Below are 72,089 nucleotides of genomic sequence, written 5' to 3'. Positions count from 1 at the left end.
CCTGAACAGGTGAAAATCCAAATGTATTTTCGGACTCAGTCCACAATTGCTGGGCTGAGTTGATCCCTTTCTTCATCATAGTCATTGTTTGTTTGTTTTTTAAACCTACTCTCCATCACATGGGTATTAGCGAACCAATGGTCAGTTAATGTCACTTCCCTGAATTTTTTCTGGTAATTTATGATGTTCAAATGACTGGTAATTCCCATAGGACATCCATGCAAATTGTCAACCTCATTCTTAGCAAGACTGTCCTACTGTACTCTGGCTCTCCTACACTGTCCTTGAAAACTTTCCTAACACCTTTATTATCATACATAGGAGTTGCATCAAATAGCAATAGACCCTTATGCAAAGGACAATATTGGCAAGGTGATCATGCATCAATGTTGTTGTGACTCTCTGTGACCCCATTTGGGGCTTTCTTGGCGAAGATACTAGAGTAGTTTATTATTTGTTTCTCCAACTCATTTTATAGATGAGGAACTGAGGTAAACAGAATTAAGACTTGCCCAGGGTCACACAGCTAATAAGTGTCTGAGGCCAGGTTTGAACTCAGGTCATCCCGACTCCAGGCCCGGTGCTCTCTCCACTTAGCCACCTAGCTGCCTAATATATGTAGAGCCTCATAATGCCACTCCATCATTCCAATGTTGGACCAATCACCAAAGAGTAATGCATTGATTGCCACATTAGTCAAATCCAACACAGTTTAGCAATAAAAATAACACCTCAAACACAATTGTAAGTAAGCAACACACTAATAAACAACCATAATAATAAAGGCAATCATAAAACAGATGGTAACTTCAAATAACAAATATGAATATTCATAAATGCTCAAGAAGTGTATGCATTTCAGCTCAGGAAATTTTTGAAAACAAGTCAATTCTAAAACCCAGTGGCAAAAATCCCAACAAAATAGAGAAAGCAAAACCAAAACAATATATAGCATTATAACAGAAGAAAATTCATTATACAATAATCAGCCTAAACATTAACCATTATTGGGCTTAATTCTGCTTTAAGCTCAAGCTGTTAAAAAATTAATTAATTTTAAAATTTAAATTTAAAAACATTTTAAAATAACATGAGAATACCCATGTAGTATCAATATGACATATTCTTGAGCAATACTGCAAAAAAAAATTGCCAGTAAGCATTTATTAAGTGCCTGCTATGTGCCAGGCACTGAGGATATCCCCCCCCCAAAAAAAAGAAGGCAAAAGAGAGTTCCTGCCCTGAAGGAGCACACAATCTAATGGGGAAGACAAGAAATAAACAACTTTGTACAAATAATCTGTATACACGATAAATTGGAAATAATTAAGAGAGGGAAAGCGCTAGAATTAAGAGGGATTGGGAAAAGCTTCTTGTAGAAGATAAGATTTTAGTTGTGACTTAAAGGAAGCCAGGAGGCAGAGATGAGGCAGGAGAGCATGCCAGGCATGGGGGACACACAGCCACAGAAAATACCCAGAGTCTTGCTTGTGAAACAGCCAGGAGGCCAGTATCACTGGATCAAAAAGTACATGTCAGGGAGTAAGGTGTGAAAAGACTGGAAAGGTAGGAGGGGGTTACTTTATGAAGGGCTTTGAAAGATAAATAGAAGATTTTGTATTTGTTCTTGGAGGCAACAGGGAGCCACTGAAGTTTATTGAGTAAGGGGGTGACATGGTTAGACCTATGCTTTAGGAAATTACTGTAGAGCTGTGGCTGATGGAGGATGGATTGGAGCAGGGAGAGACTTAAGGAAGGCAGACCCACTATTGCAATAGTGCAGGCGAGAGGTAATGCTAAGTTGGGAGCCCGAGGAACTAGGGCAGTGGTGCCCTCTACAGTGATCAGGGAGGTGGGGGAAGGGAGGAGAGTTGAGAGGGAAAGATAAGGAGCTCCACTTCGGGCATGCTGAGTTTAAGATGTCTGCCGGATATTGAGGTTGAGATGTCTGAAAGCACTGGGAGATGGGAGATGTGAGATTGGAGGGCCGGAGAGGGAGATTTGAGAGTCATCAGCAGAGAGATGATAATTAAACCTATGAGAGCTTATGAGATCACCGAGTGAAAGAGGGAGAAGAAAGGAGGGCCCAAGACAGAATCCTGTGGGACACCTACATTTAGAGGCATGATATGGATGAGGATCCAGCAAAGGAGACTGAGGAGTGGTCAGATAGGTAGGAGAAGAACCAGGAGAGAGATGAGAGAGACAGATAGACAGAGAGACAGAAACAGAGAGACAGACAGAGAGAGACAAAGAGACAGAAACAGAGAGAGACAGAGAGACAGAGACAGACAGAGAGGTATCCTGAAAACCTAGAGAGAAGAGGATCAAAGATAAGAAGGTGATAGACAGTGCCTTGACCTCTGTGGAGAGGGCAAGGAGAATTAAAATTGGGAAAAGGCCATTGGATTTGGCAATTAAGAGATAAATAGGTAACTTTGAAGAGACCAGTTTCAGTGGAAAGATAAGGTTAGAAGCCAGATTGTAAGGGGGTAAGAAGAGAGTGAGAGGAGAGAAAGAGGAGGCATGTATTATAGATGACTTCTGGAGTAGTTTAGCTACAAAGGGCAGAAGAAATATAGCATGATAATTAATAGGGATGAGGGGTCCAATGAGGATTTTTGGTTTTTTTTTCTCCATTATTAGTATTTTTTTCCCAATTACATATATAGTTTTCAACATTCACTTTTACAAGATTTTGAGTTCCAATTTTTTTTCTCCTTCCTTCCCTCCCCCCCTTCCCTAAGAGAGCAGGCAATCTCATATATAGGCTACACATGTACAATCATTTTAAACATATTTCCACATTAGTCATGTTGTGAAAGAAGAATCAGAACAAAAGGGGAACACCACAAGAAAGAAAAAAAAAAGAGAGAAAATAGTATGCTTCAATCTGCGTTTAGGCTCCAAAGTTCTTTCTCTGGATGTGGATAGCATTTTCCATCATGAGTTTTTTGGAATTGTCTTAGATCATTGTATTACTGAGAAGAGATATGTCTATCAAAGTTGGTCATCACACAGTGTTGCTGTTACTTTGTACAATGTTCTCTTAGTTCTGCTCACTTCACTCAGCATCAGGTCATGTTAAGTCTTTCCAGATTTTTCTGAAATTTGCCTGCTCATCATTTCTTTTTTTTTAATTTGTAAATTTTTTAAAGTTTTTAAAGGTTTTTTATTTTTATCCTTTTAATTAATTTATTTAGTTTTAGTTTTCAACGTTCACCTCCATAAGTTTTTGAGTTTCCTATTTTCCCCCCTTCCCCAAGATGGTGTGCAATCTGATATAGGCTCGACACATACATTCTTATTAAACATATTTTCACATTAGCTATGCTGTAAAGAAGAATTAGAACCAATAGGAGGAGCCATAAGAAAGAAGAAACAAAACAAAACAGAAGAAGGAAAAAAAAAAGAGCAAATAGTATGCTTTGATCTGTATCCAGGGACAGTCAGGTGGTAAAGTGGATAGAGCACTGGCCCTGGATTCAGAGAACCTGAGTTCAAGTCCAGCCTCAGGCACATAACACTTCCTAGCTGTGTGACCCTGGGCAAGTCACTTCACCCCATTGCCCAACCAAAAAAAAGAAAGAAAGAAAGAAAGATCTGCATCCAGACTCCGCAATTCCCTCTCTGGATGTGAATAGCACTTTCTACCATGAGTCCCTTGGAGATGTTTTAGATCCTTGCATTGCTGAGAAGAGCTAAGTCTATCAAAGTTAGTCATCGTGCAACATGACTATTACTGTGTCCAGGTTTTTCTGAAGTCAGCTTGCTCATCATTTCTTATAGTACCATAGTGTCCATTACATTCATATACCACAGCTTGTTCAACCATTCCCCAATGGATCAGGCATCCCATCAATTTCCAATTCTTTGCACCACAGAAAGAGCCGCTATACATATTTTTGTACATGTGGGTCCTTTTCCCATTTTTATGATCTCTTTGGGATACAGACCAAGAAGTGGTATTGCGGGGTCAAAGGGTATGCACATTTTTATAGCCCTTTGGGCATAGTTCCAAATTGTTCTCCATAATGGTTGGATCAGTTCACAACTCCACCAACAATGCATTAGTGTTCCAATTTTCCCACATCTTCTCCAACATTTATCATTTTCCTTTTCTGTCATATACGCCAATCTGATAGGTGTGAGGTGGTATCTCAGAGTTGTTTTAATTTGCATTTCCCTAATCAATAGTGATTTAGATCATTTTTTCATATGACTATAGATAGCTTTGATTTCTTCATCTGAAAACCTGTTCATATCCTTTGACCATTTATCAATTGGGGAATGACTTAGATTCTCTAGATATTTTAGAAATGAGGCCTTTATGAGAAACACTGACTGTAAAAATTTTGGTTACATTGGCTTTGTGCAAAAACTTTTTAATTTAATGTAATCAAAATTATCCATTTTGAATTTCACAATGTTCTCAGTATCTCTTATTTGGTCATAAATTCTTCCCTTCTCCATAGATCTGACAGGTAAATTATTCCTTGCTCTCCTAATTTGCTTATGATATCACCCTTTATGTCTAAATCATGTACACATTTTGACTTTATCTTGGTATACAGTGTAAGATGTTGTTCTATGCCTCATTCCTGCCATACATTCCCTGCAGTTTTTGTCAAATAGTGAGTTCTTATCCCAGAAACTGGAGTCTTTGGGTTTATCAAATGGTAGATTACTATAGTCATTGATTATTATGTCTTGTGTTCCCAGCTTATTCCACTGATACACCACTCTATTTCTGTTTTGTTTGTTTTTTTTAGTTTTTAGGCAATTGAGGTTAAGTGACTTGCCCAGGGTCACACAGCTATTAAGTGTCAAGTGTTTGGTCTGAGGCCAGATTTGAACTCAGGTCCTCCTGACTTCAGGGCCGGTGCTCTATCCACTGTGCCACCTAGCTGCCCCTCCACCACTCTATTTCTTAGCCAGTTCCAAATAGTTTTGATTGCTGCTTTATAATACAGTTTTAGATCTGGTATAGTTGGGACACCTTCTCTTGCATTTCTTTTCATTAATTCCCTTGATATTCTGGATCTTTTGTTCTTCTAGATGAATTTTATTATTTTTCTAGCTCTATAACATAATTTTTTGGTAGTTTGATTGGTATGGCACTGAATAAGTAAATTAATTTAGGTAGAATTATCATTTTTATTGTATTAGCTCAGCCTACCCATGAGCAACTGATATTTTCCTGATTATTTAGATCTGACTTTATTTGTATGAAATGTGTTTTGTAATTGTGTTCATATAGTTCCTGGGTTTGTCTTGGCAGGTAGACCTCCAAATATTTTATATTGTCTACAGTTATTTTAAATGGAATTTCTCTTTCTATCTCTTTTAGTAATGTACAGAAATGCCAATGACTTATGTCGGTTTCTTTTATATCCTGCAACTTTGCTAAAGTTAATTATTTCAGGTAGTTTTTTAGTTGATTCTCTAGGATTCTCTAAGTATACCATCATTTCATCTGCAAAGAGTGATAGCTTTGTTTCCTCATTGCCTATTCTCATTCCTTCAATTTCTTTTTCTTCTCTTATTGCTAAAACTAACATTTCTAGTACAGTATTGAGTAACAGTGGTGATAATAGACATCCTTGTTTCTCCACTGATCTTACTGGGAATGCTTCTCACTCATCCCTATTACATATAATGCTTGCTGATGGTTTTTGATAGATGCTACTTATCATTTTAAGGAAAACTCCATTTATTCCTCTGCTCTCTATTATTTTTAATAGGAATGGATGCTGTATTTTATTAAAAAGCTTTTTCTGCTTCTATTGAGATAATCATATGATTTCTATTGGTTTTGTTATTGATATGGTCAACTATGCTGATAGTTTTCCTAATATTGAACCCACTTTGCATGCCTGGTGTAAGTCCTACCTAGTCAGAGTGTACTATCCTGATGATAAATTACCTGAATCTCTTTGCTAATATTTTATTTAAAAACTTTTCATCAATATTCATTAGGGAAATTGGTCCATAATTTTCTTTCTCTATTTCGGCTCTCCTGGTTTAGGTATCAGCACCATATTTATATCACAAAAAGAATTTGGTAGGACTCCTTCTTTGCCTATTTTTCCAAATAGTTTATATAATGTTGGAATTAATTGTTGTTTAGTAGAATTCACTTGTAAATCTATCTGGCCCTGGTGATTTTTTTTAGGGAGTTCACTGATGGTTTGTTCAATTTCTTTTTCTAAAATGGGGTTAAGTATTTTACTTCTTCTTCTGTCAATGTAGGCAATTTATGTTTTTGTAAATATTCATCCATTTCACTTAGCTTGTTAGATTTATTGGCAGACAGTTGGGCAAAATAGCTCCTAATTATTGTTTTAATTCCTTTTCATTAGTGGTGAATTCACCCTTTTCATTTTTGATACTGGCAATTTGTTTTTTTCCTTTCTTTTTTTAAATCAAATTAACCAAAGGTTTATTGATTTTGTTGGTTTTTCCATAAAACCAACACTTAGTTTTCTTTATTAGTTCAATAGTTTTCTCAATTTTAATTTTATTAATCTCTCCTTTGATTTTCAGAATTTCTAATTTGGTACTTGATTGGATTTTTAATTAGCTCTTTTTTCTAGCGTTTTTAGTTGCATGCCCAAGTTCATTGATCTCTTCTTTGTCTATTTTATTCATGTAAGCATTTAGAGATATAAAATTTTCCCTAAGAACTGCTTTGGCTGCAAACCTTAAGTTTTGGTATGTTGGATCATTATTATCATTCTCTTTGATGTAGTTATTCTTTGATGAAGTTTCTATGATTTGTTGTTTGACCCACTCATTCTTTAGGATTAGATTATTTGGTTTCTAATTAATTTTTAATCTATCTTTCCATGGCTCTTTATTACACATAATTTTTATTGCATCATGATCTGAAAAGGATGCATTTAGTATTTCTGCCTTTCTGCATTGGATTATGAGGTTTTTATGCTCTAATACTTGGTCAATTTTTGTATCAGTGCCATGTAACACTGAGAAAAAGGTATATTTCTTTCTCTCCCCATTCAGTTTTCTCCAGAGGTCTGCCATATCTAACTTTTCTAAAATTCTATTCACCTCCTTAACTTTTTTTTTATTTTATGGTTAGATTTGTCTAGTTTTGAGAGGACAGGTTGAGGTCCTGCACTAGTATAGTTTTGCCATCTATTTCTTCCTATAACTCACTTCACTTCTCTAAGAATCTGGATGCTATACCACTTGGTGCATATATGTCTAGTATTGACATTACTTCATTGTCTATGGTACCTTTTAGCAGGATGTAGTTTCCTTCCTTATCTCTTTCAATTAGATCCATTTTTGCTTTTGCTTAGTCTGAGATCAGGATTGCTACCCCTGCTTTTTTTGTTTTACTCCAGCTGAAGCTGAATTCTGTTCCAACCTTTTACCTTTACTCTGTGTGTATCTTTCTGCTTCAAATGTGTTTCTTGTAAACAAAATATTGTAGGATTCTAGTTTTTAATGCAGTCTGCTATCTGCTTCTGTCTTATGGGAGAGTTCATCCCATTCACATTCAGTTATGATTACTAACTTTGTCTGTCTCTCCATCCTATTCCTCCTCTCTCCCTGTTTATACTTTTCTTTCTCTTCCCACGCTTTCCCTTCTCAGCAGTATTTTGCTTCTGACCACTGCTCCCTCAATCTGCCCTCCTTTCTATCCACCTCCTCCTTTTTCTTTCACCTTTCTCCTCCTACTTCCATATAGAGTAAGATAGATTTCTATAACCAGCTGAATGTGTATGTTATTCCATCTTTGAGCCAAATCCTATGAGAGCAAAGTTCAAACAATGCTCGCCCCCCCTTCTTTCACACTACTATAATAGGTCTTTGTGCCTCTTCCTGTGATATAATTTACCCTACTCTGCCTTCCCCTTTCCTTTTCTCCCAGTACAATCCTTTTTGTCACCCCTTGATTAATTTTTATATCCTTCAACTTTGCTAAAGTTCTGCATCATTTCAACTAATTTTTCCAGTTGAATCTCTAAGTATACCATCATATTATCTGTAAAAGTGTGATAGTTTTGTTTCTTTGTTGCCTTACCCCTTTAGTTTCTTTCTTGTCACACTACTCTAGCTAGCATTTCTTGTACAATATTGAATAAAAGTGTTCATAATGACCATCCTTGCTTTACCCTTGATCTTTTTGAGAAGGCTTCCAGTTTATCCCTATTACAGATAATGTTTCCTTTTAGTTTTAGATGGATAATATTCAGTGTTTAAAAGAAAAAAAAGCTCCATTTATTCCTGTGCTTTCTAGGGTTTTATAGTACTTTTATAGTTCTATAGTGTTTTATAGTTTTGTAGTATTGTATTATGTCCAAAGCTTTTTCTGAATCTATTAATACAAATACATGATTTTTGTTGTTGTTGTTGTTTTTGCTGACATGGGCAATGTTGTTTATAGTTTTCCAAATTTTGACCTAGTCCTTCTTTCCTGGTATAAATAAAGCCTGGTGATGGTGTATGCCCTTGCTAATATTTTATTTATTTAAAAGTTTTGCTTTGGTATTTATTAGGGAGATTTGTTTTTTTCTTTTCTTTTTTTTTTCTTTTTGCTCTTTCTGATTTATCAAAACCATATTTGTGTCACAGAAGGAATTTGGTGGAATTCCTTCTTTATCCATTTTTTTTTTAATTTTTCTGCAAAACAATCAGGATTAAGTGACTTGCCCAGCATCACACAACTAATAACCATCAAGTGTCTAAGGCTAAACTTGAACTCAGCTCCTGACTCAAGGGCTAGTGCTTTATCCACTGCGTTACCTAGCTGACTCTACCTATGTTTTTCAAATAGTTTATATAATAATGGAATTAATTGTTTTTTAAATTTGGTATAAGTCATTTGTGAATCCATGTGGCCATGGGCATTTTTTTCCTTAGGGAGTTCATTTAAGGCTTGTACAATTTTTTTTTCTAATATAGGCTTTTTAAAGTATTCTAATTCCTCTTCTGTTAGTCTGAGCAATTTACATTTTTGTATATTTTATATTTTTCACTTATATTGTCAGTTTTATTGGCATGTTTTTGTGCAAAATAGCTCCTAGGAATGCTTTAATTTTATCTTCATTGGTGATACAGTCACCCTTTTCAATTTTGATACTGGTAATTTGGTGTTTTTTTTTAAATCAAATTAACAACTGCTTCATCTATTTTATTGAGTTTTTAAAAATTAAACTTGCTTTTAAACTTGATTTTTTTTAATTAAACTTGCTCTTGCTCTTTTTAACTTTCAATTTTATTAATCTCCTTTGATTTTCAGGCTTTCTGTTTTGATTCTTAATTGGAGATTTTTCATTCATTCTTTTTCTAGTTTTTATTAATTATATGCCCAATTCATTGATCTGTTTTTTGTCTTTCTTACTAATACTTTAGAGATATAAATTTTTCTGTAAATATTACTTCCCCCAAATTTTGATATGTTATCTCATTGTTGTTATCATCTTTAATGAAATTATTGATTGTATGTTTGTATTGATTTTTATATTAATTTTTTTGGACCCATATATTCTTTAGGATAAATACAGGGTTAATTTTTGTGTAGGTGCCATGAAAAAAAAGGTGGTATATTCCTTTCTCTTCCCATTCAATTTTCTCCTTTGCCTTATGGAATATCATATTCCAATTCCACTACTTCTTTAACATGTTAAGTACTAAATATTGTGTGATCCTGACTTTAGTTCCATAGTATTTAAATAGTCTCTCAAAAAGGCTGCTTGCTATATACTCTCTTTGACCTGTAAGCTCTTGAAATTGGTTATTATATTCCTGGAAGTTTAATTTTGAGATCTCTTTGAGGAGATAATTGGTAGATTTTTTTTTCCCATTTCTAATTTGCTCTCTGGTCCAAGATATTTGGTCAGTATTTCTTTATAATTTCTTGAAATATAATGTCTAGGCTCTATTTTTGATCATGGCTTCCAGGTAGTCTAAAGATTCTTAAATTATTTCTTCTTGATCTATTTTCCACATCATTTTTTTTTCTGAGGAAAATTTCAAATTTTCTAACTTTTTCAGTGTTTTGATTTCATTTTATTATTTCTTGATTTCCCCCACTATTGTCTTGAAGTTGAAAAATCTCTCACCCAGATACTTTGTTGGCTCTGCCACTCCAGAATTTTCTTTGATGTATTATTTTAGAGTTTTTTGGAAGGTAATGGGAGAATTTGGGAAACCTCCTTCTACTCTGCCATCTTGGTTCTGCCTCACACTTTCTATCTGTTTTATATTTATAATACTGTATGTGTGCACATTGTTTCCACCAGAATTTTTGACCCCAGTGCCTAGAATAGTGCCTTACTTATGTTAGGCTATTAATAAATGCTTGGTAATTATTGAAGAGCAAGTCAAGGCTCTGACAGTTGAAGTGATTGAGTGGTGAGTCAGAGCCAGGAGCCATACAGAGTAAAAGTGCCAAGATTTCCTCACAGTTATATAAAGCTCGTCTCATTTTAAACTTGTCCATGACTATGACTCCAAAATCAAGTTCTCTATGACCCAACACAGTCCTCCTAAGTGACATTCTTCACATGGAATTCTTCCCATGTGCCTAAAGTCTTCTTCACCCAACTTTTACACATTCATTTATTCAGCCATTCAAGGCTACTGTATGGTCAATACTAATCTTACTGTTGTGAGTGATGCAAAGGAAGTAGAGTAGTAGCATCAAATATTTATACCCCGATTTCATAAACACATTTTCCTTGAAACTGATAGGTATTAATATTTCCATTTTGCACATAAGAAAACTGAGGTTCAGGAAGAGGAAGCAACTTTGCAAGGATCATACTGAACCTCTTAGAGCAAGGAATCCAAAAGGTCCGCAAATAATTTGAGCCTGCCCCTGTTCCTCACCTTCTACTCCAAGACCAGAGGAGACCAAGACCAACGTTGAACTGGTATGTCAGTGCTACAAGGAAGTCAAGAGTAAGTTTCCAGGTGAATTGTTAGAGGCATTAAGCATTCAGAGAAAGAAGGATATATAAAAACCTTGTAGTGGCTCTGATTTTTTCCTTTGTATCACTTGGTTCTCTTTAGTTTCAGTATTAATGTGTGGGAACGCTCAAACTTCACTCTTGATTTAGTGATTAAAGTCTTTCTTTTCCTCAATTTTCTTTTTTTCTTTTTGTTTTTTATTAATTAGTTTATTTTTAGTTTTCAACAATCACTTCCATAAGCTTTGGAGTTTTAAATTTTTCTCCCCCTCCTTCCCCAAGACAGTGTGCTTAGCTGACATAGGCTCTACATATACATTCCTATTAAACATATTTTCACATTAGTCATATTGTAAGGAAGAATTAGAACCAATAGGAGGAACCACAAGAAAGAAGAAATAAAACAAAACAGAAGAAGGAAAAAAAAAGAGAAAATAGTATGCTTTAATCTGCATCCAGACTCCACAGTTCCCTCTCTGGATGTGAATAGTACTTTCCACCATGAGTCCCTTGGAGATGTCTTAGATCCTTGCATTGCTGAGAAGAGCTAAGTCAAAAACAAGCCAACAGCTTGCTAAAGGAGACCCCAAAAAAATACTGAAGAAAATAACACCTTAAAAAATAGCCTAACCCAAATGGCAAAAGAGGTCCAAAAGCCAATGAGGAGAAGAATGCCTTAAAAATGAAAATTGGCCAAATGGGAAAGAAAATCCAAAAGCTCACCGAAGAAAATACTTCCTTAAAAATTAAAATGGAGCAATTGGAAGCTAGTGACTTTATGAGAAATCAAGACACTGTAAAACAAATCCAAAAGAATGAAAAATTAGAAAACAATGTGAAATATCTCACTGGAAAAACAACTGACCTGGAAAATAGATCCAGGAGAGAGAATTTAAAAATTATTGGACTATCTGAAAGCCATAATCAAAAAAAGAGCCTAGACATCATCTTTCAAGAAATGATCAAGGAAAACTGTCCTGATATTTTAGAACCAGAGGGCAAAATAGAAATTGAAAGAATCCACTGATCTCCTCCTGAAAGAGATCCCCAAAGGAAAACTCCTAGGAGTATTGTAGGCAAATTCCAAGGTTCCCAGGTTGAGGAGAAAATATTACAAGCAGCCAGAAAGAAACAATTCAAGTATTGTGGAAAGACAATCAGGATAACACAAGATTTAGCTGCTTCTACATTAAGGGACTGCAGGGCATGGAATATAATATTCCAGAGAGCAATGGAGATAGGATTACAACCAAGAATCGCCTACCCAGCAAAACTGAGTATAATCCTGCAGGGGAAAAATTGTCATTCAGTGAAATAGAGGACTTTCAAGCATTCTTGATGAAAAGACCAGAGTTGAATAGAGAATCTGATTTTCAAATACAGGACTGGAGTGGAATATGAAGAGGTAAACAGGAAAGAGAAGATCTTAAGAGACTTATTAAGGTTGAACTGTTTACATTCCTACATGGAAAGATGATATTTGTAACTCATGAGACCTTTGTCAGTGTTAGGGTAGTTGGAGGGGAAAAAATTATATGTATGTATATATAGATATAGATAGATAGATAGAGGGCACAGGGTGAGTTGAAAATGAAGGGGTCATATCTGGAGATAAAATTAAGGGGTGAGAGAGGAATATACTAGGAGGAGGAGAAAGGGAGAGGTAGAACGGGGTAAATTATCCCACAAAAAAAAAAATCAAAAGAAAAGGCTCTTAAAGTGGAGGGGAAACGGGGGAAGGTGAGAGGGAATGAGTGAATCTTATTCTCATAGGATTTGACTTAAGGAGGGAATAACATACACACTCAATTGGGTATGGAAATCTGTCTTACCCTACAGGAAAATAGGGGGAGAAGGGGACAAGAGAGTAGGGGAATGATAGAGAGGAGGGCAGATTGGGAAAGGGGGTAATCAGAAGCAAATACTTCTGATGAGGGATAGGGTCAAAAGAAAGAATAGAATAAATGGATGGGCGGGATAGGATTAAGGGAAATAGAGTTAGTTTTTCACAGCATGTCTACTATGGAAGTGTTTTGCATAACTGCACATACATAACCTATATTTAGTTGCTTGCCTTCTCAGTGAGGGTGGGTGGGGAGGGAGGAAGGGAGAAAATTTGGAACCCAAAGTTCTAAAAACTCATGTTTAAAAAAAAGGTTTTCACATGCAACTGGGAAATAAGAAATACAGGAAATGGGGTACAGAAATCCATCCTGCCCTACAGGAAAATTGAAAAGGAAGGGGATAAGAGAAGGGGGGGGAGAGATAGAAGGGAAGACAGACTAGGGGAAGGGGTATTTAGAATGCATGCCATCTTGGGGTGGGGGGAGGGGCAAGATGGGGTGAAATTTGGAACTCAAAATCTTGTGGAAGTAAATGTTGAAAACAAAAAAAAAATAAAAAAATAAAAATACTGTACTTAAACACAAAAAATAAAAAATAAAAAAAAGCAGAATCCTACAATATGTTGTTTACAAGAAACACACTTGAAGCAGAGAGACATATACAAAGTAAGGTTAAGGGGCTGGAGCAGAACTGATTATGCTTCAGCTGAAGTAAAAAAAGCAGGGGTAGCAATCCTGATCTCTGACAAAGCAAAAGCAAAAATAGATCTAATTAAAAGAGACAATGAAGAAAACTTTATCTTGCTAAAAGGTACCATAGACAATAAAGTAAAATCAATACTAAACATATATGCAACAAGTGCTAGAGCATCCACATTCTTTTTTTTTTAATTTTTTTTATTTTCACATAAGTCATGTTGTAAAGAAGAATTAAAACAAATGGGAGGAACCATGAGAAAGAAGAAACAAAACAAAAAAGAAAGAGAGAGTAAATAGCATCCTTCAATCTGCATTCAGACTGCATAGTTCTTTCTCTGGATGTGGATAGCATTTTCCATCATGAATCTTTTGGAGTTGTCTTAGATCCTTGTATTGCCAAGAAAAGCTGAGTCTATCAGAGTCAGTCGAGCACCCACATTCTTAAAGGAGAAGTTAAGTAAGTTACAGGAATAAATAGATAGTAAAACTATACTGGTGGGTCCTTAACTGTCCCCTGTCAGAACTTGATAAATCTCACCAAAAAATAAACAAGAAAGAAACTAAGGAGGTGAATAGAGTCTTAGAAAAATTAGATATGGCAGACCTTTGGAGAAAATTGAATGGGAATAGAAAAGAATATACCTTTTTCTCAGCAGTACAGGACACCTACACAAAAACCGACCATGTGTTAGGCATAAAAATCTCAAAATCAGATGTAGAAAGGAAGAAATATTAAGTGCATCCTTTTCAGATCACAGTGCAATAAAAATTATATTCAACAAAGGGCAGTGGACATGTAGATTAAAAATTAATTGGAAACTAATCTAATCCTAAATAATAAGTGGATCAAAGAACAAATCATAGAAAGAATACTTAGTTTCATTAAAGAGAATGACAATAATGAGACAACATACCAAAATTTATGGGATGCAGCCAAAACAGTACTTAGGGGAAAATTTTTTTCTCTAAATTCTTACATCAACAAAATAGAGAAAGAGCAAATCAATGAACTGAGCATGCAACTAAAAAAAAAAAAAAACTAGAAAAGGAACAAATTAAAAATCCCCAATTGAGCACCAAATTGGCAATCCTGAAAACCAAAGGTGAGACTAATGAAATTGAAAGTAAGAAAACTACTGAGCTACTAAATAAAACTAGGAGCTGTTTTTTTGGGGGGGAAGGGGGAACCCAATAAGATAGAGGAGTCATTGGTTAATTTGATTAAAAAAAAAAGAAAACCAATATTGAGTATCAAAAATGAAAAGAGTGAACTCACCACCAATGAAGAAGAAATTAAAGCACACATTAGAAATTATTTTGCCTAATTGCATGCCAATAAATCTGACAATCTGAGCAAAATTGATGAATATTTACAAAAATATAAGTTACCAAATTAACAGATGTAAAAACAGAATACCTAATTAACCCCATCTTGGAAAAAAATTTGAAGAAGCCATCAATGAACTCCATAAGAAAAAACAGCCAGAGCCCAAAAGATTCACAAACAAATTCTACCAAACATTTAAAGGACAATTAATTCTAATATTATGTAAACTATTTGGAAAAATAGGCAAAGAAGTCCTACCAAATTCCTTTTATGATACAAATGTGGTGCTGATACCTAAGCCAGGAAGAGCTAAAACAGAGAAAGAAAACTATCGACCAATTTCCCTAATGAATATTGATGCAAAAATTTTAAATAAAATTTTATATAAAATATAATATGTTATATATTACATTTTATATTATATTGTATATAATAGATTTTTATTATATAATATATTGTTATATATTATTATATTAGATATATAATTATATCAGATTATATTAGATTTATGTAATACATATTACAGATAGAGTTCTATACTCAACTGATGGTGTATGTTCCCTCTTTGAGCCAATTCCAATGAGAGTAAAGTTCAAGCAATGCCCACCACCCACCTTCCCATTTCCTCCTCTACTGTAATAGTATATTATATACCTAATATATTATATATATATTATAATTATATGTAATAATATAGTGTATTATTACATGTAACATTATATTATATTAAATATAATATAAAATTAAATAAAAATAAATTTTAGAAAATACTAGCAAGGACACTACATCAGTATGTCACCAGGATCATACACTATGACCAGGTGGGATTTAAAAGAATGCAGGGTTGGTTCAATATTAGGAAAACTATCAGTGTATTTGACCATATCAATAATAAAACTGAACAGAAATCTTATGATTATCTCAATAGTTGCTGGAAAAAAAAAACTTTTCACAAAATACAGCAACAATTCCTTTTGAAAACACCAGAGGCAGCTAGGTGGCACAGTGGATAAAGTTCTGGCCTTAGAGTCAAGAGGACCTGAGTTCAAATCTGGCCTCAGACACTTGACACTTACTAGTTGTGTGATCTTGGGCAAGTCATTAACCCCATTGCCTCAGCAAAAAACAAACCAAAAAAACCACTAGAGAACATAAGAATAAAGGAAGCTTTCCTTGAAACGATAAGTAGTATCTATCTAAAACCATCAGCAAGCATTATATATAACAGAGAAAAGCTAAAAGCCTTCCCAATATAATCAAGGGAGAAACAAGGATGCCCATTATCACTTCTATCATTCAATACTGTACTAGCAATGTTAGCTATAGCAGTAAGAGAAGAAAAAGAAATTGAAGGAATTAGAGTAGGCAGTGAAGAAGCAAAACTATCACTCTTTGTAGATGACATGATGGTATGGAGAATCAACTAAAAAGTACTTGAAATAATTAAAAACTTTAGCAAAGTTGCAGAATATAAAAGAAACCCACATAAATCAACAGCATTTCTATATATGACCAACAAAGTCCAACAGCATGAGATAGAAAGAGAAATTCCATTTAAAATAACTGCAGACAATAAAAAATACTTGGGAGTCTACCTGCCAAGACAAACCAGGAACTATATGAACACAGCTATAAAACACTTTTCACACAAATAAAGTCAGATCTAAACAACTGGAAAAATATCAATTGCTCATGAGTAGGCTGAGCAAATATAATAAAAATGACAATACTGCCTAAACTAATTTACTTATTCAGTGCCATACTAATTAAAGTACTAAAAAGTTATTTGTTAGAGTTAGAAAAAATAACAACAAAATTCTTCTGGAAAAACAAAAAGCCAAGAAGATTAAGAGAATTATGAAAGAAAAAATACAAAGGAAGGTGGCCGAGCAATCCCACATCTCACCCTATATTACAAAGCAGTAATCATCAAAACTGTCTGGTACAGGTAAAGAAATGGCATGGTGGATCAGTGGAATAGATTAGGTACAAAGACATAGTAGTAAATGACCACAGTAAGCTAGTGTTTGATAAACCCAAATACCCCAGGCTCTGAGATAAGAACTCATTATTTGACAAAAACTGGAAAACAATATATTAGAAACTAGAAATAGAGCAACAACTTGCACTGTACTATGATAAAGTCAAAATGAACAAAATGGAAAGGTATAGACACCACTGCTGACAGCAGAAGACTGCAACATCTTCAGCCTCGACTCTGCTAATTGTGAGCTGGAAATCTGTGCCAGACCCACTGCCACTGAACCAAGCAGGGACCCCAGAGGCCAGGCTGGCTGTGCTACAGATGAGAGGCCTGGGGGCCTTTCCTGGATTCTCTTGGTACTCATGTAAGTAGCTAGTGCATCCACTGACTGACCCTGCAGGACTCCCCTGGAGACACAGGGAGACTGAAGGTTGAGTCACTATAATCTCTCTTCTGGCATATAAAATTAGAAAGAAAAGAAACTTTACCAAAATTCATTGGCTTTCAAGAAAAACCATTGGGACTGGTAATTACTTGACTCTGAGTATGGTAAACTCAAAGGAGAACATTAAACAATTTTAATAACTTTAACAAATGAATGAGAAAAAGCTCACAAATGAACTTCGAATGATGTAAAAATGAAAACAAAATCATGTTTGTGATCCCATGACCACTGTGTGTTCTCCTTCCTTACCCGGGAGCCAGAGCAGTAGGAGATGGGACAGCTGAGCTGCTGACCCCCTCTCCATGCTCTCCTCTGCGCAGTGCCGATTCCTGCGGTTGGGAGCGTGACAAGCTGGCTAATAAGGGCTCTGAGCACTCAGGACAGAGGTGGGGGATGGGAGCGTGCAAAGCCGGATGGCCCCTGCAGGGAGAGCTGGACTTCAGCTGCTGAGTTTATTTCTATGGCTCATGATTTAGGAAGCTCCTCTTCCCATGTCCCCTGTCACACCAGAGAAGAATACTCACACTCAGGGGTGCCCATTGCCCTTAATGGTTAATGAAACAGAATCACTTCACTTTCCAGCCCTTTCATCTCCTCAGGCTCAAAAGATGTTGGCTACCTATGCTTCAGGAGGAGAGGAGAAAGTATGGCCTGGGACTTTTTGCATAGTTCCTTATTTATCATGGGAATTTACTGTTCCTCTAGTCAAAAGGGTTCATTCATTGTCTCCTAAGTGTGTCAGAAGCATTCCCACCACACCTCCTTTGCTCACTCCCACCAACTGAGCACTATCTTTCCCACTAAAATATATCTTAAATACAAAGGTCATGTTCAAGGAACTTAAAACAAGAGGTTAGAGGCAAAAAGCCTTCTTTATTCTATTGGAGGAAAGAAACTATTCACGTGTGCTGGGGTTTCCTCTACCACTGAGGAAACCCAAGGCAGAGAGGCTAAGCCTTGATGTAAATAGCTGTGGCTAGACAAAAAATCAAGCAGTGAGTTGTAACAGCAGCAGTGGGTTATGACAGCCACAATGAAGCAAGTTTACCCAGTGACAAAAAGTCCATACATAGCAGGGCTTCATGACCGGGATGTGGTTCCTCCCCCAGCTCAGGGACCTCCAGTTGTGTGATTTAGATGCAAAAGAGTTCATCCAGAGGGTGAGCACAAAGGACTGTTGTTATGCCAAGCTCAGGGCACAGTTTACATGCTGAGCCTTAGCTTTTGCCCTCTGGGACAAAATAGGAAAAGTCTAATCCCTTCTCCACATGATAGACTTTCTTATTCTTGAAAACAAAATAAAAAATTAAAATTGAGTTCTTCACTGTGTTGTCAGTTATCATTTCTTCTTTTCTTTGAGCTTTCTTTTTTCCCAACATTACTTAACAATAAAACCATTTTTGGTTATCCACAGTCTTCACTACCAGCCTCAGCTTCTTCTGAGTTTTAACATTCCTGGCAAAATTTTTCTAGGACCATACAATACTCACATATTGATTCTTTCTTATCTGGTCTTACTTCTATTGTCTGTCCCTTTTTTTTCCCCCCCAAATTTGGCTGGTGAGTTTGCTATGGATAAATTTAGTCTGTCCAGACAATATTCATTTTTCTACTTGATTGAAATTTTTTCTTTCTCTCTTCAGCATTTCACCACTGAGCTTCCCCCATCTCTTTCTAGCTGACTTTCCCCTAATGAATTTTATTCCCATGGGACCATACTTCTGCACCTTTCCTCTGAAATACTTCAATTTACTTTCTCAAACTCGAGTAAAGTTAGATTATGTTTGATATTTTTTTGTAGTTTGATTTTAATGTAAAAGCTTTTATCACATCAAAGTATACATGCTCCTATCCTGTAACTGGATATTAAAAATATATTTTCAAATATTAACAAAAGTTTTGATTAATTTAACATGAATATACACTATGATATCAAAATTTTAGGTTAAGCACTTTTCTTTCATAAGATTTAAAATCATTCTAAGGCTCCTGTGCAACTTTACATTCTGACATAAAAAAATTTTTTAAAAAGTAATTTTTTACACCTAAATGAAAAATCACACTGAGTATATCTTGACACTATAGGATACAGTGGAACATGCCTCCAGCAGCCAAACATACCTCAATTACATTAGGAAACCATGAATTGTTCTTTCAGACAAATGAAGGGAAGTGAAGAAGTTTTATTTCTAAGAATCACTAAATGCAGCAAAGCAACTATAGGTTTCTGTTTTGGGGGGAGAAACCTTTTGTTTTCATAATTTATTTATTTTTAGTTTTCAACATTCTCTTCCATATGATTTTCTGTTTTAAATTTTCTCCCCCACCCCTTGCTTCCCCCCACCTCCACCCCAAAATAGGGTGCAATCATATATAGGCCCTGCTTATACATTCATATTAAGCCTATTTTCCCGTTAGTCATGATGTAAAGAACAATTAGAACTAATGGGAGGAACCATGAAAATGAAGTAATAAAACAAAACAACAAAAGAAAAGGGGAGCAAATAGTATGCTTTGATCTGCATTCAGACGGCATAGTTCTTTCTCTGGATGTGGATACATTTTCCATCATGAGTCTTTTGGAGTCATCTTAGATCCTTGCATTGCTGTGAAGAGCCAAGTCTATCAAAGTTATCACACAGTGTGGCTGTACTGTGGGCAATGTTCTCCTGGTTCTGCTCATTTCATTCACCATCAGTTCATATGAGTCTTTCCAGGTTTTTCTGAAGTCTGCCTGCATTTCTTGTAGCACAATAGTATTCCATTACATTCATATACCACAACTTGTTCAGCCATTCCCCAATGGATGGACATCCCCATAATTTCCAATTCTTTGCCACCACAGAAAGAGCTGGTATAAATATTTTGGTACATATGGGTCCTTTTTGCTGTTTTTATAATCTCTTTGGGATACAGACATAATAGAAATCATGATTCTCTCGATAGATGCAGAAAAAGCATTTGACAAAATAAAACACCCATTCCTATTAAAAGACACTAAAGAGCATAGGAATAAATGAAATCCTTAAAATGATAGATAGCATCTATCAAAAACCATCAGCAATCATTATATGTAATGGGGATAAATCTTTTAACAAATTAAAAAAACCTGCAATTTTTAGAAAAACATTTTCTCTGACTTAGGGAAACAATAAAGAAATAAATACATGTTTATTGCTGAAGAGGTAAGTAAACACTTATCTTTTATAATTTCTACTTGAGAGTGAATATATTTTGTAAATCTGACTACTTTTTGACGAATGACATCAGGAGGGTGATTTATTGTGACTTGGATGTGAATTTGCTTTAAGGTCTTTCCCCAGTCTGTTTATCTGAAGCAACACCCATGTAGTAATTAAAGGCTAGGTAAGAATGGAGGCAAAAAATGGCCCAGTTTGCCTTCACAAAAGAATCAGTATGGGAGGGGAAGACCCTCAGAGTTTCTCTACGCTGTGGACAGAGTTCTGGGCATGCAATCAGGAAGTCCTAAGTTCAATTCCAAGTTCAGGCACTTGCTAGCCGCGTGACCCTGGGCAAGTCACTTCACCCTAGTTTCCACATCTATAAAACTGGGGCTATAATAGCACCTGCTTCCCAGATTGTTGTGAGGACCAGATGAGATAGTCCTTGTACTCAGCCGAGCCGGGAACACAGTAAGCTCCCCCTAAACGTTAGCTCTTAGTTTTACTGAGCCCATCCACCAGACGACGGGCATTCCCCAGGCACAGCTACACGCTCTGCACGTCTCCTGGTTTCCCTCGGGTCAGTCTCCTTGACGGAGGAACCAGACCCAAAGGAGCACAGCCCGGCTCTGCCTTCTCCCCGTGTCTGTGATCCTCGTCCCACGGACCCCAGACAGGGCCCGGCCCTTCTTTGATCCTCGGCTTTTCCCCGACATCGTTTTCCAAAAACACAGCCCGGGCCAAAGCCAAGCCTTCCGTCGTCCCCGCGGTCCCTTGACCTCTCCTGCTGCCCCGGGCCCACTCATGTCCTGCTCCTCCTGGAAGGCCCAGGGAGCTGAGCGAGAGCTCCGGGCATCCAGCCTCAGCCCCTGGTTTCCCTCCTCAGAACCGGGGCTTCCCTTCGTGTTTGCGTCACTTCCTGCGGGAAGATGCCGGCGCACAGGAAGCATTTCGTAAGAGCCGCGGCCTGTGGTGACTGGCGGCAAGAGTGGGAGAGACTGCCGGGGGGACTATCCTCGGAGGAGCTCCAGGGCCCCTCGAGGTCTGCGACCTCACGCCTGGTAACACCGCGTGGGCTCTGGGGCTGTGAAGACAACGCAAGAGGTAAAAGGAAAGGAGGAACGGAGGGAGCGGGGTTCCTGGAGGGAGGGCCAGGAGGAGCGACGCAGGCAGAGAGGCAGGACCGCATTCAAGGCCGGGGGAGGGGCCGAGCCCCAGGCATGCGCAGAAGGCGCCTCAGCCTCCAGACTACGATTCCCAGAAGGCCGTGCTCGCTTTAGGGGCATTTTTCCAACCTCAAGGGGAGCAGGGCTGGACTTCCTTCTTACGAAGACACTTCCGTTTCCTTTTCTCTCCGCCTCTTCCATGCTTTCTGGTTCGCGTTTCCTCTTCTCTGCATTGAGCTGAAGTGTGACGGGGTGAGCGGGGCCAGGCCCAGGCGGGGTCGGAGCACCGGGGGCTGGCTGGGGAGCACACGGGGAATGGGAGGAGCGTCCGCCAGAGGAGGAAGGAAGCCCCTGAGGGGCTCCCAGGGGTCTGGGGGCGGCCCGTGCGTGGTGGGGGGCGGGGGTTGGAGGCCGACCAGACGGAGGCGGAGCCTGGGGGCGGATTCTAATCCTCCTTCAGTCACGCCCGCATCCCGTGACCCCGGTCAGGCCATGGCCCTCCATGCCTCGGGCCACCTCATGTGCCCAGAGACCCAGGGAATGTGCTCCTGGTGTGTGCCTGCTTGGTCCTTGGTGCGGACTTCCCCTGGCCTCATCTCCTCCTCCCAGCATCCTCCTGGGCAGCCCCTCCTCTGGGAACCCTTCCCTGATGCTGCCGGGCCCTGTTCCCTCCCCCTGCTGAAAGGGTCATCTGTCTGCCCTCCAGTTTGTCTCTAAAGAGATGCTGGCCCCAAGACAGCGCTCCCCAGGAGAGAAATCATGGCTTCCTTCTGGCCCACCCCTGCCCCCCTCCCTGATCTCCCCACGGTAGAGAAGTGGGAATGTCTGGTCTGAGCAGGGCAGACCCCCCCAGCATCAGCCCTCATTCTCCTGCTTCTCCTTTCCTCCCCAGCTCTACCTTCGGTGGCCTCTGCTCTGCCCCAGGAGGACAGCCTGGAGGAAGAGGGAATGGCTCCTGCCCTGACAGCCAGGCCTGGGAAAGTGAGTGCCACTTGCTGCTTTCCTTAAATAGCATCTCAGGCCAGAGACCCTGGGATAGGTTTCTTTGTCCTGATTCATAGCTCCTGTTTGGGTAAATGCTGTGTTAAACTGAAGTAAACTAGAGAATGAAGAGGCAGCAAAGTACAAAGGAAAGACTAGCTTGTATGTCAGAAGGCTTGCATTTGAGATTTAGCTGCTATCATGGATAAGATCTGATCCATTTCATACATGTTTTCATGCCTCTCCAGCTGGGTTCATGGGACATATCCTAAGCTCTCTAACCTTCTTTTTCTCACCTCCCAACCCCAGTGATTTTTTTTTTGTCTTTGCATTTTTGTTACAGTCTTCCCATGTTTTGAAAATGAACTTATACTTTAAACTGTTACTAGGTTTCTCCACTTGCTAGATGAAGCCCTGGAAACAAACATGAAATATATAAACCTTGACATATGTGTATACATGATTATAAAGCTACATGTGTACACACAAGTTTGTTCCAGCATTTTCAGTCATGTCTGACTCTTCTTGACCCCATTTAGGGTCTTCAGTATCTCTGGAGTAGTTTGCCATTTCCTTTTATAGCTCATTTTACAGATGAGGAAACTGAGGTAAACGGGGTGAAATGACTTGCCTAGGGTCACACAACTTACAAGTATCTAAGGCCAGGGTTGAACTTACGAAGATGAGTCTTCCTGACTCTAGGCACATCACTGAATAATCTAGCTGCCCTAGTACACATGAGTATCTATACACATACATATATGAGATAGCCTTGGTTTTTTGTTTTTTTTTTTTTTAAAGAAACTATTCTAAACCACAGATTACATTGAATAAGTATGCTTTTCTTTTCTACCCCAGGGCCCTCTCTCTTGGTAGGAGCTTTCTTAAAGCAGAGAAAACTAAAGAGTAGTTACTTTGTTTTGCCTTGTTTAATGCAGTTGGCTTGTCCATTACAAGTTGTATTAATCAAATCATATTTTAAATACATCATAGAAGTTTAAAGGACTCTTGTAGTACATCCTTTCATAAAGCAAAGCCTCCTTTTATGCATTCATTTAATAGATGAATCATTTTGTTAATAAAAATAATCATTCCCTTATTGATTAGTTGGGTGTTTTTGGTTTTAAATGAGCATTTTTTATATTTGGTTTGGTAAATCCAGGCTCCTGTGTAGTTCAAATGATGAGACATTTTTATCATTTTCTTATCATTTGGTACATTGTTTTGAGACTTCATATACAGACTCATAATCAAAACTGTTACAATAGCTTCATGCACATTGGATCCCCAAACAAAGCCATTCAGCAGCTTTTAATAGCAATATGCCACCCACTTATGAAGAGGAGAATAACTTGTCTTCCAGTGTCCTGAAGTTAAACTTCCATTAATTCCTCAGGCCAGAAATGTAGTTTACATTGATCCTTCCTAGGTCCCGTCTTATTAGATGCAGCCTGTTCTTCTAACTTCTTGAAGTCTTTTTGGATCCTTGTTCTTGGATAAAAGGTGTTGAATCGCTGGCTCACCAGTATCTAAAGTCACCAGCCTAGAGTGTGAAAAATCAGTGTTCTTCTTTACCTTTGTGAAGAATTTTCCAAATGGTTTGTTGCCAAAAATGACCACTGGCCAAAGAATGGCCATTTTTTAAAGTCCATCTGTGTAAGAAAGCTTATCCTCAGCCCCTGAGCTACCTGCCTGTTTTAGCTTGTGGGTAATCCAGAAGAGACATGATGTCAGCCTACTGTTATGCTGGCAGCTATGTTTGAAGACCTCTTGTGGCTGGAGAGCAGGCTTCTCTGAAAACGTTTAAAGGGCACAAAGGTGATTGCAACACAGACTGGATCATCTGTGCAAGGAATGAGTGGTAGAGAGCAATTAGAAAAGTTTCTTTCATTTTTTTCTGTAAGCTTTTGTGCTATTTCAACACAGACATTTCAAGGCAGACTTCTTTCCTTCACCCTTTCCTCCACCCTACCTTTTGGGTAATCACCCAAAAATATCAGTGATGGTGACTTTACCTGACAGTTCATAAAACATTCTCCTCTAATGGTCTCCATCTTCTCTACTATCTGAAGCGGTAATTTTTTTAAAATTTTATTTTGAATTTATGGAATAAAACAAACATTTCCATCACACAGTACAGTGAAAAAGATTAATTGTACATAAAACTGCAAATCTACTGTGTACAACTTGCTATTCCTTTCAAATAAACAATAAAATTATAATGTAAATTTCTTTTTCTTCCCATCCCTTTTCCACTCTAGAGATGGTTACTATTAGACACAAATAGGTCTGTGTGTGTGTGTGTGTGTGTGTGTGTGTTTGTTTGTATAATATAGATGCATATACGTAAAATTATTCTATACATACCTTAGTTGATCAATTCTTTATCTAGTTGGAGGTAGCATCTTTCTTCATATGTCCTTTATGTTTAATTTGGGTATTTGTGATAGATAAAATAATTTATTCACTCAGAGTTGTTCTTCAAACAATATTGTTGCTGTGTACAAAGTTCTCTTGGTTCTGCTCATTTTTTCGCTTTCATTATTTCATGCAAGTCTGCATGTTTTTCTAAAATCATGTAGCTCATCATTTCTTACAGCACAGTAGCATTCCATCACATTCATGTACCACAATTTGTTCAGCCATTTCCCAGTTGATGGGCATCCTTGCAATATCTACTTTTTTCCCACCAGAAAGAGAGCTGCTATAAACATTTGGTTCTTCTCCTTTTCCCCTAATCATTTTTGGAGATAGACCATATGGTGGTATTGCTGGATCAAAGGGTCTGGGTAGTTGAATAACTCTGGGCATAATTCCAGATTGCTGTCCAAAATGGTTGGATTTTAGTATTACACCAACTATGAATTAGTGTCCTAGTTTTTCCTCATCCCCTCCAACATTTGTCACTTTCCCCTCCTATCATTTTAGCTAATCTGTTAGGTGTAAAGTGATGCCTCTAGTTTGTTTTCATTGACATTTCTCTAACCAGTAATTATTTAGATTATATTCATATAACTATAAATTGTTTTGATTTTTTCATTGGAAAACTGCCTGTTCATATCCTTTGACCATTTATTAATTGGGGAATGATTCCTATTCTTATAGGTTTGACAAAGTACTTCATATATTTTAGATATGAGACCTTTAATAAACTGTATAAATTTTTCCCCCAATTTTCTGCTTTGCTTCTAATCTTTGCTGTTTTTAAGAACCTTTTTTAATATAATGTAATAAAAGTTATCCATTTTATACCTGACTTTGCTGTCTATCTCTTGTTTATTTATAAATTGTTCACCTATCCATAAGTCTGATAAATAATATACAATTTTTTTTTCAGTTCATAATTCAGCATCTTTTCATTTTTCGGGTTTTTTTGTTCTTTTAGTTATGTTTTTGTAATTTTGTGTATTGTGTTCTGTTGGATCTGCTCATTTTACACTGTGTCAGTGAATATACATCCTCCCCTGCTTCTCAGAATTCCTCATCTTTCTTATTTTTAAGTATATAAATAATAGTAAATTCATATACCATTTTTCTAGATGTTCTTTACTGGTGTGAATTCAGTTTGTTTCCAGGTCTCTGCTGCCCAAAAGAGTGCTCTTTTGAATGTTTTGTGTAAAAACTCAGTTGTGGCCTTGTTCTGCTTATACAGAAAGTGAATGGCAACATGGTACAGTGAGAATAGCCCTGGATTTGCTGCTGAGAGGACCTGGTCTCAAAGTGCACATTTACCATTCACTCACTCCCTTTTTGACCTTAAGCAAGTCACTTTTCTCCTCTAATGAGCATATTAGACTCAAAGTCTCTTCCAACTCTAAATATATGAATTGGAAAGGTATAGTCCTTTAACACTCTTTTCAGCAGTAAAAAAAATTGTTCACATGTTACAGACAGGAGATTTGCTCTTCTGGTTCCAGGAGCATTGAACACAAATCATGTTCATTTCAGAGCACCACATTTTAAGAACCACAGCAACTGGATGAAAAGAGGAAGCTAATTGCCTTAGTTGTGAAGTGATCAGGTCAATTGGTCAAAGGAACTGGCTATGTTAGGATTGGAAGAGAAGACTTAGGGCCACATGATAGCTCTGTCTTGAGCAATTTCATTTTCATTGTTTATTTCAGCAAGTAGAAAAGGAATTAGCCACATTACTACGTCAACTTAGAGGGCACAAATAGAAGCTATGGGTACACATTGTAAAGTAAGAATACACACCCAAAAACCACACATTTAACATTGATGTCATTGGAACCTTTTACCACAGTAAGCATATATTGAGCTACCTACAAAGTGCCAGGCATCATGCTGAGTGTGAAGGATACAAAGTAAGGCAGAATTGGCTCCTGCCCTCCAGGAGCTTACAAAGCAATTGGGAGAAGTTCTTTTTAAAAAATTTTTATTCATAAAATTTTTAATTCATAGACTAAAACAAGCATTTCCAAAACATACTATGATTAAAAAAAAGATGATTGCACATGAAACTCCAAGTCTATTATGTACAACCTGCTATTCCTTTTAAATATACATAAAGTTATCGTGTAAATTTTTTTTCTTTCCCTTCTCTCACCCTCAATCCTAGAGATGGGTGCTACTATTAGAAGTGTGTGTGTGTGTGTGTGTGTGTGCGCGTGCGCGCGTGTAAAATAGATCAGTTCTTTCTGATTGTGGAATTTTTTAAGTACCTGCTGTATACCATACACTGTACTGGGATACAAATAAGTAAATGAGCCAATCTCTTGTAGCAAGGGAAAGATGAAATGACTGAGGAAATGATCATTTAATCTATTGACCATATCAATTTTATATTAAACAAGACATGACAGTTGCAGAACAACCTGGGACCAGGCCCCTTACTCAACTTTTGGCTGGACTCAGAATATAGGGTGAGATGTACTTGTATACATTAAAGTCAATCAAACAAAGCCAATTAATTAAAAGCAAATAGTACAATATTACGTAGTCTGATTTCTAATTGGAGGAAAGATTAGGGACTTTGCCTGTGAAGGGGTGAGTGGGGCAACAGGTTCAATTCCCTGAATTCAGAAAAAGGTGTACCAGTCCCACCAAGTGTCTGTATGTAATCAAAAGAACGTAGAAAGAATAATGAATTGTTTACTATGGGGCCAGTTTGCAGACAAGACATATGGGTGGCTCAAAACGTAGAATTGTGAGAACTCCTTATAGTCGTTTTGGATCTGCCTGGGTTTCTGGTCAGCATAACCTCGGTCCTTAGTTAAGGGTCTCTAAACAGCAGGGAGAAAGAGGTGTCCCAGTTTCTCAGCCAGGAAGGACCAGGTTCAAACCATGCAAAAATTTTTTCTCCCAGTTCCCTCAATTGAATAAATTTTTTTCACAAGACAAGTTGGACTAGACCTATAATTGAACAGAAAAAGAACTGAGCTACCTCCAGAACTGAGTCAGTCCACAAAATGGAGGCAGTGTGGTTGACTCAGTTGCCTCAATTCCCTGTACCACTTGCTGTCCTGATGCCCTGCATTCTGTCACCCTCCTGGCAAGGAGTTTACATTTGAACTTCATAGCAGAGCTATAGCTGGGTAAGCACAACTGTTCTTGTTGTTTCAGGAATCAGTGACATTCAAGGATGTGGCTGTGGAATTCACCCCAGAGGAGTGGGTACAATTGAACCCATCTCAGAAAAAGCTGTGCAGGGATGTGATGCTGGAGAACTATAGGAACTTGGTCTCTTTGGGTAAGAACAGCTACCCCTTTGGAGTCTTGATATATGCTATGACAACTTTCAAAATTTTAACTGTTATTCTTTGGCGTACAAGAGGAAAATATTCCTAATCCTTTTGTAGCCAAGAGACAGATTACTTGTGCTACTTGTTTCCTGAAAAAAGGTTTTTGCTTAGTATCCCTTAAAATTGATTTCTTGATTTGATGTTATTCTTGAGAATGTGTCTTCCCCTCTCTGCTGCTTCAAATCCAAGATTTTCTTTTTAATCCCAATGTAGGTTTCATCATACAAAATGTTCCACTGTCTAAGCAGGGAATGAGTCAAATGAACAATTTTTGCCCCAAGCCCTACTCAGTAATCCATTCTACCATAATATAGAATATCCTTCAGTGGTCTTTTGTATTTCCTTGAGGTCTTCCTAGCATAGGGCTTTAACTAGTTTTGAATTCTTTTATTAAGTTTTGTGGATGCTTGTTGAAAAGATGTATTTTTTCCTTCCCTTGACACCTTAAAAAAATAAAAGAAAAAACCCTACTTCTCCCCCCACTCAGCCCATTGAACCCCTATGTTGGAAAAACAAAAATCTCAAGACAAAATCAGCTAACATCATGCCCTTGGTGGTGTAAGATACATTCAGTGCCCTTATTCCCCCACTGTTCTACTAAGAGTTGGAAGGAGTATTTCATCTATCTCTTCTGTGATGGAACTCTGAAATAACTCCTTAACACTTTTTCATTTTCAATGAACAGGATTTGCAGTTTCCAAACCAGATGTGATCTACCAGTTAGAAAGAAAGGAAGCATCTTGGATGCCAGAGGCAGATATTCCAAGAAGCAGCTGTCCAGGTGACTACATAAAAGCCAAGCAGATGGGTCATTGCAAAATACTGTTCTGTTGGTCATTTTAGGTCAATGCTCTTGTAAAATGTTGCACATAGTGGCCTATCAAAGCTTCTCCGGCCTGTTGAGAGGAGCTGAGACTTTCAAACTTCTTTTTTATCTCATGAAGTTACTTTTTTTATGTATCTCTTTACTGAAATGTACCTCCACTCTCAAAGAAAGTTGTTGCCTTAGTACAGGTCATTTATTTCTCTTGTGTTCATTGAAGATTGTTTTCTCTTCAGCAGGCATTCCCCTGCCTCACTTGCATGAATTCATTCTCCTTTTAAAATAAGTACATTCCTGAAGATATTAAGTAATGTGCTCTTTTTGCTTCTTAGTTCTCTTCTGATATTTTCTTATATGTTGTTTTTATGATTGTTTTGCTTTGCTGCTGTTACATTTAAAATATTTAATCCTAACCTCATTCCCCTTTCTTCATTGTATCATGTTATGTGCCATCCTGATTTTCTTTACACTTTCAAATTATGTTTGAAAAGGCACGTTATTATGTTCATATGACAGGACTTATGTAGCCATCATTGGACCTATACGTTTTCAGTATTTTGCTATTTCACAAAAAACTCTTGTGGAAATTTTACTGAGAGTTCTTTGTTTGCTTTCAGTTACATGTTGAGGATGCTGACCTAGTACTGGGGCCATTGGGTCAATGAATGTGAACAGTTTTGTAGCTCTAGCTGAAGTTGCTGTTCTTTTTCAGAAAAAATGGCAGTAGCATCTTAATATGTAGCTATTTCAACATCATTGTGAAAATTTATCATTTTAAGATATCTTTGGGGGCAACGAGATGGCACAGTGTTTACAGCACCGACCCTGGATTCAGGAGGACCTGAGTTCAAACCCGGCCTCAGACACATAACACTTCCTAGCTGTGTGAGTCCGGGCAAGTCACTTAACCCCATTGCCTAGCCAAAAGAAAACGAAAAGATAGCTTTGCTAATCTGATGGCTATTTAATTTCTCTTCTCAAAAACAATTATGTCTTACTCTTACATTTCAATCAATTCCTTATAAATTAGATATGTTGGATTTTTAGATGACATTTATGACAATGATTGTCACATTTTCCCCCTGATATTTCTTCTTTATTCTGTTTATTTCATATAACTATTTCTCTTCCTTGCTCTGAACTCAGTTCTCCATTTTTTTTTTCTGTTCAAGCTTTTCTCTTCCTATTTTCACCTCATAAGATAAGGATACATTTGCAAATTCTCAGTCATCTTTTTTTTTTTCCTGAATATACTCGTTCCAATGAAATGCCAGGCAATCAAAGTAGAGTAAGAGTTCATTCTTCCTTCAAGGTAATTTCATCATCAGTCAGATTATTTATGTAGAGTACCTTTGAGTCTTCATATTTTTAAATAAGATAAATTGATTCTTAGTGAAAGACTAGTAAGACTGTCCTTCTCAAGTGAGAAGGCAAGAGAATACCTCTAAAACCTGGTTTTTTTTTTTAAAAAAGAGTTAATCATTTTTTTATTCTTCCTTTCAGAGATCAGAGAATTTACTGGAGATAAACCTTTTCCATGTAATGAATATGGGAAGGCCTTCAGGACCAAGAAGCATCTGGCTGTGCATGAGAGAATTCATACTAGAGAGAAACTTTGCAAATGTAGTGAATGTGAGATGGCCTTCAGGGAGAAGACACAACTTACTCTGCATCACAGAGTTCATACTGGAGAGAAACCTTATGAATGTAATGAATGTGGCAAGGCCTGCAGATATAAAGGACAACTTACAATCCATCAGAGAATTCATACTGGAGAGAAACCTTATGAATGTAGTGAATGTGGGAAGGCCTTCAGGGATAAGACACAACTTACTCTGCATCAGAGAATTCATACTGGAGAGAAACCTTATAAATGTTATGAATGTGGGAAGGCCTTCAGAGATAAGACAAAACTTACAGTGCACCACAGAATTCATACTGGAGAGAAACCTTATCAATGTAGTGAATGTGGGAAGGCCTGCAGGTATAAAGGACAACTTACAGTCCATCAGAGAATTCATACTGGAGAGAAACCTTATGAATGTAGTGAATGTGGAAAGGCCTTCTTGAGAAAGGCAGAGCTTGCTGTGCATCAGACAATTCATACCGGAGAGAAACCTTATGAATGTAGTGAATGTGGAAAAGCCTTCAGGAGGAAGGACCATCTTACTGTACATCAGAGACTCCATACTGGAGAAACATGTTATGAATATAAGGAGTGTGGGAAGGGTTTTCTCTACAACTCAGATCTTACTCTACATCAAAAAATTCATGCTAGAAAGAAACCTTATAAATGTATTGAATGTGGAAAAGCCTTTAGAGATAAGACACAACTTACAGTGCATCAGAGAATTCATACTGGAGAGAAACCTTATGAATGTAGTGAATGTGGGAAGGCTTTCAGCAGTAAGACACAACTTACAGTGCATCAGAGAATACATACTGGAGAGAAACCTTTTGAATGTAGTGAATGTGGGAAGGCCTGCAGGTATAAAGGACAACTTACAGTGCATCAGAGAATTCATACTGGAGAAAAACCTTATGAATGTAGTGAATGTGGAAAGGCCTTCAGGAGGAAGTCACATCTTACTGTACATCAGAGACTCCATACTGGAGCTATGTGTGATGAATATAAGGAGTGTGGGAAGGGTTTCCTCTACTACTCAGATGTTACTCCACATGAAAAAAGTCATGCTGGGAAAAAACCTTATAAATATAGTGGATGTGAGAAAGACTTCAGAGATAAGAGAAAACTTACAGTGCACCACAGAATTCATACTGGAGAGAAACCTTAAAAATGTAGTGGATGTGGGATGGCCTTCAGAGATAAGACAAAACTTATAGTGCATCACAGAATTCATACTGGAGAGAAATTTTTAAAATGTAGTAAATGTGGAAAGGCCTTCGAAATAAGACACAACTTAGAGTGTATCACAATTCACACTGGAGAGAAACCTTATAAATGTAGTGAATATGGAAAAGCCTTCAGGAGTAGGAGAGAAATTACTGATCAGAGAATTCATACTGGAGAGAAACCTTATGAATGTAGTAAATGTGAGAAGGCCTTTGGGAGGAAGTCATATCTTACTGTGCATCAGAGACTTCATGCTGGATATATGTGTGATGAATACAAGGAATGGGACGGGTTTTCTGTACAACTCAGATGTTACTCCACATGAAAAAATTCATACTGGAAAGAAACTTTATAAATGTAGTGAATGTGGAAAACCCTTCCTAGATAAGACACAAATCACAGTGCATCACAGAATTCATACTGGAGAGAAACCTTATAAATGTAGTAAATGTGGGAAGGTCTGCAGGCATAAAGCACAATTTACAGCACATCACAGAATTCATACTGGAGAGAAACCTGATAAATGTAATAATATGGCAAGGCCTTCAGCAGTAAGACACAACTTTCATTGAAACCTTTTGAATATAGTGAATTTGCAAAGGCTTTCATGATGAGGACAAAACTTACAGTGCACTGCAGAATTCACACTGGAGAGAAACCACATGAATGTAATGAATGTGGAAATGCCTTCAGGAGGGAAGAGATATCTTACTGTACATCAGAGAACTCATACTGTTGACATCCATAATGAATTTAATGAGTGTGGGATGGTTTTCCCCTACAAATTGGACCTTATTTGACATGAAGAAATTCATACTGGATAGAAACTTTATGAATGTAGTAAATGTGGAAAGGCCTTTAGGAAGAAGAAGTCACATCTTACTGTTCGTCAGAGAATTTGTACTGGAGATATGTGTTATGAATGTAAGGTGTGAGAAGGGTTTTCTCTACAACTCAGATCTTACTCTATATCAACTTCATACTGGAGAGAAACCTTATGAATGTAGTGAATGTGGAAAGGTCTTCTGAAGTGAGACACAATTGACAGACTTGACATCAAAGAATTAATTCTGGAGAGAAACTTTTGCAATTTGGGAAGGCCTTTAGACTTAACACATTACTTTATGTTCATCAGAGAATTGATACTAGATTGATTCTTCCCCTATTCTGAAGCCTGCAAAGAGGCAAAGATTTAGTATTATCATCCCAGTCTCCCATGGACCTTCAGGGAAGGAGAGATGATGCTGGCTGAGGCAGAGGTTACTGAGTGGATAGTGGTATTGGGAGGTCCTTAGTATTAACTGTCCCCGGGCATATGGCTTGCAAGACACTTGGGGATGACCTCTTGGCCATGAGATGAGCCTGAGCCTAATGTGTGATGAATAATTATTGACAGAGCTTGAGGAATATATCCTCATCAGCAACCTGATGTTGCTGGTGCTTCTTCTTCTCCTGTTCATTTCAATAGCCACTGTGGATGTTACAGATTTGAAATCACATTAATTAAAACAAAGCATCCCAAGAATGTGTGGCAGATTTTGATGCAACATGATTTCTGTCCTGTGCTCTGAATGTCAAAGGAAAGAAGTTCATTGAAGTGCAGGTAAACAGCAGGATTAATTATGACCTTCTCATTGTAGATAAATGCCTTGTCATCTAATTAGTGACACATATGAAAAGATCAATAAAATTCCCATTATGGTTAAAGAATATAAAAAGACTTTTCAGTGAAGAAATCAAAGGGATCAATAATGAAAATGCTTTAAATCACTATCGATTAGAGAAATGCAAATGAAAACAACTTTGAAGCAATATGTCACATTAGCTCAGATTGGCCAATGTGACAGAAAAGGAAAGTGATATTCTGGAGGGTTTGTGGGAAAATAGGGATACTAATGCACAATGCAGAACTGGTCCAATCATTCTAGAGGACAATTTGGAACTGTGCCTAAAGGGCTATAACACTGTGCATACCCTTTGACATAGCAATACCACTGCTTGATCTGTATCCCAAAGACATCAAAGGAAAATGACTTACATGTGCAAAAATTGTAAATATTGTTGGGGCCCTGCCCTCATTGGAGGCTAGATAGGCATGGTATGCCTATTTAATGGTATGTCATGGAGGAAATTCATTTTCAAATATGATTTGCAGCATAGAGTCCACAAGGTCCTTTCTTACTCTCAATAATGGATTTCTGTGAAGTCAGTTTCAGGTCTGCCATGGTTTTTTTTTTGTTTGTTTCTTAATCCAGCTGTCTCTCCATTCCCCTTCCTCTATATGACTCTAGGGAGAATTCAGGTGGCTTCCTTGGAACATCTGAAAACTGATCCCTATGCCAAGGGCTTAAACATAGTAGCAGGAGGCGAGAAGTAAGGATAACATCCTTTTAGCTCACAGCATGTCCAGTAACCATGAGTGACACTGTCTATCCTGAGTGGGGAGTCATACCTCCTTCCCTCCCTCAGGCCTTCTTCCATGCCTTTTTACATAGTGGAGGGAGCAGAAATGGTACAGGGTACCAGCATGAGGAGTAAAGAACATGTATGAGGCCTTCACATAGGCAGATGGGCAGAGAATGTGGAACAACTTGAGTTATCCTGAAGATGATGGGAGACAATGCTAATGCAACATGGTAAGGGAACGGAAGATAGTGCAAAACATCTCTTGTGACATAAACCTGCATCATCCCCAATTAAATAACAAATTAGAAATCCTGAAAACCAAAGGAGAGATTAATAAAATTGAAGTTAAGAAAATTATTGAATTAATAAAACTAATAACTAGTTAAAAAAACTAAAATGGATAAGCCTTTGGTTAATTTGATTAAAAAAAAGAAAACCAAATGACCAGCATCAAAAATGAAAACTAAATTCACTACCAATTAAGCGGAAATCAAAACAATACTTAGGAACTATTTTACCCAACTGTATGCCAATAAATTTGACAATCTTAGTGAAATGAATGAGTATTTTAAAAAATATAAATTGCCCAGATTAAGAGAAGAGGAAATAAAATACTTAACCCAGTTTCAGAAAAAGAAATTGAAGAAGCCATCAATGAACTGTCTAAAAAAAAAAAAAACTCGGACCAGATGGATTTACAAGTGAATTCTATCAAACATTTAAAGAACTAGTTCCTATACTAAATAAATGATTTGGGAAAATTGGTGAAGAAGGAGTTTTACGAAGTTCTTTTTATGAAACATATATGGTGCTGATACTTAAACCTAGATGAGCCAAAACAGACCACGGCCTTTTCAAGGAAAGGTCTTTTCCAGGTCTCAGTTTGTGTAAGGCAATACCATTCAGTAATTAAAAGCTAGATGAGAATTGAGGCAAAAGTTGGCTTCCTTTGCCTTCATAAAAGAATCAGCCTGGGAGGGGAAAACCCTCAGCGTTTCTCTAGGCCGTGAATAGAGTTCTGGGTGAAGAATCAGGAAGAACTGTGTTGAAATCTAAGTTCAGGCATTTGCTACCTATGTGACCCTGGGTGTGTCACTTCACCCTAGTTTCCGCGTCTACAAAATGAAGTCTATAACAGCCCCCATTCCCCTGGTTGTTGTGAGGACCAGATGAGATAATCCTTGTATTTAGTGGTGCCTGGAACACAGTAAGCTTCACCTAAACGTTAGCTCTTAGTTTTACTGAGCCCATCTACCAGATGACTGGCATTAGCCAGGCACAACTAAACACTCTCCTTGTCTCCTGGTATCACTCGGGTCAGTGTCCGTGACGGAGGAAACACACAGAAAGCGGACACGGCCTTGCCTTGCCCTGCCTGGCATCCCCTTGACCTCTGCTGCTGCCCGGGGCCCACTCGCGTCCTCCTCCTGGAAGCCCCAGGGGGCTCAGCGAGCGCTCCTGGCATCCAGCCCCAGCCCGTGGTTTCCCTGGGTGTTTGCGTCACTTCCTGCCGGAAGATGCCGGCGCACAGGAAGCATTTCTTTAGAGCCGCAGCCTTTGTGAGTGGCTGCTTCAGTGGGAAAGATGCGTGCTAGACGAGCCTCGGAGGAGCCCCAGGGCACCTAGAAGTCTGGGACCTCACGCCTAGTGACTCCCCTGGGGCTCTGGGGCTGGGAAGACCATGCACGGGATAAGGGGTGGAACAGAGGGGGCGGGGCGAGAGAGGTAGGACTGCATTTCGGGCCAGGGGAGGGGCCGAGCTCCAGGCGTGCGCAGAAGAAACCTCCGCCTCTAAAATGAGGTTCCCAGAATGCCGTGCTCGCCTCAGGGGCATTTTCCAAGCTCAAGGGCGGGAGGGACTTCCGTCTTAGAACGACACTTCCGGTTCCTTTCCTCTCCGCCTCTTCCACGCTTTCTGGTGCCCGCTTCCACTTCTCTGTCCTTAGCTGAAGTGTGACGGGGTGAGCGGGGACCGAGAGCGAGGTGGAGCCGGCTGCGGGGTGCGGCGGGGTCGGAGCACCGGGGGCCGGCTACGGAGCACCCGGAGAACGGAAGGAGCGTCCGCCAGAGGAGGAAGGAAGCCCCCCGAGGGGCTCCCAGGGGTCTGGGGGCGGCCTGTGGGTTGGGCGGGGTGCGGGGGTTGGAGGTGGACCAGGCGGAGGCGGAGCCTGGGGGCGGATTCCAATCCTCCTTCAGTCACGCCCGCATCCGGTGACTCTGATCAGGGCATGGCCCTCCATGCCTCAGGCCTCCTCCTGTGCCCAGAGTCCCCGGCAATGTGCTCCCCATGTGTGTCTGTCTGGTCCTCGGTGGGGACTCCTCGTGGTCTCATCTCCTCCCAGCATCCTCCTGGGCAGCCCTTCCTCGGGGAAGCCTTCCCTGATGCTGCCCGGGTCCCGTGCCCTCACCTTGCTGAAAAGGTCCTCTGTCTGTTCTCCAGTTTGTCTCTAAAGAGATGCTGGCCCCAGGACAGCGCCCCCCGCCCCCCACCCCTCAAGAGAGAAATGACCGCTTCCTTCTGGCCTGTCCCCAGCCCCTGCCCCGCTGCCTGATCTCCCCACAGTGCAGAAGTGGAAATGTCTGGTCTAAGCAGGGCAAACCCCCAGCGTGACCCCTCATTCTCCTGCTTCTCCTTTCCTCCCCAGCTCTACCTTCGGTGGCCTCTGCTCAGCTCCAGGAGGACAGCCTGGAGGAAGAGGGAATGGCTCCTGCCCTGACAGCCAGGTTTGGAAAGGTGAGTGCCACTTTCTTCTTTCCTGAGATAGCATCTCATGCCAGAGACCTTGGGATAGGTTCCTTTTTTTTTTCTTTTGGTGAGGCAGTTGGAATTAAGTGACTTGCCCAGGGTCGCACAGCTAGTGAAGTGTCAGGTGTTTGGTCTAAGGCTGGATTTGAACTCAGCTGCTGCTCTATCCACTGTGCCACCTAGCTGCCCCAGGGATAGGTTTCTTTCTCCTATTTTATAACAATGGAAATTGTAGGCATCAGAGAATTATATTTAGGACTAAAACATACCATAGAGACTACTTTATCTTCTCCCCCAGAAAAAAAGACCATACATTTAGTTTGTGGGGTTTTTTTTTAATTTTGTGTTCCAAATTCTTATGCACCTCTTCCCACCTTCCAGTTCTTTCCCCACCCATTTAGAAGAACAGGACACCCATTTTCCTTGTGAAGTAGCAAAACATTTCCTTGTTGGCCCTGGTCCAAAAAAAAAATTGAAGGAAAATGAAAGTAGAAAAGCTATGCTTAAATGTGCAGTCAAAGTTCATCAGTTTTCTAGTCATATTTCCTAATTTTCATCCTTTCAAGTTTTCATGAATCATATTAATATTTACATAAGGTGGGTGAAAATACAGAAAAAGAAAGGCTCCTACTGAATTCTTTCTACAAAGAAAGATGATGTTGTTACCTAAAGCAGTGAGAGATTACAGCACTATTTCATAAAGGTTATTCATTATGACGTTGAAGTTGCTTAATGCTTTCATATTTGGTTCAAAATTAAGAAAACTATTGATATAATGGACTAAACGCATAATATAAACAATAAACAGGACATGGTTATATAGGTAGATGCAGATAAGGCTTTTGACAAAATACAATACCTGTTCCTTTTTTAAATTTTTTTTTCCCCCAGATTTGGCAGAGGGGGTTAAGTGACTTGCCCAGAGTCACACAGCTAGTAAGTGTCAAGTGTCTGAAGCCTAATTTCAACGCAGGTCCTCCTGACTCCAGTGCTGGAGTTGCATCCACTTTGCCACCTAGCTGCCCACCTATTCCTCTTAAAAATATAAAGGGTAGGAATAACGGAAAATTAAGGTTCTCTGAGGTTCCCCCTCACCGTCATCTGTTTGGCAGAATTGACAGAAAAAAGTAAAATGAGAAATTCTAGATCACCCCTGGGAAAACAAGTACATTAACAGGCCCTTGATGGTTGGTTTTGTGTGTGTGTGTGTGTGTGTGTGTGTGTGTGTGTGTGTGTGTCCTCTTCTAGATCCATGCCATCTGGATGATGATGCCAGGACTTGCAAATGAATTGGGGTTGTGAGGAAAGGTCTCACTTTCTCCTCCTGAGCCACCTCAGTCCAGTGGCAAGATAGAGATCAGGAAGACTGGAGGTGGCCCAGCCTTGGCCTTTTGAAGCTAAGGTCTTTAGGAGTTCTCACTTTGACTGAGGCAAAGCCCCATTCAGTGATTAAGGCTGGTTTAGAAATGTGGGGAGGAATGGCTCCTTTTATCTAACAAAAAATAAGTAAACAAAATCAGTCTGGGAGGGGAAGACCATCAGGGTTTTTGGCTGAAATAGAAACAATTATTATTTACTTAGCAAATGGGCTACTGGAGCCCCAAACAATGACCACCTAGTGGGCTTGGGCTTGGACTTTTTGTTGGCCTGTCCAAGAGAGCCAGGGTTAATTGGGTTTAAGGCATGGTCTTTAAGAAAGAAATCTAACCAGTAAATGCCAAGGGCATGATAACTCACTTAGACCAAGGGAGAGGCTTGCAGGTAAGGGAGAGGAGGAGGAGAAGGAGCTGAGTTTCCCAACTGGAAGTGGCCAGTTGGGTCCCCAGTGGGGCAGCTCAGACTACTCACAGGTTGTTTGTCCTTCATTCTGAAGAGGACCATGTCATCAGGAAGACGATGCCATGACTTGCAAATGAAGTGGATTAAGTGATGGTGGGCTGTACAAGGTCACCAGGCTCCTCAAGAGCCATTTGAGTCCAGTGGCAAGATAGAGATGCTGAAGATCACTCCTTTTGGCAGGCATACAAGCTTGTTGACTAGATTAGTTTTGATTGCACAACCTACACCAACTTCGGGACATTCCGCTTGATTGTGGCCACTCCAGAAAAATGTGTATCCAGCCCCCCCTTCAGTAAGCTGGCCTTCATTTTCCAGCCTTGTTTGACTCAGGGCTGCTGTTTCGATTTGATACCTGCTGAGTTCTCTTGCAGGAAGAGCTGTTCCTCTTTCAGGTCTGCTGGATTTTGTGTTGTCTATAAATGTGCACACATTCCATGATCGTTAGTTCAGGGTCTCTAAACAACAGGTAAAGGTGTTCTGGTTTTCCAACCGCAAAGGACTAGGTTCAAATAATGCAGTAAGGTTTTCAACCCATTCTCCGAATTGAATACATTTTTCTCATAAGACACATTTGACTACACCTATAATTGAACAGAAAAAGAACTGAGCTACCTCCAGAATTGAGTCATTGTGGTTGACTCAATTGCCTCAGTTTCAGGTACCACTTGCTGTTCTAATGCCCTGCATTCGATCACCCTCCTGACAAGGAGTTTACATTTGAACTTTATAGCAGAGCTATAGCTGGGTAAGCACAAATGTTTTTGTTATTTCAGGAATCGCTGACATTCAAGGATGTGGCTGTGGAATTCACCCCAGAGGAGTGGGTACAATTGAACCCATCTCAGAAAAAGCTGTGCAGAGATGTGATGCTGGAGAACTATAGGAACTTGGTCTTTTTGAGTAAGAACAGCTGCCCCTTTGGAGTCTTGATGTATACTTTGACAACTTTCAAGATTTTAACAGTTATTCTTTGGTGTACAAGGGGAGAATATTCCTAATCCTTTTGTAGCCAAGAGACAGATTACTTGTGCTACCTGTTTCCAGAAAAAAGGTCTTTGCATAGTATTCCTGGAAATTGATTTCTTGATTTGTTGTTATCCTTGAGGATGTATCTTCCCCTCTCTGTTACTTCAACTCCAACATTCTTTTTAATCCCAAGGTAGGGTTCATTATACCGTGTTCCCGCTGTCAAAGCAGGGAATGAGTCAAATGAATTATTTTTTCCTAAGTCCTACTCAGTAATCCATTCTACCATAATATAAAATATCCTTCAGTGGTACTTTGTACTATCCTTGATGTCTTCCTAGCATGCCCCTCGCTTTTTCCCCAAAGAGGACTTAAACTGCTTTTGAATTCTTTTATCAAGTTTTGTGGCTGTGTTTTTAAAAATGCAATTTCTCCTCCCCTTGACATCTTAAAAAAGAAAAAGAAAAGAAAACCCTACTTCTCCCTCCACCCAGCACATTGAGCTCCACATATTTGAAATACAAAAGTGTCCAAAGAAGTCAACTAACGTATTACCCTTGGTAGTATAAAACACATTCAGTGCCCTTGTTCCCCTGCCTTACTTCTAGGAGTTGGAAGGGATATTTCATCTATTTCTTCTGTGATGGAACTCTGAGATAACTCCCTAGCACTTTTTCCTTTTCAATGAACAGGATTTGCAGTTTCCAAACCAGATGTGATCTACCAGTTGGAAAGAAAGGAAGCATCTTGGATGCCAGAGGCAGATATTGTAAGAAGCAGCTCTCCAGGTGACTACATAAAAACCAAACAGATGGGTCATCGCAGTATAGTGATCTGTTGATCATTTTAGGTCACAGCTCTTGTAGAATATTAACAACGGCCTATCAAAGCTTCTCATACCTGTTGAGAAGAGCTGAGACTTTCCAACTTTCTTTTTTATCTCACGAAGTTACTTTTTTTTTTTTTAATCTATCTCTTTATTGAAATGTATCTCCACCCTCAAACAGAGTTGTTGCCTTTGTACAGGGCAGGTATTTCTCTTCTGTTCATTGAAGATTATCTTCTCTTAAGCAGGCATTCTCCTGCCTCACTTGCATGAATTCATTCTCCCTTTTAAAATAAGTACATTACTTAAGATGTTAAGTAATGTGCTCTTTTTACTTCTTAGTCCTCTTCTGATATTTTCTTTTTTTTTTTTTTGGATAATGTTGCTTTGCTGATGTTACTTTTTAAAATAGTTAATCCTCACCTAATTCCCCTTTCTTTGAGTCTGATGTTATGTATCATAGTATTTTTCCTTATGCTTTGAAATTATGTTTATAAAGGCACAGTAATATGTTTATATGTCAGGACTTGTTTAGCCTTAAGCCAATCATTGGACCTATAGGTTTTCAGTATTTTGCTATTTTACAAATAGCTGTTGTGAAATATTTTGCTGGAAGTGCCTTGTTTGTTTTCAGTAATATATTGAGGATGCAAACCTAGTACTGGTACTATTGGGTCAAAGGATTTGAATAGTTCTGTAGCTTTAGCCAAAATTGATGTTCCTTTTCAGAAAAAAGGCAGTAGTAGCTTGATATGTAGCTATTTCAAAATAATTGGCTAAAATTAATTTTTTTTGTTTTTTTCCCTTGATAATTTGTTTTTAATTTTCTACATTCACTTCAACAAGATTTTAAGTTTTAAATTTTCTCTCCCTCCCACCCATCCCCCCACATTGGCAAGACAGCATGCAGTTTGATATAGGCTGTACTTATACATTCATATTAAGCATATTTTCCCATTAGTTATGACGTAAAGAACAATTAGACCTAATGGGAGGAACTCCGAGAACGAAGCAATAAAACAAAACAACAAAGGAAAAGGAGAGCAAATAGTATGCTTCCATCTGCATTCGGACTCCATAGTTCTTTCGTTGCTTGTGGATAGATTTTCCATCATCAGTCTTTTGGAGTTGTCTTAGATTCTTGCATTTCTGTGGAGAACCAAGTCTATAAACGTCAGTCATCTCACAATGTTGCTGTTACTGTGTTCAGTATTCTCTGGTTCTGCTCATTTCACTCTGTATCAGTTCGTGTAAGTCCAGGTTTTTTTGAAGTCTGCCAACTCATCATTTCTTATAGCACAATAGTATTCCATTACATTCATACACGACAATATGTTCAGCCATTCCTCAATTAATGGGCATCCTCTCAATTTCCAATTCTTTACCACCACAGAAAAAGCTACTATAAATATTTTTGTACGTGTGGGTCCTTTTCCCATTTCTACGATCTCTTTGGAATATAGACCTAGAAGTGATATTGCTGGGTTAAAAGGTATGCACATTTTTATAGCCCTTTGGACATAGTTCCAAATTTCTGTCCAGAATGGTTGGATCATTTCACAAGTTTACCAACAATGCATTAGCTTTCCAATTTTCTCACATATTCTCCAACATTTATCATTGTCCTGTTTTGCATTGTTAACCAATCTGATCAGTGTGATCTGGTACCTCAGAGTCTTTTTGATTTGTATTTCTCTAATCAATAGTGATTTAGAACATTTTTTCATATGATTGTGGATAGCTTTAGTTTCTTCCTCTGAAAATTGCGTGTTCATGTCCTTTGACCATTTGTCAATTGGGGAATGCCTTGTATTCTTATAAATTTGACTTATTCTCTATATAGTTTAGAAATGAGGCCCTTATCAGAGACACTGTGTGTAAAAATTCTTTCCCAATTTTCTGCTTCCCTCTTAATGTTGGATGCATTGGCTTTGTGCAAAAATTTTTCAATTTAATGGAATCAAAATTATCCATTTTGCATTTCATAATACTCTCTATCTCTCGTTTGGTTATAAATTCTTCCCTTCTCCATCCATCTGAAAGGTAAACTATTTCTTGCTCTTTAAGTTTACTTATAGTATTAGTGTTTATATTTAAATCCTATATCCATTTTGACTTCATCTTAGTATAGGGTGTAAGATGTTGGTCTATCTCCAGTTTCTGCCATACTATAAATCTAACCACAAAATAAACAAGAAAGAAGTTGAGGACATCATTAGAGTTTTAGAAAAGTTAAATATGTGCTTGATCTCTGATGAAAACTGAATGGGGACAGAAAGGAATATACCTGTTTCTCCATGGTACATGGCACCTCCACAAATCTTGACCATATAACTAGGGCATAAAAACTTCACAGTGTATTGCAGAAAGGCAAAAATAGTAAATGCATCCTTTTCAGATCATGATGCAATAAAAATTACAGGTAATAAAGGGCTATGAAAGGTAGACTAAAAATTAATTGGAAACTAAATAATCTAATCCTAAAGAATGCGTAGGTCAAGCAACAAATCATAGAAACAATCAATAACCTCATCCACCAGAATGACAATTATGAGAACATACCAAAACTTATGGGATGCCGCGAAAGCTGTGCTTAGGGGAAGTTTTATCTCTCTAAATGATTACGTGAGTAGAGGAAGAAGAGATCAGTGAATTGGGCATGCAATAAAGAAGCTAGAAAAAGAACAAATTGAAAATTCCCAGTTAAATACCAAAGTATAAATTCTGAAACCCATAGGAGAGATTAATAAAATTGAAATTAAGAAAACTATTGAACTAATAAATAAAAATAAGAGCTCATTTTATGAAAAAACAATAAAATAGATATGTTTTGGTTAGATTTAAAAAAAGAAAGAACGGCGGCTAGGTGGTATACCAGCCTGGGAGTCAGGAGGCCTGAAATTAAAATCTGGCCTCAGACACCTAATACTCACCAGCTGTGTGACTCTAAGCAAGTCACTTAACCCCAATTACCTCACCAAAAAAAAAACAACAACAACACATTAGCAGCATCAAAAATGAGAAGGGTGAATTTACCACCAATGAAGAGGAAATCAAAATAATAATTAGGAGGTATTTTGCCCAGCTGTATGCCAATAAATTTGACAATCTTAGTGAAATGGATGAATATTTACAAAAATACAAATTGCCCAGGTTAACAGAAAAGGAAATAAAATACTTAACCCCATTTCAGAGAAAGAAATTGAACAAGCCATCAATGCTGTCCCTAAGAAAACTCCAGGGCCATATGGGATTTATGAGTTAATTCTATGAAACATTTAAAGAACAACTAATTCCAATACTATATAAATTATTTGGGAAAATAGGCAAAGAAGGAGTCTTAGAAAATACGTTTTATGATACAAATATGATGCTGAAAGAGCCAAAACAGAGAAAGAAAATTAGAGACCAATTTCCCTAATGAATATTGAGCCAAAAATTTTAAATAAAATGCTGGCAAAGAAATTACTGCAAATTATCTCAAAGACAATACACAATGACCAGGTGGGATTTATACGAGGAATGCAGGGCTGGTTCAATATTAGGAAAACGAGTAGCATAATTGAGCGTATCAACAACAAAACTAAGAGAAATCATATGATTATCTCAATACATGGAGAAAAAGCATTTGACAAAATACAAAACCCATTCCTATTAAAAGCACTAGAATGTGTTTTTTAATTCTCACTAGAGTTATTCCCCTCTTTAGGAATAACTGCAATAGATGGAATCTTGCTTAAAATGATAGATAGCATCTATCAAAAAAAAATCAAGCATTATATGTAATGGGGATAAGCTAGAAGCATTTTCAGTAAGACGGTGAACCAAGGATGTCTATTGTTACCACTGTTATTCAGTATTGTGTTTGACGTGTTAGCTTAGGAGTTAGAGAAGAAAAAGAAATTGAGGGAATTAGAATAGGCAAAGAAGAAACAAAACTATCACTCTTTGCAGATGATGTGATAGTATATTTAGAGAATCAAATAAAAAATTACTTGAAATGACAAGTTCAGCAAAGTTGCAGGATATAAAGTAAACCCACACAAATCACACACATTTCTGTATATTACTAACAGCCCAGCAGCAAGAGATAGAAATAGTCCATTTAAAATTGCTGTAGACATTATAAAATATTTCACAGTCTACCTGCCAACAAAATTAGGAAGTATATGAACACAATTACAAAACACTTTTCACACAAATAAGGTCAGATCTAAACAATTGGAAAAATATCAGCTGTTCATGGGTAGACAGAGCTAACATAATAAAAATGACAATTCCACCTAAATTAATTTACTTATTCAGTGCCATACCAATCACACTACCAAACAATTCTTTTATTGAGCTATCAAAAACAATAACAAAATTCATCTGGAAGAACAAGTCCAGAATATCAAAGGAACTAATGAAAAGAAATGCAGAGGAAGGTGGCCTAGCTGTACTAGATCTTAAATTGTATTATAAAGCAGCAATCATCAAAACTACATGGTACTGACTAAAAGAGAAAGTGGTGGATTAGTGGAATAGGTTAGGTATGCAAGACACAACAGTCAATGACTAAACTAATCTACTCTTTGATAAATCCATCGACCCCAGCTTCTGGGATACGAAATCACTGTTTAACAAAAACTTGAAAAAAAGATGTATGGCAATGCCCAAAATTTATCATTTTTAAAGTTTCTTTGGTAATCTGGTGGCTATTTATTGCTACCTCCAAATTATTTTCATTTTTACTTCTTTGATTACCAGAGTTTTGAGTAATGTTTCAGGTAATTATTAATAATTTCTCTTGTCAAAAACACCTGTATATTTTACTCTTCAAAATTTCGATCAATCCCTTACAAAGTAGATATGTTGGATTTTTAGAGAAAATTTCAGGCAAAATGGTTGTCACATTTTCCCCTTCATATTTCTTTGTTCTGTTTACTTCATATATCTTCTCTTCCTCACTCTAAACTCAATTCTCTATTTTTTTTCTGTTCATTCTTTTCTCTTCCTATTGTTACCTCAGATGGTAAGGATACATTTGCAATTTCTTAGAGTCATCTGTTTTTTTCTGAATAGTCTTATTCTATTCAAATGTAAGCCAGTTAAAGTAGAGAAAGGGTTCAGTCAACTCTCCAGGTAATTTTATCCTCAATCAAATCATTTACATGTTACTTCTGAGTCATCATACTTTCAAATAAGATATATTGATTCTTAGTGAAAGACTAGTGATACTGTCCCTCTCAAGTGAGAACGCAAGAGAATGGCACTAAAACCTTTGAGGAACTAAGAATCTTGGGAAAGGGTAAAAAAAGCAAGTTATTCAGCTCTTTTATTTCTTTCAGAGAGCAGAAAATTTACTGGAGATAAACTTGAATATGATGAATATGGGAAGGCCTTCAGGAACATGGAGCACCTTTTTGTGTGTCATAAAATTCATACTGGAGAGACACTTTGCCATTGTAGTGAATGTGGAAAGGCCTTCAGGGATAAGACAAAACTTACAGTGCATCAGAGAATTCATAGTGGAGAGAAACCTTATAAATGTAGTAAATGTGGGAAGGCCTTCAGGTATAAGACAAAACTTACAGTTCATCACAGAATTCATACTGGAGAGAAAACTTACGAATGTAGTGAATGTGGAAAGGCCTTCAGAAGTAAGACACAACTTACTGTGCATCAGAAAATTCATACTGGAGAAAAACCTTATGAATGTAGTAAATGTGGGAAGGCCTTCAGGTATAAGACAAAACTTACAGTTCATCAGAGAATTCATACTGGAGAGAAACCTTATGAATGTAGTGAATGCGGAAAGAACTTAAGATACAAAACACAAGTTACAGAGCATCACAGAATTCATACTGGAGAGAAACCTTATGAATGTAGTGAATGTGGAAAGGCCTTCAGAGTGAGGATCCAACTTACTCAGCACCAAAGAATTCATTCAGGAAACAAATCAATGCATGTAGGTTGGCCTACATGGAGGCTACTGCTTTATATCCATCAGAGAATTCATCCTGGGGAGATTGGTAAAGAGTCTGGGAAGGCCTTCCATTGCAATTTGGATCTAATTAGACATCAAAAATTCATGTTGAAGAAAAACCTTATGTATGTAGTGAATATGGGAAGGCCTTCAAGAAGAAGCCCCATGTTACTGTGTATCAGAGAATTCATACTGGAGAAATTCTTTATAAATGTGAGTAGTGTGAGAAGGCCTGTCACAAATGACATCTTTCTCAACTTTAAATAATTCGTGGCTTCTGAATGTAACGTACAAGGGAAGGCCTTTCACCTGAATGTATCTTTTCCTCAACATCAGAGCATTCATACTGGAGAGAGACCTTATGAATGCATTGAGTATGGTAAGATCTTCAGCCTGAAGACGCAACTTACTCAACATCAAAGAATTCTTTCTGGAGAGAAACTTTGTGAGTTTGGGTAAGACTTTAGACTAAAAATGCTACTTTATGTCCATCAGAGAATTGATACTAGAGTGATTTTCATGATTATAAGGAGTGTGGGAAGATTCCCCCAGCTGACTAAACTGTGATTCTGAGTCTCTAGAGGCAGTTCACAGAGTCCTTATTTAGGCACCATGGGAGAAGATATTCTTCTCCTCTAAGAAGCCCTGTAAAGGGGCAAAGATTTAATGTTATCCTCCCATGGGCCCTCAGGGGGAAGGGAGAGGTTACTGAGTGGATGGTGGTTTTGGAAGATCCTTAGTATTAACTTTGGTCCCTCAGAATATGGCATGCAAGAGGCTGGGGGATGACCTCTTGGCCATCAGATGAGCCTGAGCCTAATGTGTGATGGATAATTGTTGATGGTACTTGAGAAATATATCATATTCTGAGCTGTGTTCCTCATGTGGCTGCTGCTGCTTCTGCTTCTCTTCATTTGGGTAGCCACTGTGGACCATAAAGATTTGGAATCACCTTATTTAAAACAAAGCCTCATTAGGGCCTGTGGCAGATGTTAATGCAATGTGATTTCTGTCCTGTGCTCTGAACTTCAAAGAGACGAAGTTCACTGATGTGCAAATAAACAGCAGGATTATCAATGACCTTCTCCTGGTAGCCAAATGCCTTGTCATCTAATTAGTGATGCACATGAAAAGATGAATAAGATTCCCGTTATGGTTTAGGAATAGAAACACAGTTTTCAATGAAGAAATCAAAGTAATAATAATGGAAGAGTGCCCTAAATCACTTTTAGCTAGAGAAATGCAAATGAAAACAACTTTGAAGTAACATGTCACACTACCTCAGTTTGGCCAGCATGACAAAAAAGGGAAATGGCAAATTCAGGAGGGGATGTGGAAAAATAGGGACATGAGCACAATTCAGAATTGGTCCAACATTCTGGGGGAACAATTTGGAACTGTGCCCAAAGGACTATAAAACTATGCATGCCAGGGCAGCTAGGTGGCGCAGCAGATAGAGCACTGGCCCTGGAGTCAGGAGGAACTGAGTTCAAATCCAGCCTCAGACACACAAAGCTAACTAGTTGTGTGACTGTGGACAAGTCACTTAACCCCAATTGCCTCAACAAAAACAAAGAAAAAAACTCTGTATACCCTTTGACACAGTAATACCACTACTAGATCTGTATCTCAAAGAGATGAACAAAAAAGGAAAGGGACTTAGATGTACAAAAATATTTATAGTAGGTCTTTTTTGTGGAGACAAAAAATTGGAAATTGAGATGCCTATCCATTGGGGAATGGCTGAACAAGTTGTAATATATGAATGTAATGGAATGCTATTGTGCTATAAGAAATGGTCAGCAGGTGGATTTCAGAAAAACCTCGAAATACATAAACTGATTCTGAATGAAGCGAGCCGAACCAGAGCACTGTACACAGTAACAGCAACATTGTGTGATGATCAGCTTTGATAGACTTAGCTCTTCTCAGCAATACAGTGATCTAAGACAATTCTAAAAGAGTCATGATGGAAAATGCTATCCACATCCAGCAAAAGTACTACAGAGTCTGAATTCAAATCGAAGCCTACTGTTTTTTGTATTTTCTTTCTTGTGGTTTTTCCCTTCTCTTCTGATTCTTCTTTCACAAGATGACTAATGGGTAAATATCTCTAATATGATTTTACATGTATAGCCTATACAGATTGCTTACCATGTTGGGGAGGGGAAGAGAAAAAAATCTTGGAACTCAAAATCCTATAAAATTGAATGTTGAAAACTATGTTTACATGTAATTGGAAAAAATAAAGTACTGTTAATTGTGGGGGGGAGGGGGGGAAAGGCTGTTATAGCATCTTGTTTTGGAGAATCCTAAAACTAGGTCAAATTCAAGACTCTTCAGTAGTAGCCAGATGGTGCCTTAGCTCTTTGGGAGAAGGAAGTGGGTGGGATGAGAGATTTCACGGTACAACCTTCACAGTGACTCATGGGTTGGAGAGATTAGCAGATCTAGTGACTTCTGTATAGGTTTTCTATCTTCCTATTCTTCAGCTTTACACAGATTTTTGTCCTTAGAAAAGAACATTGCCTTTTGTCCCAGAGCATTCCTTTCCAGTTCCCCTTCCACACCTGAAGTCCCTGAGCCCAGATGTAGCCACCTTGATTTCCTGCTTTGTCATCTGAAATGATTAGAGCTAATTGAGAATGGCCTTCTGACCCACTGCTCTGTGGAACTTTGGATAACTTACTTTACGTATCTGAGCTCTTCATCTGTAAAACAACAGACCTTTCGTAGATGAGCCCTAAAGGTCTTTTTATTGGACCGAGGGACACTGATGGAGCCCAGTAGAGTTGGGTTAAACTTTCCCACTCCCACAATAGTAACAAGGGCTGTTGTGAGCAAAGGAGGTGTTACAGAGCAGACCTGGAGTGGTTTGAGTTACATTTTCTCCCAGGTGGATTGATTTGGGACGCACTTAGGGACTGTGGGGCATCAAGAATATTTGAAAAAAAAAAAACAAAACCCACCATTGGGAGAGGAACTCCTGACATCCCAGGGAACCTTCTTTTTGATTGTTTTAAATTCCCTTGTCTGCTGATTGTACCTGGTTTTACTTTTTTGGACTGCATTTTGCCAAACATGGAGTGTCAACTCTGCCTCAGTTTCTCTAAAAATCTGCAAAATGGGGATAATAACAGCTCCTACCTTCCAAGGTTGTTGTGAGGATATAATAAGATGACCGCACCACCATAAATGCTAGCTGTATTTTTTTAGAAACAATCAGTTTTTAAGTCAAAATATCCAAGGGCCTCCATGTAATGGGCCCTGAGGGCTGGTGGCAGCATTCCCTTTATATTCTGTGGTTTGGACTCCAATCCAATTTCCTGCTACACAAGTATTTGAAGGGCTGTCATGTGGAAAAAAGGATTGGACTTGCCTTGTAAGATTGGAAGGGCAGAACTATGGGCAATGAGGACCATGTCTTCATGCCTTGGTTTGTATCTCTAGCACTTCGCAGTGTGCCTGGCTGTGAGTGACTGTTTGATGTTGGCAACTGCCAGGTGGGTGCTGTGGCAAGATTAGGGTAAAGATCTGGGTATTTGGAAGTCGAGGCAGGGGCTGTGGTAGGCAGAGTCGTGGTAGACTGGGATGGGCTAGGTAAGGAGAAGCCCTGAGGCAGTGGGCAGTGCTATGTGAAGCTGGGTGCAAGGAAGTAGCTGGAGCTTGTGCTCCTGAGGCAAGGGGCGGTGCCACATGGGAGTGGGACGGCAGAGGACAAGTTCCCTTTGCTTAGTCCCCTCCCTATATGCAACGTAAACCCCAGATGCCTCCTTCCTGTATCCTGTCCTAGCTTCCCGCGTCACTCCCTCTCCCTTGGTGCGCTAAACTCAGACAGCCCCTTCTGGTATCTGACCCTGCAATCATTGGTTAGTAAGCGGGCTGGGGAGGAGGGGCTAAGCAGCTACTTAAGGAACGAGCGTGGTCAGATCACGCTCTCTCTTTGCTCCTGCTCTGTTGCTCTGGCCTTCCTGCTTGGCCTTGCTGTGATGGCCTCTGAATAAAGCTCTGGTGTTGGCAGCCTCCTGATGGGTCCGTCTCTGTGTGTGTTTATCCGGTTGAGGACCGAAGACTGGTGAGTGAGTGTGACTCTGGCAGCCTGCTCCTTATAGGAGGAGTTTTCGGCTCGGCTGGCATAAGGTCGGCGCAGCCGGTACACCTGGCAGGTAGTAGGTGCTCAATAAATGCTAATTGACTGGCTGACAATGAATTAGGTGTGCAACTAAACACAAATTTAAAAAAAAAATCAAATTTTAAAATTCCAATTAAATACCCAAACAAATGATGAAATCAAGTTAGATATTAACAAAATTAAAAACAAAAAATGAATAAACAGATGAAACTATGGACATTTCAGTGGAAAAAGCAATCAAGTGAATAAACTATTGGCTAATTTGATTTGAAAGAAGAAAAGGGAAATTAAATTACCATTAACAAAAATGAAAAAGCATAATTTATGTTAAATAAAGGATTTTATTAGAAATTATCCCTGCCCTCTTGAAGAGGTGGTTAGGGAGGAAGGGGGAGAAAATTTAGAACTTTAGAATATATTTTATAAGTCTGACTACCTTTTGAGTATTTATCATGACTTGCAAGTGAATTTGCTTTAAGGTCTTCCCCCAGTCTGTGTATCAGAAGCAACACCCATTCACTAATTAAAGGCTAGGTAAGAATGGAGGCAAAAAATGGCCTAGGTTGCCTTCACAAAAGAATCAGTCTGGGAGGGGATGACCCTCAGAGTTTCTCTAGGCTGTGGATGGAGTTCTGGGCATGCAATCAGGAAGTCCTAAGTTCAATTCCAAGTTCAGGCACTTGCTAGCTGTGTGACCCTGGGCAAGTCACTTCACCCTAGCTTCTACATCTCTAAAACAGGGTCTATAACAGCACCTGCTTCCCATGGTTGGTGTGAGGACCAGATGAGATAGTGCTTGTAAAGTGCTTAGTCTTGCCGGGAACACAGGAAGTTCCCCCTAAATGTTAGCTCTTAGTTTTACTGAGCCCATCCACCAGACGACGGGCATTCCCCAGGCACAGCTACACGCCCTCCACGTCTCCTGGTTTCCCTCGGGTCGGTCTCCTTGACGGAGGAACCAGACCCAAAGGAGCACAGCCCAGCTCTGCCTTCTCCCCGTGACCGTGATCCTCGTCCCACGGACCCCAGACAGGGCCCGGCCCTTCTTTGATCCTCGGCTTTTCCCCGACATCGTTTTCCAAAAACACAGCCCAGGCCAAAGCCAAGCCTTCCGTCGTCCGCGCGGTCCCAGCTGGGGCTGGCGCCCCACTTGACCGCTCCTGCTGCCCCGGGCCCATGCGCAGAAGGCGCCTCAGCCTCCAGACTACGATTCCCAGAAGACCGTGCTCGCCCCGGGGCACTTTCCAAGCTCCCGGGCGGGAGGGACTTCCGTCTTAGTACGAGACTTCCGCTTCCTTTTCTCGCTGCCTTTTCCACGCTTGGTGGTTCCCGCTTCTCCTTCTCTTCCCTGAGCTGACGTGTGACGGGGTGAGCGGGGGCCGAGAGCGGAGCCAGGCCCAGGCGGAGCCGGCTGCGGGGTGCGGCGGGGTCGGAGCAGCGGGGGCTGGTTGGGCAGCACACGGGGAATGGGAGGAGCGTCCGCCAGAGGAGGAAGGAAGCCCCCGAGGGGCTCCCAGGGGTCTGGGGGCGGCCCGTGTGTGGTGGGGGCGGGGTTGAAGTCCGACCAGGGGAAGGCGGAGCTGGGGACGGATTCTAATCCTCCTTCAGTCACGCCCGCGCCCCGCGCCCCCTTCCCTGATCTTCCCGCAGTGGAGTAGTGGGAATGTCTGGTCTGAGCAGGGCAGACCCCCAGCGTGACCCCTCATTCTCCTGCTTCTCCTTTCCTCCCCAGCTCTACCTTCGGTGGCCTCTGCTCTGCCCTAGGAGGACAGCCTGGAGGAAGAGGGAATGGCTCCTGCCCTGACAGCCAGGTCCGGGAGCGTGCCACTTGCTGCTTTCCTGAACTAGCATCTCAGGCCAGAGACAGTGGGATGGGTTTCTTTGTCCTGTGCTGTAACACTAGGTATTGTGGGCATCAGAGAATCATAACCACAGACACCAATGTATCGTCTCCACACAGAAAAAAAGACCTAATTACGTTTACTTTTTGTTTCTGTTTTTTTAATTTTGCTAAATGCTTTAGCTCCTTCCAATTTTTCCCCCACCCCATTGATAAGGCAAACAATAGAATGTCCATTTTGCATGTGAAGTAATGCAAAACATTTTCATATTGGCCCCATCTAAAAAAAAGTGCAAGAAAAATTAAAGTGAAAAAGAATATGCATCAGTCTGCACTCCCAAGTTCATCAGTTCTCTTGTCATATTTATAGTTAGTCCTTCTGAATTTTCATGGATCATTTTAATATTACATAAGCTGTTTGAAAATACTGAAAAAGAAAGGTTCCTACCAAATTGCTTTTACAAACAAAGATGATGTTACCTAAAAAGGAGAGATGACGGTACTATTTCATCAAGGTTATATGTATTTGAGATTGGACATATATAAGGTATTTATATTTGGTTCCAAATTAAGAGAACTATTGACATAATAGACTATATTTATAAGGTGAACAATAAATAGTATATGGTTATATCAGTAGATACGCACAAAGCTTTTGACAAGATACAACAGCTATTCCTCTTAAAAATGTAAATGATAGGAATAAAGGAAAATTAAGGTTCACTGAGTTTCCCCCTAACACTTATCAGATTGGCAGAATTGACAAAGCAGTAAAATGAGAAATGCTAGATGGCCTGTGGGAAAACAAATACATTAATATGTTGTTGATGGTTGTTGTGGTAGTGGTGGATCCTTTTCCAGAACCATGACATCAGGAAGATGGGGACATGAGTTGCGAATGAATTGGGTTTAAGTGAAGGAAGGCTGTGCAAGGTCACCAGCCTCACTTTCTCCTCCCATCTGGGTCCAGTGGCAAGATAGAGATCAGGAACACTGGAGATGGTTCATGATGCTGTGAGAGATCTTGGCTTCTTGAAGCTAAGGTCTTTAGGAGTTCTCATTTTGATTGATGTAAAGTCACATTCAGTGATTAAGGCTCGTTTAGAAATGTGGGAAGGAATGTCCCTTTTTAAATCACAAAAAATAAATATCTGAGAGGGTAGAACCTCGGGGTTTCTGGCTAAAAACAGAAACAATTACTATTTACTTAGTAAATGAACTACTGGAGCCCAGACCGTGACCACTAAGTGGTGCTTGGGCTGGGACCTAGTGTTGGCTGTTCTGTGAGAGCCAATGCATTGGGTTTAAGGCTTGGTCTTTAAGAAAGAAACTTGCCAGTAAACCCCAAGAGCATGATAGCTCATGTGGACAGAGAGAGAGGTAGGAGGAAAGGGAGAGGAAGGAGCTGATTTGACCCACTGGAACTGGCCACTTGGGTCCCCAGTGGAGCAGCTCAGACTACTCACGGGTTATTGTTTGTCCTTCATTCTGAAGAGGACCATGTCATCAGGAGGATGATTCCATGACTTGTAAATGAATTGGATTTAAGTGAGGGTAGGCTGTACAAGGTCACTAGCCTCACTTTCTCCTCTGAAGCCATTTGAGTCCAGTGGCAAGATCAGCAAGACTTGAGATGGCCCCTGCTATTGATGGATCTACAACTTGGACCAGCCATTCTTGAAAGCACTTTGGAATAACGCCGAGAAAATTACTGAACTGTGCACATACTTTTTGGCCCAGCAGTACTACTAGTAGGTGCAAAGGGATCAGAGAAAGAGAAAATGACCCATATGTACAAAAACATTCATAGCAGCTCTTTTTGTGGTGACAAAGAATTGGAAACTGAGAAGATTCCCATCATTTGTGGAATGGCTAAACATTATTATGGTATAGAAAGGTGATAGAAAAATATTGTGCTATAAGAAATCACCCCAGGATCTTTTTCATAGAACCCAAGGATGACTTGCATGAATCAGCGCAGAATGAAGTAAGCAGAGCAGGAAAACAGTTTATCCAGTGACAACACTGTGAAGACAAACCACTTTGAAAGATTTAAAAACTCTGGTCAGCACAGTGGCCAACCATTTTTTTTCTCAAGAGGATTCCTGATGAAATATTCTACCCAACTTCTGACATTTATGTGATTGATTTCTATGCTTGACATTCCAGTGAATAATCTGAATTAGTTTCTTTAAGTATTGACAGATTTGACCTCTTTGCTTTCCAAGAGACCAAGTATTCTCCAGCACCACAATTCAAAAGCATCCATTCTGTGGCACTCAGCTTTCCTCATAATTTGGACATGGCCAATGTGGGACTTTGTTTTGCTTGCCTGTGACTTGTTATTAGAAGGATTTTGCCTATCTTTTTCCCCCCTAATGTGGAGGGGGAAGTGGTAGTAGTAGAAAATAGATTTTTGTTAAGGGTGGCCCTTCTTCCTTAGACTGGACGAGGAAAGATGAGAAGAATCCCTTCTGGTATAGGTGTTCCTTCCTCCTAGTACCCTAGTATATCATACATTTTTATCTAATGTAGAATAAGGGTTTAAGACTCGAGTTCTTGATTCATGTCTGCTTTTTGGGTAAATGTTGTGTTAAAGTGAATTAAACTAAAGAGTGAAGAGGCAGCAAAGTACAAAGAAAAGACTAGGTTGTGGGTCAGAAGGCTTGAATTTGAGATTTAGATGTAATTTAATAGCCAATTGACTTGAAGCATAGCTAACTAATCATGAGAATAAAAATGTTTATAATTACCATTAATTGAGGATGAATTAAAAAAGAAACAGAGCAGTGTAAAAGAAGAGTAGTGGAGAGACAACAAAACCTGAAAGAAATTATTCTGGTGGTAAAAGTCAGAAAAAGATTTAAAAAACCTAGCTTGGAGGCAAGATCAGAGAATAGTGAAGACCGTGTTTCAAAGTTGATGGGATGATGGCGATGACAAGGGATACCTGTGAGAAAGCTGTACAACTCGGATCTTCCTTGGCTTTTGTTTTCTCATTGAAGAATCATGAACTTGGACCTAGGAATGAGAGCCCAGAAATTGTCAGCAGGAAGTGGATACTGGAAGTAAAAGGAGACAGATAGGATCCAGCTGTTCTGATAAGAGTGTGTAATGTGTTTCATTGCTTAGCCGCTATCATGTGTCTCTGAAAGATCTTGGGGAGTGGGGCAAGGTGCCCCAGACTGGAAAAGGGGACATTTACCAAGGTTCTGCACAGCCCAGGCTAGTGACTTTGAATTCTGGCACATTCCTAGAACACAGGAGTAGTTGGCTGTTGTCTCTTTCTCAAAGAGGACCAAAGTGGCATTGCTGTGTTGGAGTCAAGCCGAAAGGACCTAGGCTAAAAGTGTGGATCTACCATTTACTCCCCTTTTGACTTTAAACAAGTCACTTTCTCTGGGCCTCACTTCCCTGATGTGTAAAATGAGAAAAGTGAACTCTAAGTCTCTTCCAGCTCTAAATATTGAATTGGAAAATTATGGGCCTTTAACACCTTTTTCTGTTAACACATGCTGTTACAGACAGGAGATTGTAGCCCCCCATGCTTGCTTTTGCTCTTATGGTTCCAGGAGCGTGGAACACGATGGTGTTCATTTCAGAGCACCACATTTTTAGGAGCGCAGCGATTGGATAAAAAGAGGAAAGTAACTACCTTAGTTGTGAAGTGATCAGGCTAGTTGGTCAAAGGAACTGGGCTTCTTTAGACTGGAAGAGAAGACAGGATCACATGATAGCTATCTTCAACTATTTCATTTTCTTTGTTTATTTCAAGGTGTAGAAAAGGAATTAGCCATATTACTGCTTCAGCTGAAAGGGAAGAAGTAGGAGTATTAGGTGCACATTGTAAAAAAGAAAAAATGTACACATTTTAAATTGATGTCATTGGAACAATGTACAGGGGCAGCTAGGTGGCGCAGTGGATAGAGCACTGGCCCTGGATTCAGGAGGACCTGAGTTCAAATGCAGCCTCAGACACATAACACTTACTAGCTGTGTGACCTTGGGTAAGTCACTTGACCCCATTGCCTAGCCAAAAAAAAAAAAAAAACAACCAATGTACACCAATAAATATTAATTAAGCACCTACAAAGTACCAGGCTCTGTGCTGAGTGCTGAGGATACAAAGGATGGTAATAGTGGCTCCTGCCTTTCGAGAGGAACTCTTTTCTAAAAATTTTTATTCATTTCATTTTAATTTATGGAATAAAACAAGCAATTCTAAAATGTAGCATTATATTTTTAAAAAGATGATTAACATGAAACTGCAAATCTTATTTACAACTTGCTATTCCTTGTAAACATATTATAAAGTTGTCATGTAAATTTCTTTTTTTCCCCTTTTGCTCCACCCTGAACTCTATAGATGACTACTATTAGATAGAAGTGTAAATGTGTGTGTATGTAAAATCATTCTATACATCCTTCTATTTATCAGTTCTTTCTGGTAGAGGAGTTCTTTTTTTTTGGTTTTTGGGGTTTTTTTTTTTTGTGAGGCAATCAGGATTAAGTGACTTGCCCAAGGTCACACAGCTAGTATGTGTCAAGTGTTTGGACTGAGGCCGGACAGAGGAGTTCTTAAGTGCCTGCTATATACCAGACACTGTACTGGGAACAAATAAATAAATGAAACAGTCCCTTGTGGCAAATAAAAGATGAAATGACTGAGGAAACAAAGGTTCTGTCTTTTGGGCATATCAGTTTAGTAGGCAGTGCACGGCAATTACACAACGAACTGGGAGCAGGCCCCTCCCTCAACTTAGGGCTGGACCCCACAGGGGAAGACATGCTTTTATACATTAAAAAACAATCAAACAAGGCCAGTTAATTAAAAGCAAATAATACAGTATTAGGTGATCTGATTTCTAATTGGAGGAAAGATTATGGACTTTCCATGTTAAGAGGTGTGGGGGGAAGCAATAGATTCAATTCCCTGAATTCAGAAAAAGAGGTGTTCTAATCCACCCAGGTGTCTGTATACAATCAAACGAACATATAGATAATAACTAATTGTTTAGCATAGAGCCATTTTTCAGATAATATATAGGGGTTGCTTGCGCTGTACAATTACGAGAAAACTTTTTATATCAATCTTTTGGAATCTGACTGTGTTTCTGGTCAGCATAATCTAGGTCCTTAATTAAGAGCAGGTCTCTAAACAGCAGGTAGAGGTGTTCTCATTTCCCAGCCATGCAGGGTTAGGTTCAAACAATGAAATAAAGTTTTCTCCCAATTCTTACAATTGAATAAATTCTTCTCATAAGACAGAAGTTGGACTAAACCTGTAATTGGACAGAAAGAGAACTGAGCCGCCTCCAGAAGTGAGTCCCAAAATGGAGGCAGTGTGGTTGACTCAGTTGCCTCAATTTCCTGTACCACTTGCTGTCCTAATGCCCTCAATTTCTTCACTCTTCCAGCAAGCAATTTACATTTGAACTTCACATCATTTAGAGCTATACTTGGGTAAGCACACATGTTCTTATTATTTCAGGAATTAGTGACATTCAAGGATGTAGCTGTGGAATTCACCCCAGAGGAGTGGGTACAATTGAACCCATCTCAGAAAAAGCTGTACAGGGATGTGATGCTGGAGAACTATAGGAACTTGGTGTCTTTGGGTAAGAACAGCTGCCCCTTTGGAGTCCTGATGTATACTATGACAGCTTTCAAGATTTGAACAGTTATTCTTTGGCGTACAAGACAAAAACATTCCTAATTCTTTTGTGGCCAAGAGACAGATTACTTGTGCTACCTGTTTCCAGGAAAGAAGGTCTTTGATTAGTATGCCTAGAAATGGATTTTTCGATTTGTTGTTATTCGTTTTTAAATTTTTTGGGGGGGGGGGCTAGGCAGTGGGGTTAAGTGACTTGCCCAGGGTCACACAGCTAATGTTATGTGTCTGAGGCTGGATTTGAACTCAGGTCCTCGATTTGTTGTTATTCTTGAGAATGTATTTTCTCTTCTCTGTTGCTTCAAATCCAAGATTTTCTTTTTAATCCCAATGAAGGTTTCATCATAAACAGTGTTCCCACTGTCCAAGCAGGGAGAGAGTCAAATGCACTATTTTTCCTAAGTCCTACTCAGTAATTCATTCTACCATAATATAGAATAACCTTCGTGCTCCTTTGTATTATCCTTGAGGTCTTCCTAGCATGCCTACTTTTTTTCCTAAAGAGGACTTAAACTAGTTTTGAATTCTTTTATTAAGTTTTATGGATGCTTTTAAAAAAATGTTATTTCTCCTCCTCCTGACACCCAAAAAAGAAAAAAAAAACCCTCCTCTCTTCACCCAGCCCATTGTGCCCCACATAAACCCCAACAACTCAGACAAAATTAGCTAGTATAATATTATAATATAATATAAAGATACATTCAGCAACCTTATTCCCCTACATTTTTACTAAGATTTGGAAAGAATATTTCCTCTATCTCTTCAATGAGGGAACTCTGAGATGCCTAACTAGCAAATTTTTCCTTTTCAATGAACAAGATTTCCAGTTTCCAAACCAGCTGTGATCTACCATTTGGAAAGAAAGAAAGTATCTTGGATGCCAGAGGCAGATATTCCACGAACCACCTGTTCAGGTGACTACATAAAAACCAAGCAAATGGGTCATTGCAGACTAGTGATCTGTTGGTCATTTTAAGTCAAAGCTCTTGGACAATGTTGAACATGGTGGCCTATCAAAACTTTTCAGGCCTGTTGAGAGGCTCTGAGACTTTCAAACTTCCTTTTTTATCTCAAGAAGTTACTTTTTTTTTTTTTAATGTATCTCTTTACTGAAATGTACCTCCACTCTCAAGGAAAGTTATTGCCTTAGTACAGGATAGTTATTTCTCTTGTGTTCACTGAAGCATTCTCCTGCCTAACGTACGTGAATTCATTCTCCCTTTTAAAATATGTACATTACTTGAGATATTAAGTAATGTGCACTTTTTTATTCTTAGTTCTCTTTTTATATTTGTTTTTATGATTGTGTGGCTTTGCTGCTGTTCCTTTTTAAGGTATTTAATCCTAACCTAATTCCCCTTTCTTCAGTCTATCATGTTATGTGTCATCCTGGTTTTCTTTGTGCTTTGAAATTACATTTATAAAGACACATTAATATGTTCATATGACAGGACTCGTGTAGCCGTAAGCCCATCATTGGACCTGTAGGTTTTCAGTATTTTACTATTTCACAAAAAGCTGTTGTGAAAATTTTACTGAGAGTGTTTTGTTTGATGTCAGTAACATATTGAGAATGCAGACCTAGTACTGAGACTTTTGGGTCATAGGATGTGAACAGTTTTGTAGCCTTAGGTGAAATTGCTATTAATTTTCAGAAAAATGGCTGCAGCAGCTTGATAAGTAGATATTTCAACATAATTGTCCAAATTTATCATTTTGGAGTATTTTTGCTAATCTTGAAAACTTTTTATCGATACCTCCAAATTATTTTCACTTTTACTTCTTTGATTACCAATGTTTGAGTAATATTTCAGGTAATTATTAAAAATTTCTCTTGTCAAAAACAACTGCATGTCTTAGTCTTATAGATTTCAATAAATTCCTTACGAAGTAGATATGTTGGATTTTTAGAGGAAATTTATGACCACAGTTGTCACATTCTTCTGCTCATATTTCTTCTTTATTCTGTTTACTTCACATATCTATTTCTCTTCCTCACTCTAAACTCAATTCTCTATTTTCTTTCTGTTCAGTCTTTTCCTGTTTTTACCTCAGATCGTAAGGATACATTTGCAAGTTCTCATAGTCGTCTGGTTTTTTTCTGAAAGTCTTATTCCATTCAAATGTCAGCCAATTAAAGTAGAGTGATGTTTCATTCATCCTTCCAGGTAATTTCATCCTCAGTCAGTTCATTTACATATGTTGCCTTTGAGTTGTCCTACTTTCAAATAAGAGAAATTGATTCTTAGTGAAAGACTAGTGAGACTAGCCTTCTGAAGTGAGAAGGCAAGAAAAAGCTCTAGCACCTTTGAGCAACCAAGAACTTGGGAAAGGGTGAAGAAGGCAGGGTTAATCAGCTCTTTATTCTTCCTTTCAGAGAGCAGAGAATTGACTGGAGATAAATCTCTTGGATGTAAGGGATGTGGGAAGGCCTTCAGCAGCAAGGAGCATCTTGCTGTACATCAGAGAATTCATACTGGAGAGAAACCTTATGAATGGAGGGAATGTGGGAAGGCCTTCAGCAGTCAAACACAATGTACTGGGCATCGGATAATTCATACTGGGGACATTCTTTATGACTGTAAGGAATTTGGGAAGGCTTATCTCTGCAACTCAGAATTTGTTACACATCAAAGAATTCATGCTGGGGAGAATCCTTATGAATGTAGTGAATGTGAGAAGATCTTCTGGAGTAAGACACAACTTACAATGCATCACAAAATTCATACTAGAGAGAAATCTTATGAATGTAGTGCATGTGGAAAAGCCTTCAGCAGTAAGACACAAGTTACAGTGCATCAAAGAATTCATAATGGAGATACTCTTTATGAATGTGAGGAGTGTGGGAAGGCTTTTCTCTACAACTCACAACTTACTCGACATCAAAGAATGCATACTGGAGAGAAACCGTATGAATGTAATGAATGTGGAAAGGCCTTCAGAAGAAAGGGATATCTTACTGTACATCAGAGAATTCATACTGGAGACACCCTTAATAAATGTAAGGAATGTGGGAAGGCTTTCCCCTACAACTCGGATCTCATTCGACATAAAAAAATTCATACTTAAGAGAAAACTTATGAATATAATGAATTTAAGAAGACCTTCAGAATGAGGATACAACTTATTCAACATCAAAGAATTCATTCAGATACTTGCTTTGGCAGCCCATATGCTAAAATTGAAACAATACAGAGAAGATGAGCATGGCCTCTGCGCAAGCATGACACACACATTCATGAAGCGTTCCATATTTTTCTCCATTGTCTTACCTCCCCATGGCCCCTGGCCATTTCCCACCCTTAATCTTAGCTGGGCTCTATTCTCCCTTGGCCAGGTGGTCCAGGTCCCAGGTGTTCTGTTCACCCCAGCTTCAGATCTTCCTTAGACCTCTCCTGCAGTCACCCCAGACTACTTGGCCACTCCTAGACTTCTCCCACGGTCTTTCTGTATATAAGATACATCTTGTCTCCATTAAGGTGCTCAGATTCTTAAAATCTAGCCACTTCTGAGATTCTTAGAATCTAGCCAATAGCTTACTAATGTTCAGACTCCTTAAGAGTCTGCCTGATATGACAGATGTTCTAATAAACCTTGTCTTTGGCTGAAAAAAAAAATTCATTCATGAAAGAAACTTTAAGGGTGTATTGCATGTAGGATGGCCTTTAGCTAGAGGACAGTATGTCCATCAGAGAATTCATCCTCGTGTTTCCTCATGAATGTAAGGAGTGTGGGAAATCCTTTTATTGCAATTCAGATCTTATTAGATATTAAAAATTCATGCTGGAGACAAACCTTATGTATGTAGTCAATGTGGGAGGGCCTTCAGGAAGAAGCCACATCTTATTGTGTATCAGAGGATTCATACTGGAGAAATTCTTTATGAACATGAGTAGTATGGGAGGCCTTCTGTCATGAGTCAGATCTTTCTCAACTTCAAATAATTCATAGCTTCTGAATGTAATGTACAAGAGAAGGCCTTCCACCTGAATGTTTCTTCATTCATTCATTCATTCATTCATTTATTTTTGGCAAGGCAGTTGGGGTTAAGTGACTTGCCCAGGGTCACACAGCTAGTAAGTGTCTGATCTGAAGCCAGATTTGAACTCAGGTCTTCCTGACTCCTGACACCAGATAGGGCCGGTGATCTATCCACTGGGCACCTGAATGTATCTTTTACTCAACATCAGTGCATTCATACTGGAGAGAGACCTTATGAATGCAATGAATGTGGGAAGACTTTCAGCCTGAAGACACAACTTCCTCCAAATCAAAGAATTAATTCTGGAGAAGAATCTTTTGAGTTTGGGGAGGCCTTTAGACCAAGGACCCTACTTTATGTCCATCAGAGAATTCATACTAGAGTGATTCTTCATGATTGTAAGGAGTGTGGGAAGATCCCCCAGCTGACTAGACTGTGATTCTGAGTCCGGAGATGCAGTTCAGAGATTCCTTATTTAGGCACCATGGGAGAAGAAGATATCCTTCCCCTCTGAAGGGGCAAAGACTTTGTGTTATCCTCCCATGGACCTTCAAGGAGGGAGAGGTTATGCTGGCTGAGGCAGAGGTTACTGAGTGGATAGTGGTATTGGAGATCCTTAGTATTAACTATCCCTGGGCATATGGCTTGCAAGACACCTGGGGATGACCTTGGCTATGAGATGAGCCTGAGCCTAATGTGGATAAATAATTGTTGACAGAGCTTGAGGAATATATCATCATCGGAGCTGTATTCCTAAAGTTGCTGGTGCTGCTTCTGCACCTGTTCATTGGAGTAGCCACTGTGGACTGTAAAGATTTGGAATCACCTTAATTAAAACAAAGCATCCCAAGGGCCTGTGGCATGTGTTGGTACAATGTGATTTCTGCTCAATGCTCTGAAATGTCAAAGTAAAGAAGTTTATTGAAGTGCAGGTAAATAGCAGGGTTAACTATGATCTTATGGTAGCCAAATACCACCTTATCTAGTTAGTGACACAGGTGAAAAGATGAATAAGATTCCCATTATGGTTAAGGAATATAAACAGTTTTCAGTGATGAAATCAAAGTGACCAATAATAATGAAAAAATACTCTAAATCTCAAAGAGATAAAAGGAAAAGGACCTGTGTGTACAAAAGTATTTATAGGGGGCAGCTAGGTGGCGCAGTGGATAGTGCACCAGCCTGCAAGTTAGGAGGACCTGAGTTCAACTCCAGCCTCAGACCAAACACTTGACACGTACTAGCTGTGTGACCCTGGGCAAATCACTTAACCCCAATTGCCTTAAAAAAAAAATGAAGAAAAGGGAAATTAAATTACTATTAACAAAAATGAAAAAAGGATAATTTCTGTTAAAGAAATAAAGGATTTTATTAGAAATTATTTTGCCCGACTATATATTAAGTGCATCAATCCCCGGGAAGTAAATATTTATAAAAACAGAAGATACCCAGATTAATAGAATAAGAAACAGAAAATTTAAGCAAATCGATCTAAGAAATTCAACAGGACATAAATGACTCCTAATGGGGTCAGCGTGAGGAGGTGACGATGGGAACTAGAGGACCAGATGTAATCAAAACTGAATTCTATAAAACATTTGAAAATAATTATTTCCAAAATGACAGAAGTTGTTGGCAGTTATAGCAAAAGCAAGTATCTTATGAAATTCCTTCTGTGACATAAATATGAACTTGATATGTAAGAAGAGTCAAAACCAAAAGAAAATCTTGTATTAATATCCCTAATGATCACTGATGCAAAATTTTAAAATAAACTCTTAGCCAAAATGCTAAAATAACATAGTACAAGGATTATATTTTATGAGCAGGATGGATTCATTCCATGATTGCTGTATTAGTTTAGTATTAGGAAAACTATAAACTTAACCATATTAATAACAAAAAATGAAAACAATATATTACCAATAGAAGCAGAATTTTTTAATAATCAGCTATTTCTATTAAAAACTCTAGAAACTGGGGCAGCTCGGTGGCGCAGTGGATAGAGCACTTGCCCTGAAGTCAAGAGGACCTGAGTTCAAATCCAACCTCAGACCAAACACTTGACACTTACTAGCTGTGTGACCCTGGGCAAGTCACTTAACCCCAATTGCCTAAAAAGAAAAAAACTCTAGAAACTATATGAATCAATGTACCTTTCCTTAATATGATTAATAGTATGTGTGTATATATATATCTCCTATATATAGTATATCCTGCATATATGTATGTAGTACACATGCATCCAAAAGGTATACTGTTAATCATACATACATCACACACACACACAAGCTCACGCACACATCCAAAGATGAGTCAGCATTTTATGTAGTGGGTATAAATTCCTCTCCAACAAAATTAGGGGTGAATATTCATTGTTCCCACATGTAATTTACATATTGCTAGAAATAATGGCTATAGAAATAAGACAAGAAAAAGAAACAGAATAAATAAACAAAGGTAAATAAAATGATCACTTTTGCAGCTGATAGGATGGTGTATTTAAAGACCCTTTGGAGAGACAACTAAAAGTTAATTGAAATAATGATTAATTTTAGCAATATTATCACACATATCCACACAAAGCATGAGCATTTCTTCTTAACTTTGGCAATTGGGGTTAAGTGACCTGCCCAGGGTCACACAGCTAGTTAGTGTCAAGTGTCTTTTGACCTCAGGTGGTCCTGACTCCCAAGGCTTTTCTATATCACACCAACAAAACCCAACAAGAAGAGATAGGAAAAAAAAATAACTTTTGCTAAAACTACAGAATCTATAAAATACTTGAGACCTTACCTACCAAGATACACATAAGAACTTTATAAATAAAACTCTAAACCACTGTTTAAAGAAATAAAGGCAAACCTAAATAATTGGAAAACTATTATTTGGTCATGAACAGAATGAGCCTGTTTTTTTTTCAAAATGATAACACTATTTAAGATAATTTTCTTTTTCAGTGAAACCATTCAAACTACCAAAGGGTTATTTTGTAAAATGAGAGAAAATCATAAGAAAATTTTGATGGAGAAAGAAAGGTCAAGAATCTTACAGGAAATAAAGGGGAAAAAATGGGCACAAATGAAGCTTAGCAGTGACAGATCTCAAACTATACTACAAAGCAGTATTTTTCAAAATAATTTGGTCCTGGTTTAAAAATAGATCATTCAGGGGAACATTAGGAATGCAACCCATAGAGAAAAAACTAATAGCTTAGCACTCAGTGAGCACAAAGACCCAAGTTATTGGGATAAAGATTCGATATTTGGTAAACATTGCTAGCAAAATTGTATAGCATATGGAAGAAATGAGCTTTAGACCAAAACTTCCCACCTTATATAAAGATAAGCTCCAAATGGGTGTGTGATCTGGATATGAAATATCACATCATAAACACATTAGAGAAACATGGAAAAATTACCTATAAAATACACAGGAAGAGCTCATGACCAAACCAGGGATAGAAAGAATGGCAGAAGACAAAAATGAATGTTGATTAAAATTTAAGTTTTGTAGGAACAAATTTAATACAGCTATTGTTAAAAGGGATTTTGTAGGGATATCTTTGCAGTCAGTTGCTCTAGTGAAAATTTAACTTCCAACATACATAAAGACCTGACTCAAATTTATAGGGATAAGAACCTTGTCACCAATTTGTAAATGGCCTAAGGATATGACCATCAGTTTCACCAGGGAAAAATCCACAGTATATATAGCCATGTGAAACGATGCTCCAAATTATTACTAGTTGAAGGATGCGATTTCAAGCAGTTTCAAGGCTCCATCTCATGACCATCACATAACCATGATTACAAAAAACAGCAAACATGAAAAAATTGGAGGGGTTAAAGGGAAAAGGCATGTGGATGAACTACTGGAGGAGCTATGAATGGGTCCAACCCTTCTAAAAAGAAAATTGAAAATAGCTCCCCAAAGTTACTAAATAGTACATGCCTTTTGACTCAGATATCCCTCTAGTAGGCCTGTATCCTAAGGAGATCAGAAAAGGAGGGGAAAGTACTATAGATACAAAAATTTTTATAGCATTGCTTTTTGTGACAGCAAATACAAAACCAAACAAAAACAACAAAAAGAAACAACAGCACCAAAAAAAAAACCCCTGGAAACTCCAGGATTGTACATCAATTGGGGAATGACTGAACAAATTTCAGGGTGTATATATAATGGAATACTTTTGTGCTATAAAAAATGAGGAAATAGGTGATTTTAAAAAAGACATGGAAAGATTGGTATGAACTGATGCTGACTAAAGTGAACAAAGCCAGAGCAACAATTATAAATTAAAAATAATACCATAAAAAGAAACAACTTTGAAGGCTGTAAGAATTCTAATCAACTGAGTGGCTCTCTGTAATTATAGAGAACAGAAGACAAGACACACTATGGATTTGGGAGAAAAAAAGCAACTTTGGTTGATTTTTTTAAAAATCCCCTTGAGACCAAAGCCCTCATTTTATATATGAGAAAACTGAAGCATAGAGAGATGGAGTGACATGCCCAGAATCACACGGCTACTAAGTTTCTGAGGTGAGATTTGAAAATAAGCCTTCCTTATTCCAAGTCCAGCACTGTATGAATTACGCTGTGCTGACTCCCAGGTGCAGTAGCAAACATTTCCAGGCAATCTCCCATCTACATGTTATCTAAGCCTGACCCTGCTTAGCTTCTGAGATTACGTGAGGTCAGACACTTTCAAGGAGGTATAGCCACATGTGTAAGACACATTGAGGATGATGGGAACATAGATGAAAGACATCCACAAGAAAGGGATTTGAACCCCGAAGCACAGAGCACAGTGGATTAGCATCCAGCACCTTAACCTCTCTCCCACCTTGTCCCAGGCTTCCTTGTCATCTAGAACACGTAAGATGGCATAGTTCATTCCTCCAAGTATTCCCTTCACTCAAGATCAGAGGAATTGGAAAGGCTTACAATGATGATGCCCTCCAAGCCATTCATTTTTACAAATGAAGAAACTGAAGCCAGAGATGTGTACTGACAGGGCCAAGATCACATACTCAATCCCTCTTTCTTATGGTTTATAGGTTTCTGCTTATATTCAAAAGAAGGTCCTTTTTGTATGAATGCTCCCTGTGACCAAACAGGGAGGGGGTTGTGGGCCAGGATTCTGTGACCCAGACCTAGCCCAGCTGGAGTTAATTCTACCACTATCCACCAAATTACCTGGAAGTCAGAGAGGGAAGGATGGGGTGTGATGTGTGTGGTTCTTAGGAAAAAGCGGCCATATCTACTAGGCTTGTTAACACAGTGAATAGAACACCACATCTGGAGCCAGGAAGGTCCGAGTTCAAATTCAACCTTAGAAAGTTGCACTAGCTGTATGACTGAGGGCAAGTCGCTTAATCTCTGCCCCAGTTTCCCCATCTATAAAATGGAAATGATAATGAAAAAAAAAAAAACCACATATCTCCCAGGGTTGGCATGAGGATAAAATGAGATATTCACTGTAGAGTGCTTAGGACAGTGCCTGGTACATACTAGGCACTATATCCATGTTAGCTATTATTATTTTTATTTGTTTATTAGCTTGTGGTCTATTCAGACCAAACAGAACGTTCCTGTGCACATTTCTTTTACCTAATCAGGGGGGTATATTGATAAGAAAAAGAAAAAGGAATCTGGCCTTTCTAATAGCACAATAATTTTTGAGTGGACCAGTGATTTCACCATCTGACTGATTTGATTTGGTTTTTAATCTCCAAAATGGGCGTAACAAAAGCACTTTCCACTCAGGGTTGTTGTGAAGGTCAAATGCGATAGTATATTTAAAGTTCTTTGCACAGTTCCTGGCACATAATGGGAGCTGTACAAATGCTTATTTTCCCCCTCCCCTATATTGTTTCCCTGCAATATTGGATTGATCCAAGGCTCTTGCAGCAGTGGATTAATGTACCTGTCTTCCTACAGCTAATTCAACCCTGAGATTTTTGCATCTTTTAGCATCTTTGTTAATTTTAGGGATGCTAGTTTCATGTGACAGGTTCCAAGGACAAACTTGGCAGGGACGCTTGAGGACTAGATGAGCTCCAAGACAAGAAAGATCTAGGTGAAAAGGCCCAGAGTGGCTCATCTTCCATTCTCCTGGAATATGTGTCTCTGACATCTTTTGAAACTGAGGGGAGAACATGATTGGAAAGGGGAATGATTCTGTCTGTTCTCTTGGCCGTAAGAGGGAGATATAGATTCTTTTTTTTTTTTTTTTTTTTTTGGTGAGGCAATCAGGGTTAAGTGACTTGCCCAGGGTCACACAGCTAGTAAGTGTTATGTGTCTGAGTTCACATTTGAACTCGGGTTCTCCTGATTTCATGGTTGGAGCTCTATCCACTGTACCACCCAGCCTCCCTGAGACATGGACTCTTGAAGCTTATTGGGTCACCCTGTTCTACCAGGACACAACGTGATTCAGGTGGGGAATTCTGAATATTCCTTGCTCCCCATTGTCACTCCTAGCTTCTCTCTCTACCTTCATTCCCAGGAACATCTTCTTTGAAGTTCACCGAATCTATATCTACCACCCAGGCAAAATCTGTTAGCTCTTGTGTCTCCACCATTCCTCAATGAGTTCATTGACTGGCTCAGTCTTTCTTTGTTCTCCAACGCCTGCAGTCAAACCAGAGGACTTGAACATGCATAGTCACACCAACATACTCCCTCAAAAACTCATCTCCCAGTTTGCTCAACTTACATTTCCCATGAGATTATCCTCCACCCCACCTTAGGAACCTTCAACCTTGCCAACTTTCACCAATGCAACTCCTCCATGTTCACAACCTCTGAAATGTGCTTCTCTGATCACAATCTATTGTTATTCCATTCCTTTCTTTCTCTACCTTGCATTCTAAAACAACCTATTCCTCATCCTTACTATGACCTCCCAAGTGCTTGACCACTTGCTTCTTTCCTAGGCTCTCCTATGCTATGGCTGCACCCTTCCCCATCTTAACCTCTTGGTGAATGAATTCAGTCTACACTGTTCTCTTCTCTTGAATACCTTAGCCTCTTGTTCTATCACTGATCATGCCTTACCAGTCCTCATACCTTTGTCATTCCCATCTTCCTTCCTACTTAAATGCTGTAAAACAAAGCTGGACTGGATCATGTTTCTTACAAAGTCTCTCCCGTAGTATCTCCATCACCACAGAGGCTTTTCCAGAGCTTTTCATTCCTCCTCAGACTTCTAAGACATCTCCCCTTCCACCAGTTTCGCAGATGAGAACCTTGCCTCGTATGGCATTGAACATATATGCTATAAATATTTTTGTAAAAATAGGTCTTCACCTCCCCTTTTTTATTTCTGTTTGGGATACAGAAATAGTGACATTGCTGGGTCAAAGAGTATGAATAATTTTATAGCCCTTTGGGCATAGTTCCAAATTGTTCTCCATAATGGTTATGTCAGTATTCAACTTCACCAAGGGTACATTAGTGTTTTAATTGTCCCACATGCCCTCCAGCATTTGTTATTTTCCTTTTCTGTCTAATCAGCCAATCTGATAGGTATGGGATGGTAGCTCAGAGTTGTTTCAATTTGCATTTCTCTAATCAGTAGTGATTTAGAGCACTTTTTTCATATGACTATGGATAGCTTTGATTACTTTGTCTGAAAACTGCCTGTTCATATCCTTTGACCATTTATCAATTGAGGAATGGCTTTTATTTCTATACATTTGACTCAGTTTTCTGTATGTTTGAGAAATGCAGTCTTTATCAGAGGAACTCACTGTAAATTTGTTTTCACAGTAATGATTACCAACTATGTATTTCCCTCCATCCTGTTTTCCCCATTTATCCTACTCTCTCTCCTTTTACCCTGTCCATTCTCAGAGTGTTTTGCTTCTGACTTTTGCCTCCCCTAAACTGCTCTCCCTTCTGCCCCACATACCCCCTTCTCTTATTCCCTTCCCCTCCTACCTTCCTGTATGGTAAGACAGATTTCTACACCCAAGTGTGTATGTTATTCCCTCTTTGAGCCAATTCTGATGAAAGTAAGGTTCACATGTTCCCCTCTCCCCTTCCCCCATCTTCCCCTTCACTGTAAAATCTCTTTAGGGCCTTTTCTTCTTGTCTGATAATTTACCTCATTCTACCTTTCCCTTTCTCCTTTTCCCAGTACATTCTTCTTTCTTATCCCTTAATTTTACTTTTTAAAAATAATGATATCATCACATTCAACTCACACCTGTTCTTTCTGTCTGTTTATACTCCTGACTGCCCTAATAATGAGAAAGTGTTTAGGGGTTACAAGTATCATTTTCCCATGTAGGAATGTAAACAGTTAGTTGCTTAAACCTTACTAAATCCCTTATGATTTCTCTTTTCTGCTTAACTTTTTATACTTTTTTTGAGTCTTGTATTTGAAAATCAAGTTTTCTATTCACTTCTGGTCTTTTCATCAGAAATGCTTGAAAGTCCTCTATTTCACTGAAGGACCATTTTTTCTCCAGAAGGATTATTGTCCCTTGTGCTGGGTAAGTGATTCTAGGTTGTAATCCCAGCTTTTTGCCCTCTAGAATAGCATATTCCAAGCCCTCCCATTCTTTAATGTAGAAACTATGAAATCTTGTGTTATCCTGACTGTGGCTCCATGATATTTGAAATGTTTTGGTTTTTTTTTGACTGCTTGCAGTATTTTCTCCTTGACCTGGAGACTCTGGAATTTGGCTATTATATTCCTGGCAGTTTTCATTTTGGGATTTCTTTCAGGAAGTGAATAGTGGTTCTTTCCATTTCTATTTTACTTTCTAGTTCTAGAATATTAGGGCAATTTTCCTTGGTAATTTCTTTTTTTAAAATTTTTATTAATTTATTTTGATTTATCAACAATCGCTTCCATGTGCTTTTGAGTTTAAAATTTTTCTCCCCTTTCCTCCCAATCACCCTCCCCAAGACAGCACACAATCTGATATAAGCTATACATATACATTCCTATTAAACCCATTTTCACATTAGTCATGTTGTAAGGTCTGTCTTACCCTACAGGAAAATAGGGAGGGAAAGGGGACAAAAGAGTAGGGGGATGATAGAGAGGAGGGCAGATTGGGAAAGGGGGTAATCAGAAGCAAATACTTCTGAGGAGGAACAGGGTCAAAAGAAAGAATAGAATAAATGGGGGGGTGGGATAGGATTAAGGGAAATAGAGTTAATTTTTCACAGCATGTCTACTATGGAAGTGTTTTGCATAACTGCACGTGTATAACCTATATTGAGTTGCTTGTCTTTTCAATGAGGGTGGGTGGGGAGGGAGGAAGGGATAGAATTTGGAACCCAAAGTTTTAAAAACACATGTTTTAAAAAAAAAATTTCACATGCGACTGGGAAATAAGAAATACAGGAAATGGGAAATACATAGAAATACAAGAAATCTGTCCTGCCCTATAGGAAAATTAAAGGGGAAGAGGATAAGTGAAGGGTGGGAGAGACAGCAGGGAAGGCAGACTAGGGGAAGGAGAATTCAGAATGCATGCCATCTTGGGGTGGGGGGAGGGGCAAGATGGGGTGAAAATTTGGAACTCAAAATCTTGTGGAAGTAAGTGTTGAAAACAAAAAGTAAATTTATTAATTAAAAAAAAGAATTAGAACCAATAAGAGGAATCATAAGAAAGAGAAAACAAAACAAAACAGAAGAAAAAAATAGCAAATAGTATGCTTTGATCTGCATTCA

At 38.8% G+C, this 72,089-nt stretch overlaps 1 protein-coding gene and 1 non-coding gene across 6 annotated transcripts; both read left to right on the top strand.

The window, feature by feature from the left end:
- The first annotated feature begins 21,807 nt into the window (after positions 1 to 21,807).
- On the top strand, positions 21,808 to 52,876 carry LOC114031124 (zinc finger protein OZF-like). 5 transcript variants are annotated; one of them, XM_027846142.1, is made up of 7 exons: positions 21,808 to 21,842; positions 22,483 to 22,571; positions 28,155 to 28,281; positions 37,062 to 37,150; positions 39,775 to 39,901; positions 40,660 to 40,755; positions 46,124 to 48,215. In XM_027846142.1, exons 2-7 carry the CDS (start codon positions 22,539 to 22,541, stop codon positions 47,026 to 47,028), a joined length of 1,377 nt encoding a protein of 458 aa, XP_027701943.1. In that variant the 5' UTR covers positions 21,808 to 21,842; positions 22,483 to 22,538; the 3' UTR covers positions 47,029 to 48,215. The 5 variants fall into 5 exon arrangements, 2 of the variants coding, with proteins under 2 accessions (XP_027701943.1, XP_027701942.1); XM_027846141.1 differs by lacking the exons at positions 37,062 to 37,150; positions 39,775 to 39,901; positions 40,660 to 40,755; positions 46,124 to 48,215 and adding exons at positions 29,019 to 29,114; positions 30,660 to 33,653; XR_003567700.1 differs by lacking the exons at positions 21,808 to 21,842; positions 22,483 to 22,571; positions 37,062 to 37,150; ... (1 more) ...; positions 40,660 to 40,755; positions 46,124 to 48,215 and adding an exon at positions 52,626 to 52,876 and having other exon boundaries at positions 28,206 to 28,281.
- Positions 52,877 to 61,559: 8,683 nt separating this feature from the next.
- On the top strand, positions 61,560 to 61,662 carry LOC114031133. Its single transcript, XR_003567702.1, has one exon. It is a non-coding gene; the product is annotated as a U6 spliceosomal RNA (small nuclear RNA).
- The last annotated feature ends 10,427 nt before the right edge of the window (positions 61,663 to 72,089 follow it).

This window comes from Vombatus ursinus, unplaced genomic scaffold (genome assembly GCF_900497805.2).
Source record: "Vombatus ursinus unplaced genomic scaffold, bare-nosed wombat genome assembly UNPS02015066.1, whole genome shotgun sequence".
Classification (NCBI taxonomy): domain Eukaryota; kingdom Metazoa; phylum Chordata; class Mammalia; order Diprotodontia; family Vombatidae; genus Vombatus; species Vombatus ursinus.
The sequence above is the reverse complement of the archived record's forward strand: the minus strand, read 5'-3'. Positions and strand labels throughout refer to the sequence as shown.

Bases quoted from the DNA above. Each gene is read 5' to 3' on its own strand.
- LOC114031124 (XM_027846141.1), top strand. From the start codon at position 22,539: ATGGCTCCTGCCCTGACAGCCAGGCCTGGGAAA. The intron at 22,572-28,154 runs GTGAGTGCCACT...TTGTTGTTTCAG, and splicing joins TGACAGCCAGGCCTGGGAAA to GAATCAGTGACATTCAAGGA. The intron at 29,115-30,659 runs GTGACTACATAA...TCTTCCTTTCAG, and splicing joins TCCAAGAAGCAGCTGTCCAG to AGATCAGAGAATTTACTGGA.